Source organism: Schistosoma haematobium, chromosome 2, assembly GCF_000699445.3.
Source record: "Schistosoma haematobium chromosome 2, whole genome shotgun sequence".
In the NCBI taxonomy this organism is placed as follows: Eukaryota; Metazoa; Platyhelminthes; class Trematoda; order Strigeidida; family Schistosomatidae; genus Schistosoma; species Schistosoma haematobium.
Genome location: NC_067197.1, coordinates 14,868,266 through 14,940,354, shown reverse-complemented (window position 1 = coordinate 14,940,354; position 72,089 = coordinate 14,868,266). Strand labels below are relative to the sequence as shown.

Genomic DNA, 72,089 nt, shown 5'->3' with positions numbered 1-72,089 from the left:
GGACAACTTTAATTTATGTAGTACCATACTATCCAACACAGATACGAATATCTCCCAATGGGATGTGAATGACCCGAAATTACCAAAAGTAAGTAACATTGTATACTACTTACCTGTTACCCATAATGTATTAGTAGTACAGAGATTCGTATTTAAAAGCAGTTATTACCAATTAAACAGTAATGATATACATACAATTTTATGACATCAGAATGCGATCAAACCAACAATCTTCATGTTTTAGGGGTGAAAATTAATTACAAATTTTCTAAAATTGGCACAAAATGAATTAAGTGAATAGTTGATTAAATCTGAAATGAAATCTTAAAAGAGTTGGGTGTTTGTGATATTTGGATTTATTTAAAGTCAGTTGAATAAATAAATAAATAAATGGTCTGCTTATTCGACAACTAACAAGTTTACCCCCAGTATTATTAGGAAAATTGACCTTTTTGATTTCATGTTGTTTAAGATAATAGGTGGCCATAAAACTTGCAATGTATACTTTATTTTCGTCCATATCACACACAAGTCGGTCCACCTTCCCAACTTATCATCACTTCAAACCCTTGATACGTAGTGAATTAAGATTACAATAAATTTGATTTAGAATTATCTACAAAAATGATTTATTGTTTCAGCAACTCATCTTTAAGTCTCCTGTAACCAAATTTCGAGTTTGTATGTCATCTATTGCAGTTTAAATAGTCAGTTATTATACATAATACACAGTGCACTTTCAATTTTCTTAATTTGTTTTTAGTCAGTGACTGATTGATATTTATCATTATCTATCTAATGCCAGTAGATTATTGGATTAAATTAATCGAGTAAAGCTAAGAATAATATTGAAATTTGCTGGTAATATTCAAACTACTAGGAGTCGGATTAAACTACTCAAGACATGATTATAATAGTTTGGTGAAATCAGTAATGATAAATTCCATGGCTTTCATATGAATTATTTCATAGAAATATACTACTTATGAATATGTATATGTATAATTAACGTCTTTTTTAATTACTGTCTTTATGTTTAGATTCGGCAATTCGATACATTTACAATGTGGCCACAAGGTCATTGTCGTTATGCGTATAAAAAATCCCAATCTGAGGGAGCTCGACGTCATGCTAGCGGTTGGGCAATGCGTAATACCAATAATCATAATTCACAAATACTAAAAAAATCATGTCTTGGTGTATTGTTATGTTCATCTAAACAATGCACATTGGCTATGCGACCAGCTATCTGTGATAAAGCAAGACGACGCCAAGAAGGTGAGTTGATATTCTATGAATTATAATGGATAGATTAATGAGGATTTATTTCGTTAATCTCGTGCGCACAAACGTTCAACCTCTAGGCCACTGAGTCAATATCTAACAGTGTTAAAGTCTAACATTAATCGATTCACTACTAGCTTCGAGGGGAAATTTCGTAAGCTCTCATAAGAAGCCTTGACTCGACTTGTCGGGTGTGAAGAAGGTATTCAACGTAGATGATGAAAGGTGGTAACACAATGTCGTGAATTGATCGAAGTTAGACATTAGCATCACTGAGTGCCGACTCAGTGGTCTAGAAGTTAGGCATTCGCGAGTGACACCGAGTTCATTTACAGCTCTCTGTGTTATGGATACACATAGAATCAGCCGTCTATTGCTTCTATTTTTTCGATAGTTGTAAAACATTGATGAGTCTTTGACTTGAATGAAATAAAACAATTATTGATCCATCTCTAGTTTTAACAAGTTCTTTATCTGACATCAGTTCGTAATTCAATTAACTAATTTAATATTCAAAATCTAAATTTCTTTTGAAATTCATTCATTCTCTTTATGTGTTACTCTCTATCTACTGATTAATGATTATAACCATAATATAAGATCAGCTTCTAAAAAGTTTATTGAACATAAATTTTCTGTCCATCTGTTTGCAAGTAAATTATATGCTCTCTTTTTCTTTATTCTTTTTAACTGTATGATCATTAAGTATGATTGTCAACATCATTCATAATCAATCAATTGATCAAAAGAGTATTAAATTGTTTATATGTTCTTGCATGTATGTTTTTCTGTTTTATCTTCGCGTGTATACTCATACATTTCATATGTACATGTTATGTCACCAGGTGATAATATACAAATTAAAATATTTGGTAAATGATATAATATAGAATAACTCCCTTTGATATTGAATAAATACTTTCACACCTTTTGTTATTATTATTATTATTATTATTACTGATAGTGATGATAAAGTTTATGTCTTTCTCTTTCATTCGCTCGCTTTTCACTTCAAACTCAACTTGAAACACATGTTCAATTCATCAGATATTACTATTATTATTATTGACACATGAACATATGATACCATGTAGATTATGAATACAACTTCCTTCCTTCTAGATGTATATAGATTTCTTCATATATATTTATATATCCATACATAAACACACAAAATCCAGAATAGCAAAGTCAAACAAGAGATTAATTATTAAACTGCAGTGAAATAATTCAAATTAACCTGAAAATAATTATATACTATCAATAAACAGTAATAATAGTAGTAATAAAAACTGAGCCGTGAATATATATTTAATATAAAGTTGTCAAGTTCAAATGTGAAAACATTTGGATATCCATAAAGTGTTTATGAAGAGATTACAAGGTTCTTGAATTGTATATACTACTTCAGTTCATTGGTATTTACTGTTAGATTGTCTAAAATGTAGGATGAAATTATTGTTTAACTCATCTACTTTATTTGTAATAGATCAGTAAATACTGATTATATCTGTTAATTATTGATTGAGTTCGAACAAGAAGAAGCATAATGTTACAATTATAAAAAGTATATATTTAAGAACTAGATCTTATCATTTTATTTTAAGAAGTGTACACCCACTACTTATGGTTAATTCGACTTAAATAATATTGAAAGCTCAGTAGTATGCACAAGACTAATTACCATTATCAGTAATTTTTATCATAAAAATAGTTTTAACGCCATGCTTTTACCAGGTGAATTTAACTATTATAACTAATTTTTTTTACAATATAATCTAGGTCGACAATGTTGTATGCCAAATTGCACTGGACGTATTTACATTCAATCATGTCATGGACATGGAGGTTATCCTGTGACACATTTTTGGCGTGAACATGGTGATACAATTTATTTTCAAGCTAAAGGTACACATGATCATATACGACCTGATTTAAAACCAGTTCGTGATACAGCGGCTAGACGTCGTAAACATCAACAACAAAATATGGAACAAATAGAAAGTGGAGGCGAGCAACGACAACGTCAGCAAAAAGTTTCACGTTTACACAATATGAAAAATGTTAAATGTGTTGGTTTAGCACAACAGCAACACGAGAAAAAAATGACGCTTATTTCAAATCCATTGAATTTGCCTTATACAACTGAAGTGATATTACCAAATAATACTACTACCAGTAATATTACACCGACTATTGATTATGGAGTTGATGTGAACATGACGACGTTTCAACATCATGTTAACAATGATCAACGTTCCAATCAATTTTTACAAATGCATTATAATAAAAGAATAAATACTGACCATGGTGAGTTGTGTATTTTACAGTATGCATTTTTAAACATTATTATCACAAAGGAGATTGTTGGATTTTGTTAATACCACAAGCAAGTTTACGTTAAAAAAGAATTGAAGACCTGGAAATACTGGGTAGCAGCCTTATTTAGAGGTCAATAGCTCGAGTGCGATATGTCCTAATCGTGGAGTCATCGATGCACATGTTTGACGGGTCATATACTAGGATGAAACGGCCATCCAGTGCTTCCAGGTTTTCAGTAGTTGTCTAACTCAGATCAGTTTACGATCTCAACAAAAATTATTATTTAGTTCGATGAATTGCTAAGGATAGTTTTTTCCAAAATTTCCAACGTTTATTCAATCAATATCACACTATATGACCGAAATGACCAGCTTTCATAAATCAGCGCACAAAACTAAAATAATTATGAGCTTGCTATTGATAAACTGTCAATTTGTATACACTCCAGTCACAATTAATGAGATTCAAACATCAAGAAACGTGTATTATTTGCTGTAACGTTGAGTAATGAATGTACAACATTGTGAATCAGTTAAAGATGATAACAGCTGAACCGTTAGATCTCGTTATTTTACATTAAGCACTAATTTTAGCTAGAAAATCACTGGAAATTCAGAAGTAACAGATATCGTTTTCATCCTCGGTAGCGTAAATCCACGACCCAATTACAATGGATTGATCCCATTATTTCTAGGTTTCATAGCAAGCATCTAACATTTATATAAGTGGACTGATATCCAATAGTTTGTATAGATAAGTTCAATCAATTCGCAACAATGTGTAACAGCTTTCCTAGCTTAAATACTTGTCTAAATGAGATAAATATTTGACGTATACTATAAAATACAATAATCTCCAGAAAACTGTTACATTAGATTTCAGTTCAATAGTTCATAACAATATTATATGTCACAGAACTCAAAATGGTCTCCAAACTATGACAAAACAATAAGCTTTTTTTCAACAGTTAATGCAATCAATCAAAATCTTAAATCAGATTACTTAGTGTAATATTTTACTTCACTGTTATTCACTCCACCTGTAAAGTAAAAAAATACAGAGTATTCAACAATCGAAAGTCAGCATCTGAATAATCAATTTGCGTCGACAGTATCGATAACCAACTTTTAATTTGTAGCCCCCAATGATGACAATTATCAGTAAACATGTTGATAGTTTAGAATAATTTGACTGTTTGTCAAAATTATATTTTTGTTTACTCTACCTTTCATTTTATCAATCCTTTTTCTCATAATGACCATGTAAGATGAAATGATAAAGATCTATGTACATTCATACCACATCCTATGCTGTCTATGCTTTAGTAATTGAATACCTGGAAATTAAATTTGGTTTATTCTTTAAAAGATAAATTTATTTATTAAAAGTGTAAATGTAAAGTATAGTTGATTATTTCACTATGATAACCATCACAACCGATCGTACAAATACCTTCAGTATTTATGGATCCAAATCTATGACGTTAAGAATCATTTTGCTTCTCTAATGTAAAAACTGTATTTGAATAGTCTCAGTAATTAAAATTTCAGTATTTCATTTTTCAATCTAATCCAAGTTACTTCCAGGAAACTAATTAAAGTTGAAACATTGATTTTGGAATTATTCAAAACAAAATCATTGAGATTAGTTCAAATATAATATTTACATTTAATGCCTTATATATATATCGTGGATTAGTTGAAGTTAAACATTAACACCGTTGGATACCGGATCAGTGGTCTAATGGTTAAGCGCTCGTGGGCAAGTCTGATAGGGTCTGGGTTTGAATCTCGCGAGGCGGGATCGTGGATGCACACTGCTGAGGAGTCGCGCAGTGGGACGAAACGACCGTCCAGTGTTTGCGGATTTTCCATGGTGGTCTAGTTTCAACTGACTCATGATCTCAACTATTAAACTTATATATACATATACTTAGTGAACAGTGTTTTGTTAAATAATTCGTTAAATGTTTGACAAAATATTCATTTAAATACACTGTTATATTTAAATAGGTAAAACTTATTAGAATAAATGAGAAATTAATGTCTGTTCTTGTTTGTTATCTTTTAATTTTTATCAATCTAGATTTGAATAAACCAATACCGACAGTCAATTCTTCTTATTGTGATAATGTAATAACAAGAAAAGAACCAATATTCCCAGGTTCAAATCCATTTGAAAATAATAATGAATTAGATTTACTTGATACTGTAACAATGATGACAACAGAACCAATGCCAACTACGATTACTAATACAACTAATACTAATGATACAGTAAAAAATCTACTAATGACATCGAAAAATGTTAATAATTCATTAGAAATAACTAAAAGTCCATTATCACAAAATACAATAATAAAACCATCAATCAACAATTATAATGATAATCAGTCATACGATACAACACCAACGACGAGTACACTTGATTCTTCAACTTTTCTACACAATGATACTTACATTACGCCACCAGGAGAAAAATTCAATTCCACCTATACTCAACGAGATTCTATCGGGACTAATAACGATCACGATAACAATAATAATCATTATTATCAAAGTCAAATGAACTTAACCCCAACGAAATTATCTACATCATCAGCTTGTAACACATTTTATCGATATCATTTTATGAATCAATTATTAATGAATTCTCAATTAAATCCTTTAAATACTACTTACAATTATCAGAATCATAGTAGTAATAGTAATACGTGTGGTACAAATAGTGAATCTACATCAACTTATGGTTTAAATGCCTCATGGTCAACACCATCACCGCCAACATTTGGTGGTGTTGGTAGTAATTCCAGTTTATTGAACAATAATAATACAGTGTACAATGGTACGACTATCGATGAAATTCCAATACATAATGAAGTATCATTAGATTCTTTGAAAGATCTACAATCATCCTTATTGAATAATATACAAGAAGTAAATAATGCAGGGATTAATCGTTATGATCCTGTGAATGTTTTTAGTCACAATAATGATAATAATACTAATGTGGAAAGTTCTTCAACCTACTATGATTCAATGAGTCAGCAATTATATCATCATAATAGTAATTACTATTCAAGATATATGCATAAAATTAATTTGGCCGGTTATCAGTTAACTGCACCACATCAGCAGTATAATTTTAATAATATTAATGACAATTCAAATGATCATTTGTTATCTATCAATCAAACAGGTTTAACACCATCAGTGTTTATGTCATCCAGTACACCAATATCAACGATGCCATCAAAAACAATGTCTAGGTTGTATTCATCTGATGATAAACATACCTTGCATACACCTACAAGTGGGATGACACAAATGCCTGGAGGAACAGAACCGGACGCCAATCATACACATAATAATAATAACATAGGATTTAGTCATATCGCTCCAATACCGTTTTGCTTGAATAGTAGTTCCGAGTCAAGAAGTACACGAACAGATAGTTCCAGTGATAGTAGTCAATCAAAACAAATTATGCTATAGTATCATATTTCCTATGCTCCTCATCATATATACATACATACATTCTATCAGCATTAAATATCAAATCTACCTGAAAATGTACAGAGATTTCGCATGTAGAGAATATGAATATCATTCTATTTTTTTTCTCTAATTTTATTGAGTAACACTGATATTTTTAACATTATTTTTGTTTTACAGATGTAAATTTATTATTCTTTTTTTCACATTCTATGTAAGATTGGTTTTCTGACCAATGCCAGATAAAATTAAAACATTTTCACTATAACAACTATAGATTTTGTCAATAGAAATATTATTCTAAGAAAAATAATGAGATGTATATGATTAAAACAAGATCTCCAATAAATACCTAATGTATATTGTAAATATTATTATTATTATTTTTTATTATTTTTTTGTAAATCGAAAAAAATTAATTAAATTTATTCCATGATTATTTATAAAATTCTGTTTTCTTATTGGTCGGAAAATTAACCAATCAGAAGTGAGGAATATGTTATCAGCAAACTGTAGATATTATTATCAGAACGGGTTGTGTGGAGATTTTTAGAAATTTCACTTGTTGAAATCATGAGTCGATTGGTTGAAGTTAGACATTAACACCGTTGGATGCCGACCGGCTCAGTGATCTAGTTGGTTAAGCGCCTAGAGCGAGACTGATAGGTCCTGAGTTCGAATCTCGCGGGGTGCGGGATCGTGGATGCGCGCTGTTGAGGAGTCCCATACTAGGACGAAACGGCCGTCCAGTGCTTGCGGGTTTTCCATGGTGGTCTAGCTTCAATTGACTCATGATTTCAATATGTGAAACTGTAGATAGCTAATAATTCCTGTAAAATGAGAAAGATTTTTAAAAAAAATGAATCAGTAAATAATTTTATTTCAAACACTAGGTGACATAAAAGTGAATTAGAGATCCCCTTAGAATCATAATAATTGGTTGAGCTAATTTTATAATATATATGTAACAACAAATTTAATTAAAAATGTGATCGCCTTTAGAACAAACACACCACTTTCTGACAAATAAGCCAAGTTTATTTAAGTTGATCTCCATGTCAAGAAAGCGTAATCTTACTCTTTTAGTAAAATTATTCCAAATATGATTTGTAGTAGCAAAATTCTCTATTTATCTTTCCGCAATGTTCAGTGTCTAATACATAGGAAAACAATGGAGTTATTTCTAGATTTCGTAAGTTACACTAAAATAATCACGAAGTTATATGCTCTAAGCATTGAAGGGGAAGACCTATAATTGTTAGATCTGTAAATTAATATAAACAAAATGAAAATGATTAATTGACAATGTGATATTTATACGAGTAGAAAGTTATCGTCAGCTAAAATTATTGTAACGTATTCAACGTCCAAACCATATCAGAATTAGGATAGCTAGACCATTTATATTTTTTTACTCATGTTTTTCTACAGCCAAAATTTGCTATAATTGGATTGTAAAACAATAAATAACGCTAATTATGATTTAATAATCACTGAGCAGAGACTAATATCACTTTTCTATCGTCATTTTTGGTATCTATCGAATTTGATTGATCAAATCTCGATGTGGCCACTAATCCAATGATTTAACTTCGTATACACTACGTTTAGGCATTAGGTGTTTAGAAATGATCAGCAACCTGACTGGTAGAATTCACTCACCATTCTTGATGACTGCCTATAACCATCCAGCATTTTAAGATAGAATTTGTTGCGGAGTGATGTCACTTAAAGAACTATTTAAAAACCATAAAGCGTTGGAAAACTGATCCCTTCTAGTTTAGTACTGTTCAATAGTGTAACTTTGCAACACTGTTAGGGATAGAATTCAGGTCTAACTAATTTGGAATTCAGTGATCCACATTTTTATTTTCAGATGATTTTAATGTAGTAAAATAGTCATTTAGTTCCTCCAGGCATTTACTACAATACAACCTGCAAGGTTATACCTTACCAGTTATAACTTCATACCACAAAACAAGTAGATTGATCGATCGCTTATTTCATTCTATTTCATAACTCCTCATGAGGGTTGATCTCATACTGTTAAATATGAAGATAATCTATATCTCAAAGACTTAAATATTATATATTTATAACCAAGTTTAAAGTTATTAGTGAGCAATATATACATACTGACCAGTTCTTATGTAGTCTGGTTATTGATTTTTCCTGTTTATTCATATAACTGTGTTTATATGTCATTGAATAAGAGTGTCTAAATCATTTGGAGCCTGTTTTTAGTCGAACAATACTATTAAAAACTAATAGTAAATTTCAACTAACCTGTGTTTTTTTATCATATCACATGTAGCAACATTATTTAAATGAACGATATGTTTATAGTACACACTCTAATAACTTTACCGTACACTAAATTGTATATTATGCTTCTATTTACTTATTCATCATTAGATGAAATAAATTTAGTTATTGTTTTTCTAGGATGAAAAAAATATCCTTGCAAAGATAAGTGAAACAATCAATCGATATCTTGATTTTCTTATCTATGCATAAGCATTAATAGGGTATACACATACTTTTACGCCTGTTGTCAAGGTATTTTTTTTGTCTAGTAGTAATAAAGATGATTTTCTTTGCATAGTTGTCGGTATTAGTCTGTATATATTTATAAATTTGTATGTATGTAAGAGTATACAGTCTGTCACACAATATGATCGACCCCATTAACTATATATTTTACATTTAGAAATATATATAATTTATTAATACTACTAACATTCCTGTTATAGTATAACCACAATCACGTACTGTCAAGTAAATTTTCATATTTTATAAATATTATAATTGTTTACAAGGCTGAGTAGTATGGTAGTCATAGCAGATCATTAGCTAAGAAGAGGTTATTGGTCTTTGACTTCAAAACATTAACTCATATATATTTATCATTTTCTCATGTTCCATTCCATGTTGAACTTGATTCGAATTATAAGACAAGATTATATATGCATATATATCATTTTTATATGTACTATGCCTCATTGTCACACTCACCCATTCACTCATTTCACAAATAAATATATTCACACACACACACACTCACTCAACATTAATGTATGCATTTAGGTAGTAATAATAATAATAATAATAATATCGAAACCCTCCACGATTTAAATCACATTCTCATATCACTGAACTGTTGTCAACCTATCAACCAACCAACCAAAAGAAAACAATCATTATATGAGAGATATAATGTTTGTATTTTGTTGAGAAAAAATGCCATTAAAAATAAATTATGCCTAATTGTCAAACTGGTCTATATGTTGTCCTTCTTAGTCTAGTGATTATTATTATTATTATTATTATTATTATCAATAACAATTACTATAGCTAATAATATTCATCCATTCTTGAATATAAAAAGTATATTGATACTCATTGAACACAGCTAATGTGATGATTGCCTATACGCGCATCATCTCTAATGTATACAAGAAAACATGTTTAAACAAGTCATTCTTTTTATCAATGTTTAATTTTGATTTGATTTGATTTCAAATGATTAACTGATATTGGCTTTGATTATTATGTCTAAGAGAATAGAGTTAAACATGACTTTGATTATTATTAAGATTACTGTGTTTGTTTTCTGTTTCGGTTGACTTTGTTTTGCTTGTTTCTTCATCCTTTTTTTTCTTTCTGCCGAATTTTTTCTATTTATTTAAAAGGTAGGAATTAAGAAAAACTGTTTTTTTCTCTTTTATATTTAAAAGTAATTCAACTTGGTTAGGCGCCAATATACATTTTACAATGTAAATGATTCTTAGTATGATTTTTGAGTCAACTCATTCTTTTCTATATTCCGTATGGATAGGTCAGACTTAAGATTACATTGTCAAATAATTCAAGTATTGACTGAATCGATGACAAAAGGAGCAAGTTGATTTTGTTTGTTCGAATCAAATGAATGAAAAATATTTGTTTTGAACAAAAACTTTCTATAGTTGGATAATGGCTAACAGTAGAATCTACGCAACGTATTTGATCCTACTGGAGACTTATCAATTGGATGCATAATCTGGGACTTAAACCTAGTGCATTTTGCTTTAAACACTGAAATCTTTGTCTATTGAATTATGAAATTCATCAATAAAATCCAGGCATATAAATGAGACGAAACCTAAATATCTCCGTTATTTACAAAGTGAACATGAATTTGACGAAATATCAAATCGACAGACAAATCTATTTATAATCCCGAACATACAGAGAAAGAGAGAGAGATAAAGAGAGTAAGTGAGGTTGAATTCGAAATTATTTTCGTTATAATCAGATAACAGATAAGTCGAAGGAAAAAATTATATTATTACTTGAATGATGATCATGAATATGATATGATGTGAGCAGAAATTTGATCCTAAGAATAACATAGCAAAATCACAAGAATAAGTCATAACTACAGAGGAAAAAATCTCATCACATAGTAACTATGATGATGATAATTATTATATTAAAGCGATTTTTAAAAGAATTAAAAAAAACATAAACTCACGTGAATATTGATGCACATAAAATGTAAAAAGCTATATCAGTTACCGACTAGAGTAAAATGTCTTTTCCGCTTATTTTAATTTGACAGTGATTTGATCAATGTTAATTTGTGAAGCGAATATAAACATACACATAGACACATACAAATATATACACATATAGAAACAGAAGCAAAGAAAAACGGATTCAAGTTCTTACAAAACACCTAATTACATTTAATCTGATATCATCATCGCTATAATCATCATTAAACTAATTATGATCACCGTCAAAATTTATGCAAGTAGCCAAGACAACAGAAATTTTATCGTAAAAAAAGAAGACTGATTAATTCACTGTTTATGGTCTGACATTGATGTTCACTACACCCATTTATTTATTTATTTATTTATTTATTCATCCACCCAACTCACCTTCATACTCATTATTCAATTAAAACGCAGTTCATGTATATAGAAAACCGAAGTTATAAAATCACATATATTTATGGTTCATTTGGTATATATGAATATTATGTATCGACTTAGCTGACCAAATTCATTTTAACAATGATAATGAGATGTTAAGAATTTTAACCATTGGACAACAACTTAGTAGTTTGAAAATTCACCGTAGGACGTGAAGATCATAGATTCCATTTAAAATGGAGTTATATATATACATATATATTTCTGAGAAGTATCATACCTAGTTGAAAGAGTAATTTTTCCAATTTCTCTTGATTTCCAATAACTGTCTAATTTATATCAGCTAATAATGTAATGATATAATTCAGGCACTCTCTATAATCTCACTTGTGGCTGACTAGAAAATGGGTTTCCTGGTGTTCGAGTGGGAAGCCGTGACCAGTGGTGTCCAATCCCTTTAGGGTGATGACAGTTATCTGCCCTAGACAATGGATGAAGGGTTGCGCAAGATCATGGATTGATTGAAGTTAGAAATTAGCAGCGTTGGATACCGACTCTAGATTTTGAGTGTTCGTGCGCGACACCGAAATTCCTGGGTTCGAGCCCTTTTGATGTGGGATCATAGATGCACACTGCTGAGGAATCCCATATCAGGACGAAACAGCAATCCAGTACTTCCAGGTTTTCAATGGTGTTCTGGCTTAGATCGATTTGTGAATCCTACTGTTAAAATCCCGCAATCTCCATAAATCCCGATACTAATTTTAAAAAAATTATCTATGCCCATTAGTATAATCAATCGATTGTAATTTAGTTCTATCTTGTCCATAATTCATACACAGATTTGAAGTGTTGCATATGTTTCATTGAATTCAATGATAGTTAATTCATTTTCTTGTGAAGTCATGAATGTACATACACTATGGTGGAATTTTAAACTGAAAGGAAACAATTCGTTAAATATATATAACTATTTTTCTTTTGAATTTCAAAATGGTATTCTTCAACAACAATTAACATGTGAACAGTTAAAATGCATTTCAAACACAAGAATACAAGTTTTTTCTTTCCCGTTTTCTTTTTTTTTTGTGGAAATCTAAAGTTTGATACTGTAATGTGTAGAGGTTGATTTCCCCTATATTTGACTCTAATAAATAGTATCCCGTTAACTGAGTATTTAATGCAGGCTAAATCTTCTAGTTTAATTCAAAAGCCTAAACACCAGTTATAGAGATAGTTTATTATTAAAGATTGATAAAATCCGCAAGCGTACAGCGAGCAAGCATACTGTGAAACCAAGAGCGTGTATGTGAGAGTTAAAAATCCATATATACTTTTGAGTGTCAATCAAGTGTGGATAAATTATTGATTATCTGTGTATTACAACCAATCGGAGAATAGATTGAAAATTGATGTGCAGACATGTGCTCAATTATACTCACAGAGAAATTTACATAGTGGATTAAGTGTCTAAATTACAGTGAGTAGATAAATAATACAGTAGTTGAACGGGCTTACTACATAAGCTCCCATCCAGAACGTTGATGTTTTCTACAAAAAAATATTTAATGACATCTTTGTTCGACAAAGAGATAAAAGAAAAATTGTTTTTTAAAATAAATGTACAACTTGATATGATGAGTAAGCGTTAAGTTGTAATGACAGCTTGTGTTGAAACGTTTTATTTCATGTATGTAAAAATGTATATTCGACATCAAGGAATTGCATAAAGTTAAAATGTAAGTATAATGAAGATCCGTGAGGTCAATAAAAAATAGTAATGAAAATAGAGATTTTTGTGTTATAGGAACAATCTCAGGATTTGGTTTAGGTAAATATGGTGGTTGCTACAAATGTACGAACTCTCAGATGGGACAACCAATGTGTTTTGATATGTTATTACAGAGTAATCTTGATAAAATATGAAAACCATACACTGAATATTTCATTTGCAAATTTCCATCATTTGTTCTTCATATTTTATATAATTCTTCCAGTTCATAATTCCCTTCTATGCTCTTTGATTTGATCTTCTCAACCTTCTGCTGCTAGGTTTCCCATTTCCGATTATTATTATTATTATTATTTCTGACAACAATTGATTTATCTTTTTATGAATTTTAACTTGGTAGATTGTGTTTGTTACAGACTGATTTCAATTAGGATACCAATGAGAAACAGATAGTATTAGATAGCTAATTTATCCAAATTATCGAATTAATCAGTAGTTTCTAACAATAATCATTTGCAATTTAAGTTAATTTTGGCAAAACTCTCATTAATACTATAATTATGCTTACTACTGACTCAATATGTAATGAATTTCTAAAGTTTTAGATGGCATTTTATGACTAGTGGAGTACAGACAGGTTAGAAGGAAAATGGTGGTCATCTGTGGCATTGAATGATTGTCGAGGTACATTGTGAATTGATTGAATCTGTAATTGTATTGCTGGGTGTTGGCGTAATAGCTTAGATGGTTAATAATAAAAAATAATATACGGTTAAGCGTTTGCAGGTAACATCAGAAAGATTCGTGGATTTTTATCGCCAACGACCAGTATCCTCCAACTCACTCTGCCCTCGGCCTTTCTTTCCAGTTCTATTTAATTTTTATTCATTTTTATCATGTCTGTCTCCATTTCTCGACGTGATGTGTTCTTTGGTCTTCCTCTTTTCCTTTGGCCATGAGGATTCCATGTGAGGGCTTGTCTTGTGACGCAGTTGGGTGCTTTCCTCAATGTGTATCCTATCCACTTTCAGCACTTCTTCCTGATTTCTTCCTCCGCTGAGATCTGGTTTGTTCTCTCTCATAGTAGGTTGTTGCCAACAGTGTCCGGCCAACGGATCTGAAGTATTTTGAGTAGACAACTGTTAATAAACACCTGTATTTTCTGGATGATGACTTCCGTAGTTGTCCAATTTTCCGCCCCATACAGTAGAACTGTCTTGACATTTGTATTGAAAATCCTGACCTTTGTGTTGATTGACAGTTGCTTTTAGTTCCAGATGTTCTTCAGTTGTAAATATGCTGCTCTTGCTTTGCCGATCCGCGCCTTCACATCTGCATCAGATCCACTGTGTTCATCAATGATGCTGCCCAGATATGTAAAGGTTTCTACATCTTCCAAATCTTCCCAGCCAAGTGTGATTGGATTGTTGCATGCTGTGTTGTATCGGAGAATCTTGATTTTCCCCTTATGTATGTTGAGACCTACTGCTGCTGAGGCTGCTGCTACACTGGTCGTCTTCTCCTGCATTTGTTGTTGCGTGTGCGATAGAAGAGCCACATCGTCTGCGAAGTCTAGATCGTCCAGCTGCATTCTAGCTGTCCACTGTATCCCGTGCTTCCCCTCAGATGTTAACGTCATCATAATTCAGTCGATCACCAGAAGAAAGAGAAAGGGTGAGAGTAAGCACCCTTGCCTAACACTGGTTTTAACCTCGAACGAGTCTTTAATCGATTACTTATGGATTAGGTGATAAAAAATGTACATAAATCTAATTTAGATCACAAAACGTCTGCAAACTGGAAGAATAATTCAAAATACAAAACCACAAAGATTAATCAACAGTTGTTTCATTTTAGCGTATTTCGATCAACTCCATATGATATCAACAGTAGGATATTCTGCATCTCATCATAAGAATAAGATATATTTGAACCACAGTGAGACAAAATCTATTGTCTTGCATTGATATTCCCGAAGTATATTACATATTCTTCACCGAATCGAATGTATTTCATAAATGTTTAGTTCTTATATTAACTTTGGTCTAACTTTTAGATTGATTATTCCGTTTATTCGCAGAGCAATATTGACGTTAAAGTGTTGAAAAAGATAGAAGACAATCAAATTGTCTCATTTTTATTTATTTTCTATAAATAAGACCCCATGTCTCATTTCATTTCAGAATGTCATTAATGTGAAAGCTAAATCAGTAACAACCACATGTAATATAAACTAGGCAACCAACATAAGTAATTTACAATCTAACTTATCTATTAAGTATAGATTAATGTATTCAACTTCGAGGCAATATAGGCTGTGAAAATTCTAATTGTATTGCTTGGATATTCGAATTGGAGTAGATGGGTAGCATGTATTCAAATTCCGTAAAGAGTATGACGATAAAACTTACCTTTGAATGGAACATCTGTAAATAATTCTAATTAATCACAATGATAACAGTTATTATTTAATACTCATGGATCAATTGATGTATAAATGAACTTGTAGTTACATATTATTTAATTTTTGACTTATATCATTGATATAAACTGACCTATTGACAAACCTAAACAATCAATAAACTATGAATTAATATTCAATAGAATTATGAAACGACTTGATCCATTCAAGATAATTATTACCTTAATCAGATTATCTATTTTCATATGAATATGTAAATGTAGATACGCTTAAATGAATCCATTGTAAGTAGTATAATATAAAAATATCTAATCTTATGTCTAATTACTAAACAAATAAATAACTCATTGGAAAAAAAATTATCTAAATACGGATAACTGAATAAAGTATCAATAGATTAAGGGCTTGTTCATATGCATGAAAGTGAATTACCCTTTTTCTGTAGTGAGCTATATATCATGAGTAGTGAAATGAAAAAGAAAGAGACTGAAAAATCTATTTTTTTTCCATTTCGATTATCTAAAAAAAAAGAAACATTAAAGGCTTGTACAAATCTGATACTGAATTATGATATTCATAGTCAATAGACTTCAGAATTAAACAAATTAGCCTGGTTAGTGTCTGACTCTCTTGTTAAATGGGATTGAGTTGTATTGTTTGGATTGTTACGTGAAAATCTGGACGGTTTTTGAGGGGTCTCACACTAGAACAAAATAGTCGTTCACTGCTTCTAGATTCACAGTAGTGATCTAGTTTGCATTGACCCATGGATTCAACTATTAAAAGGTTGTATTCACTATATAATCCATATTCATTCATTGTGTTGTATCCACCACGTTCAATCAATTTTCGATGTTTTGTTACATTCAAAATTACTATTCTGAACTTTTCTTGAAGGTCTATCGATTGATAAACTCAAAACTTTTAAATAAATAATGGGAAAATTAAGATGTTAAATTTTATCCGTCAATCGTAAAACAACATTCAAGGGGTACTGTGGAATAAACAAAATAACATTTAAAAAAAATAAACCCTCAATTCTTTAGATTTCTATAGCGAGAATTGTGAAATACTAAATCAAAGCAGAATGAAAACCAAAAGTCCAATATCAATATTATTCACAAATCAAGCTCAAAACCTAGATAAACGAAATATATCGGAACCCAATAAAAGAGGACGATATTCACAATAATGATTTTTAGTCAGTTAAATAGTTTGATTTCCTTACTAATAACATCCATTTATTGGGTGATTCTTTCATAACTGAGTGTGATTTTTTTACTAAATAGTTAATTTTAAGAGTGTGGGAATGTTAGTAACTGTTTGTTGTGAGGTTTAGGCGAAGATTCAAGGTGAAAAATGCAAGGGTATTGATAGTTAGGGCTTGAAATGGAATATCTAGCGAAAATCACAATAGAATATGCAGGAGTCATTCAATAAATGAACGGAACAATAGCCGAAAATGCTAGACATAACACATTTCTTGAGCATTGGAAAGGTTCTGAACATTTATAGCTTTTAAATGTAATTTAATGGGATCTTGCAATAATAACAATAATATTATATTCGGTATTAAACAGAGATAATATACATGTATTTGTATTTAATTCGAGTCATAATGAATGATCCGATAAAATATGGTAAATAATGAAATTTTTTACGATAAGTTGGTTGAAAATAAACGGTGGAAATTCTTGCTTGATTTAGACATTATGCTGATTGATACCTATCAGTGAGGTGTATGTTGGGGAGGGGGAATAGATCCTGTTTGTAGAACTTGAGTTTCTTTATTCACTATCACAATCCCTTTATCACTAAAATGTTCAAGCTAAAACTGTCTTTCTGTAGAATTTAAGTGTTCACTAATAAACAAAGTAACTGATTGTTGAGTAGTAAATAATGTTTTACCATTAATTCCCTAGTTTTGGTTACGTTCTATCGATCAGAATGTAACGCAAATACAAGACGAATTAATTCGATATAACAGTAAATTTTATGTTCTCTTAGGAGAGGCAGTTAATAGGAGGCTCTGTGTTTTTTTTCAAAAATGGTGTTTCGGGCTGATTTGTATTCAAATCAACAGAGATTTTCTCTCTATAGGAGTCAGACTTTCATAATCAAGTGTCACATTCACAGATGTCATGTACTGAGGTATTTTAAAAACATAACTATAGTTTGACAAGCATACTTCAATCTATTTCTTATAGTTTAACCATTTAAGTGGATACAAAACTCTTTAAACTTTGTATACATATGGTATTAATCTGTAGTGTTTAAGCACAAAACATAAGTTAGTCACAATTAATTGGTGACTTAGGTTTATGTTTGTCCAGTCCTTTTTAGTAATTAACAAATCTTATCGATCAAGTTCCAACGTGGTCACTAGTTTAAGGGACTCGACGTTATATGTACTATGTCCAGATATTGGATGGTTGGACGTGGTTGACAACCTGAATGATAGGATTCGGCCAGCATTAAGGGATTAATATGATATTGATCACTACTCAGCTATCAATCAATTATAAATATCTCAATTCTACATGAGATGTAAAGATGTGTGGTGCATATTTTGGTGCATCAAGGAACGTTGGTTGCCTCGATTACGTCAGTCTATTGATTGTCAGCTGCTACGAAACTCAGGTCCACGATATCCTAGCGACTAACTCCAATCGCTTAACACAAAAATTAGTTTAAATTCATTTTCAAGTACAAATTATTAAATGAAGATAATAAATTAATCATTACAATGAAACGGAGTTTAAAATACACAAGTCAAGAAAACTAATTATCTTGATTCATAGTCAAAGTTACACTGCTGATGAGTCCCATACTAGGACGAAACGACCTTCCAGTGTTTCTAGATTCACATTGATGGCCGAACTAAGATCAGTTCGTGATTTGAACAATGAAATTATCTTAATTTATCTACAATTGTTGTGATCATTGGAAAGTAATTTCACATCGCAGATGAGTATTACTTGACGAACAAATAAAAAAGGCTACTTTTGTCGGAAAGGAATGTATCGTTTGAATAAGGTAACTCTCAGTAACGCGTACAATCTCTTCAATGGTTTATATTGAAAAATAAATTGAATAATGAACATTTTATTTATATACAATATAATATTAATATGTATACGGTTCATTTACATATATTTAAATCGTTTAAATGGATGATTCTGAACACATCCATCTACTCTATTTCCCTCTCTCTCTCCCCCTCCCAATATACATACATTCATGTGCACTTACACACATATATATGTATATATTTGAATGTGAAAATAAATACACATGTGAACAGTCTGTAAAATAGATTTGTAAATTGCTCATTTTGTTCATTTTAATGGCCCATGAATCAGAGAAAAGTATCATAAGAAAAGAAAAACTAACACAACAAGAACACTGAACACATATAAATAGATAAACTTGTTGGTCATGAGCAGTGTCATTAATCATTCATGTAAGTAATATAATGATAATACTAATACCAATCATAATAATAGTAATGATGATTAAAAGAAATAGTTATTTTATAAAATCAAAGTTGAAACTACGCAAATCTTGCCTTATTTTTCTTCATAATAATAAATTTAAAACCTTAGTGATTAGCAAAGGACAATAAAGTAATAAAATCTTTAAGTGGATTCTCTCTCTCTCTCTCTCTCACACACACACGCTCATGAAACCCATTCTCACTTCTTCATTTGTATTTTTCATGTCAAAGTTTCTCTAATATATATATATATATATAGATGAGTGCATATATACGTATCCCTAAGTGAAGAATAAGTTAACTTTAAATAAATTCACTTAACCTACTAGCCAACTCTTTATTTAGAAAAACGTGATCAATGATACTCACTTTATCAATGAAACTATGATCTTGATTATGAACAGTTGAAGTCATTAAAAAGAAAAACCTAAAACTATACTTTAAACTATTTTATTTAATTCTGTATATATAATTTAACTCTATAAATAAATGGTATTAATACAAGTAGTATTAACAGTTACTATAATAATAAGACGAAGAAGAAAAGAGAAAAAAAGACCGGTTGAATTTAGTAACCACGGCTTAAATCTGATCCTATTTGAACAAGTGCAATGAGTTTTTTTTAAGATTACATATAGGCTTACTTTGTTTCTCATGGATTAAATGGGTTTGTTTTATTCATATATGAAACGAAACTCTTAATCATATTTCAATCGTCATTTAATTGGATTTATTGGATTAAAACTAATATTTTATGAATGAATATCCACCCATTTTCATCTTCATATTGTATTTCTCACTTGATAGGACCTTAAATATCATTGGTTCCTTGTCTCATTTAATATGCTATTTGGTAACAATTCCCAAATACATTTTTATTCTGTACATGTACGCATGAGTTGTGCTTGTTGTTGTTTGTGCTTTTGGATTACATTTCCCCTCTTCTGAACCTAGACGTCTTCCATTGGGTAGCAGGACTGGGACGCATCGGAATAGTTAGCTTATCTGGTTATTGTGTCTCTGAGTCTTCGTTCCTTCTGCAGGTTGAGGTGATCTCGTAATCTCTTCAAATATAGTAGTTATTCAATGAAGTAACATTCTGTGATTTGTTAGTAATATCTGTTCGGGAAGAATAAATATAATCAAATACAAAAATTACAGATCTTTTCGAAATGGCACAATTTTTTTTCTATCTAAAACTATCGAAAAAATATTGAAATGTTCCATACTACTTCACTAAAAAATATTCAATAAACCTATTTTAGAGCTACCTACTAATTAGTATATAAGTAGTATTTGAACATGTGGTTTGTTTAACTTTTATTAATTTACTACATGTCTGTAAATGTAATAAATTATCGTATTGCTACGCAGTAAATTGATTGACGATAAATTTGTACTATGGAATGTTGGCTAAATGGTTCTAATAGTTAAGTAAATCTATGGGTTGGATAATTGATATTTTTGTGGATATTAATTGCAGATGAGCCTGATACTGAGAAGCAACAACTAGACAGTGTCACTTCTCAATTTATGACAAGTACTACTTACAAATTATTCAACAGATCACTGTCAAATCTCTCTATATAAATATTCGATTTTCATCATAGTGAGTATAGTTAATAATCGATATGTCTTACTTCACCCTATCACCATCATCATCATCATTATTTAACCTGTATTATTTCTAATGATTGACATCAACTTTAAGACAAGAATTAAAAAAAAGATACGGAATTTAATCAAATTTATTTTTTCTTAATCATAATAAATAATGAAAAGAGTAAGATTCACTTCATGAAAGGTGGTGCTATCCATTCCATTTCTCCAATTTGTTCTTTCTCTCTTCATTCATTCCATTTATTGTTATGTAATAAGTGTAATATTAAAACAAAAAAATTCAATCACCTTTCTTCTCTTTGTCACTTATTCACTTATTTGATAATTCTTAACTTCTGATTACTGCATGGTTCCCTACCATTTTTAAATATCACACATACACACAAAAAGAAAAGTTAATAAAAATGAGGGTTGACGAAGAAAAAAACAATAACCCATAGATTCTTCTCTATTGTTGTTATTGTTGTTTCTGTTGTTCCCTTTTTTCTTTAATGAAAAAGAAGTTGTTTTACCCAGCATTCATTCAAGAAATAACCGGTATTCTTTTTATTAAAACAAAATACAAAAGAGTTCTCAGTTCAAATTGACATTTTCACCTATTTTGATTATATATATGATTGACACATTGAACTAACAAGTTTTATCTATTTAATTCGGAACCATACATAGTTGTATATTTTAAAAAAAAAATTGAAATCCATTGAAGAGCAATAATAGACCATTTAAAATATGGAATACAATTGTAGTGTGTGCTACTGATTTTCATAGTTATAAGTAGTATGTATCATCAATCGAAAGTGGAATACCTGGCATTAGAAAGTTAAGAAAATCGAAGAAAAGACAATGAGAATAGTAAATGATTGTTGTGGAAATGAAGCAACAGTAAAGTTTAAGACAATTGATTGACATTTTGCAAATGAAGTACTTACTGTATGGTTCTCAGATTTTACTAAGATGTTCTGTAATTTTGTGTTCAAATACATTCGATTGTTCTCACTTGTATTCTCGTTCATTACACAATGTATAATAAAATGTATGAAAATTTTTGTGAATGAAAATGTTTTGCCTTTTTTTCGACTGTGACAAATAGATGATCTCAAAAAATAATTCAACTATTATTTATACTATTGCAAAAACACAATAGATGTTACCGTCATTTATAAATAAGAAATATGAGTACATGTCTGCATAGATACATATGATCTACGTATTTAGATATGTATTTGACATTGATTTTTTATTCTCATCCTAGTTTTTTTTTAAATTCTCTTAGACTCGAAATCTCCATGGAAATTAGTGATGAAAAGTGTTGATAAGATACTGAACACAAAGGTATTTATAGGCATATAAGTGACCATAATATACTAAAGACTGTTGGAAACATGACAAATTTAGAAGCAAAATAAGCAATCACTAAATCATAGTATGACACATAATCTTTCGTGTTTCTAGAAATCTATAGAAAACTCCCGTTAAACGATTATTGAACGAAGTATTTTAAGATTTTTCTTACCTTCCTAAGTCTCTTTATAGGAATTCACGAGCGTTCTCTACAAAAACACACAACTGACTGATATTAATCGGCCGAATAACAAAAGAGTTAACAGTTCTTTTGTTATAAGATAGTTAGAAATAATCCAAAGGGTATTTGGGATCCATCATTTCATTCTCCCTCACGTCGATCGATAGTGATCTATTTCTCTATACCGTGGTTATATTGTTTCTTAGATAGTTTATTATGAAAAATGTTAATTATTAAGGTCACTTTAAATATTAAGATTATTTTCTTTATGGGACGATATCAGCTAAATAGTCATTGTAAATAATTGAGGATTGGATAGGTGTTTTTATTCTAGTTCGAGAATACTCTTCAGTATGTACTTGCAACTCCTTGTGTAAGTTTGAACATAGTGATTTCAGGTTTCGAGGTAAACACGTTGATTTCTATCTAATTAACTTAAGTCTAAATGGCCCCTATCTTCAGATTTCAATCAGTCCACATTACTGTGTAATCATGACACAACTTTACAATTTAGATATAGCTAGAAGATAAAGTGTTACTATTCATCATTAAATAAAATAATATACACGTTCAGTAGATAGCGCGTTAGGATTCAAAACTATTAGATTCAAGTCTCTATGAAAGTATAAACACTGAAATGAATAAGCGAAATTCAGACGATAAGTCCTAAGAATTCCTCTAACGGCTACAATTAATTTATTGTCTAAAGATCTGACAGAATAACTTATATTGAGGCAGTTAGTACAAGCTGCCAAAATGCCACTGAAGACTGATCTAAATTCAGTCCTAAAGTTTCTTCTGAGAGCCCAGCGTAGGAGTATAGATGATTACTGTTAAGTTTCAAAATAGGGCAAAATACCTATTGACATTTGGTATATTTTAACTTACTCTCCTTAATGATACCAGTTTGTGATGATATATATAAGTTATAACACGTTTCACTTACACCGGTTTGGGTAAATGAGTAGTGCCATCTTCTCTAATTATAAAAAGCGTAACTCTAACATAATTACATTAAACCCTTACTTAGTATTGAATTATACTGTTGAGATAAGTTTGTATTTATACTCCTCTTTATACCATTTTATACATCTAGAAGATTGGAAGTATATATTTTCATTAAACTAGACAGCCATAATCACTCCAATTAATTATCGGGTGAAAAATCATGTAATCTTGTAATCTAGTCTTATTCGTAGTCTTATTCCTACTGGAACTAGCTGTAGAGTTGTCATTAGGCCAAGTAATTTGACATCAAATTGCACATTGCTTAATGTTAAGTACCTATCATTCGTCGGTAGGCCATGCTGAAGTTCAACAGATACAACTATATCAGTACTAAATACCAGACAACACGATATTGGCTATTAGTCAGCAATCAGTCAGTATAAACATCTAAGTCATACAGAAAATCAGCCTCAGGTCGGAACAGATAAGTGGTAAAGTCTTTGACTATGATAAGTGATCACACAGATACGGATCTCACAAGGCGGTTACCTCCACTAACAGTGTAAACACATCTTATTGAAAAATACCAAGTGGTTTAAAACTGGGCTCAAACAATACTTTCTTCTGACTCTAACCATCCATGTGACATGTTTGACTTGACGAACTTATATATACATTCTCTGTTAGGTTATTAGAGGTACTCTACAAGAAATCTCCAACATAGGTTTCATGTTATTTGCCACACGTCAGCATGGTCTGCTTATAACCTTAAGGGAACTGATGCGCCCTGGTATATTTAAGCTCGCGTCAATCAATTTCACAGTCAAAGGCATTACCACTAAATTATTGAGGCCACTATCCAAAGAATACAAGTACCAAACTGGACTAAACCATAATCCAGTTTTTTCTACCGACTATGCTCCAACCTCCTTAACATGAAACTATACTGCATTCCACACTAAGTGACTTAGACTAGTGACCAAATTTCAAATTGATTAATGGAATTTGATCAACCAACCCTAAAAGAACTACATAAACATGACATTAATCACTAATCGATAATCAGTCAATGTTGAATAGTTCCCTTCTCCTATACAGACAAAATAAGAAGAGGAATCAAATTATCGTCGGATCAGATCAAATTAAAATGTCATTAGTTTTTAATGATAACGCTATTTTTCTGTGTTCTTCATAAAATAGAGTAACTTCATAAGTAATTACTGTCGCCAGGATCATTTTTTAATAGTATAAGATCTTTTCTTTTCGGAAAAAAACTTTAAATCGGATTAAAATGTTCAGTTGTTATTATTTTTGTTATTTCTGTCAAATACCTGCCTGATAATCATTTTCTTCATCTTTACAATTATTGTGCTTCAACATCATCATTTCCGTCAACTGTTCATTAAAACAAGAAAAGACGCGAATTTCGATGTGATTTTTTCCTTCAAAAATCATTTTGACATGATATTAAATTAAAATCAAGAAGAAATGGTATACAGGTGTAATGAGCTAAATTTTACAGTTACTATGTCAAAAATAATTCAAACACACAATGAAAAGACGAGGGAGGCTGAAGGGATAGATAGAGGAATAGGAAGGGGGAAATCAAACATTATCCTCCATTTCACACATTTCTCTTAGTTTTATTTTGTTATCATGTCCCACCTCCTTCTAAGCGGTTGTGTTAAAATATACCGAACTTTAAAAATATGTTATCAATTATTAATACAAACTCAAAGAAATAAACGGTAACCTTCTTAATGAAAACACCATCTTTGATGTAAATATCCAAGTGCATTATTAGCACAATCCTCATTCATTAAATCTATCTCCTTTACTAAATAACAAAGAATTATAGCGTTGTGAATATTGAACAATTCATAACTCAAATATCACACAACATAAATTTAGAAACAAAATAAAAACGAAAAGGAGTGGAAGTTTCTCCTTATCTTGATTTGAATTTAAACGTTTCATTCGTTGATTATTATTAAAAGCAAATTCAATTGAATCTTTCCTCTGTTTCTTGGTTTTTGTTTTACGGCGTATTTCTCATTTATCTTCCAATTTATGCCAATCACTATTTGAGTATGTAGATGAAAACATAAAAACGTGAATTTGTTTATTTTTATTTTTAAATAAAATCTTGTAAATTCGATAGGTGTGCGTGTGTTTATGTGTTATGTGTGTGTGTATGAAAAGATTTTACGCGTGATTTATTAGTTCGGAGTTGTTCTCATCGTTATGATGATAATCACTAGGGTTGGTGGTGGTGGTGTTTGTTACCGTTTTTCTGATTTATTTTGTTTTCTCACCAAAATAGTCGAAGTCATGGATACTGATTAGATTCAATCATAATCTTAATTTCTGTTTCCTTCATCATTTTCAAATTGATGAGTCGATGACAGTAATTCCAAATATTATCATCATCAAAGAAAAATTCAGTAGTTACTGTCGAATTATGAAAAAAAATTTAACCGTTTTATTCCTGTGTTTGTGTGTCTTTGGTAGAATGGATAGGGGGGGACGAAACAAGAAATTTCTATGTTATAACTTCTTTTTTTATTTTATGAGATACAAATAATTATTAATTCCATTTTAAAAAACATTTAAATGATCTCCTATTCTACAACACATTGCACACACTGTGCAGAAAAGTATTCCTAAATATGAAAGTTACTATTGTTACACCAAACGATTGAAACATTGAATCAAAAGTCAGGATTTTATAATTTCATGATAGTCTTTTGATGAAGTGCGAAACAATTATGAATACTTACTTATTTGCTTTTATTAGCCCTCGTGGAGGAACATAGGCCACCCACTGGCACTCTCCATCGAAATCTGCCCTGGATAATCCTCTCTAGTTGTTTCCGATTACTATTCATTCTTTCAACATCTGCCTCACATTCCCCACTCAATCTGTTACTTGATCTTCCACTTTCCCTCCTCACTTCAGGATTCCAAGTTAGCGCTTGCTTCATCTTGAACTATGATGACTCCCACAATGTATATCCTATTCATATCTAGAATATATACCTAATTTCCATTTCATATAGAAGCTGGTTTGTTCTCTACCACAATAGGCTGTTGTTGATTGTATCCAGTCAACGGATATTGAGTATCCTACATAGGCAAGTGTTTATAATTACTTGTACCATTTTGATGATAGTTGTAATAGTGTGGTGTGTGCTACTTATATCGACATAAGTGGTATATGATGTTGGTCAGGAACAGAATGTCTGGCAGCAGAGAGACAAGAGGATCGAACAGTCCTGTAATTTTGTGTCAAATACATTCGATTTTCCCCACTGGTGTTCTTGTTCACTACAGTAGTTCTATAAGATTCAGCTCCATACAGTAGAATTGTCTTGACGTTCGTATTGAAGATTCTGACTTTGATATTGGTTGACAGTTGTTTTAAGTTCCATATGTTATTCACTTGTAAGAATAATACCTTTATTTTGCTAATCCTCTCCCCTACGTTTTCATCGGACCCTCCTTGTTCATCGTTGATGCTTCCCAGGTACGTGAAAGATTCCACCTCTTCCAGAGCTGGTTCATCAAGTGTGTTCTTCGTGCTGTATTTCAGAATCTTGCTTTTTCCCATGTGTATGTTGAGGCCTACTGATGCAAAGGCTAATTATGAATACTTGGCAATGATTTAGTTATAAATTGCCCACTTAATATTATAATATTAAGCTGATGATGCATTTACAACTAAAATACTAGTGTAGGTTTTTCTTCAGAAGACATAGTTGGCGGAGGTATTATGTGCACTTTTGACGAAAGTTTTTTCAAATAAACATATATGTATCAAAGAAATGAAATGAAGAGTTTGATTTTTTTTCAAAAATAAGTAAAGATGTACATCGATGATAACTCAAAATCTATTTACATGGAATTTACTAAAAAAGATAAATAAAAAAATTACTGGCTGACTCATACAACAGTAAATGATGGACAGGATACATCTCGAAGCTGAAATAGATTATATCAAGTTTCGAAAGACGTAATTCCTCGTTAGTTTGAATTATCCCAGAAATATTTATTGGTAATGTCCTAATGTGTAATTCAAATGTAGTACACATCACTAAAAAAGTCATAGCGTATTACACTAGGCTATCATTTCACAATAGTTATGACTTGCTTGACAGGTGTGATATACAGTGTTTTATCTCATAAATACATACAATGAGATTATAAAAATTTAGCCTTACGTAATCCATGATATATCAATCATATTATATTTTTAAATCGATCAATATTAGACCACCATTGGAAACCTGGAAGTACTGGACGGCTGTTTCGTTCTAGTATGGGGCTACTTAACAGAGTGTATCCACGATCCCGCATGCGGGGCTCAGTTAGTCAATAAATGTTTAATTCATTCGAAAATAAAAGTTTACTTGATAACATTTTCCTCATAAATAACCTTTAACATTTTATGGATTTGTCGAAAGTTTTTCTCTAGTTTCATCGAAAATATTTAGTAATTCAGTTCTTTTATTTACTGTTGGATAGAATATTACAAACATTACATATATAACTGACTAAATTAAGGTTATCCCCACAAGATCAATATATATTAACAATGAGTGATTGAAATTCAGTCCTGAATATTAACAATAGGATAAAGCCAAACTTTTACTAATGGTGGCGATACAAATATCATAACTATTGAACAAGCAAGTAACTATTTGAACTTAGTAGGTCAGCAGATGAAGCGATGAGTGTTCAAGATAAAAGACATCAGTTTAAACTCCTAACACTGGAGAGCAAGTGCTTCTAAATGACATGTCCCGAATAGGATGAAACAAACTCTTTAAATTGTACTTCTAATCATAATTAATCTGGTAAATAAATAAATAAATAAATATATATATATATATATATATATATATATATATATATATTAAGAAGCTGGGTAACAGGCGATCGAATCCGTCAAGGAACATCAGTTCTCTCAAGATCTCAGGTACACCTTGCTGACGAGTGCCAAATAGCACAAAACTTAGGTCCAGGGTTTCCTGTTAACTACCTCCAACCACCATCTTAACTGATGCTTGTATTTAGAAATAAACATCATACTTCACATGTGTGTATATTTTGTACATACAAATGTACAGACTTATCTTTTCTTACTGAAAGAAATTATGAGAAACGAAAAGACTATGTGAAAAAAAAACAATTTCTCCTAATTTTATACTTACACTATTCAACTGATAATTTCTTTTCATATTTCTCTCTTTTATCACCTTTCTCTTTTTACTTCATTATGACAAGTACAAGTGTTATTTGTAGTCACATATATATATATATATATATATATATATATATCACATTCAAAGTAATTTATCACATGACCCCCCCCCAAAAAAAAACTCCTCTATCTCTCTCAGTTACAAATGTATCTACTGTAATTGTATACACGTACTATCATGTACACCCTAACATACACATGAATACATGCAAAAACATTACAACCTAATGCAACATATACATTATTTAAATATAAAAAAAAGAGAATTTACACTAACAATAAAGAATAATGTTCATTTTAAAACTTGACTAAACTTGCTTTTGTGAATTAACCAAAAAGACACATTGACTTTATAATTCTATTTCCTCTGTTATTTTAATTCATTTAAAAGAAAGGATTATATGGTAAATAAATGTCAAATTAACTGATATATCTACTATATAAACATAGTCCTCTTCCTCCTCCTCCTCATCATCATATCATTTCTCCTATTAGCTTGGATAGAAATTTTCTTCTTATAACAAGATTGAAAAAAAGAGAAATATGATGAATACAGTGAGGCACACAGTAAGAATTTCAACTTCGTATATGTATATATATAGTAAAGACGATCTGATACAGATGTAAAGTATTTATAAACACTTATCTGTGTAAGATATTCAATGTTCATTGACTGGACGCCGTCAGCAACCAGCTTCTATGTGAAGTGGAAATGAGGTAAAGATCCTAGATGTGAATAGGAAATACATTGTGGGAGTCATCATAGTTCAAGATGAAGCAAGCGCTAACTTGGAATCCTGAAGTGAGGAGGGAAAGTGGAAGATCAAGTAACAGATTGAGTGGGGAACGTGATGCAGATGTGAAAAGAATGAATAGTAATTGGAAACAATTGGAAAGAACTTCTTAGGACAAAGTCTGTCGAAGAATCCTGATGGATAGTCTTTGTTCCTCAACGAGGGGTAACGGAGCAATGTAAGTAAGAAGTAGGTATAGTAAGAACGTTATGAACTGACCGCTTTTTAACTTGTTAAGTGAATCGATAAATAGTTTAAGGTTTCGCACTATTTAAACTGAATTCAGTTAGACAACCAGTGAAAACAGAGAAGTACAGTAAAGTTATTTCGTCCTGTTATAAGATATCCTAGTAATTTATATCTCTGACCCCTCGACGAATGAAACTCAGGATATTTGGGCTATTAGAATGGGATAAAGAGGTATGTTTTTTAAAAAAAAGAAAATTCAGTATGATTTTATTCAAGATCAATTCCGTTTTTAGTTCAATGTGACATCTATTCATAATATTATTTGCTTTATTTTTTGTATTAACTTAGTGCTCGCTTCGTTCAGTGTGACATATACAGTAATCCTGTGCATTTTTTTCTATATATGATATTTACTAGCTAATTACCAAGTGTATGTAATAGCAACAAACAACTTAGTATACTTTGACTTATCTGTTTTAAAGAGTGAAATAAATTTTTTCCTGAAATCAGTTTGCGAGTTCTTATTTGTATTTTGGAAATTTCATCAGTTTCTGATTTCATGTATCTACGGTAGTATCCCGGTTACCATGCATCCCTTGCTATGAATGTCTAAAGTTCATACCACTAAGTTGGTTATCCAGTGATATACATTTATAAATTCAGCGAGTTCACGATATTGTATTGATAAATGTCTTATAATCAAACCCTATTGGTCATGGCTTTTCACAAGAACTCTAACAATTATTTTTTGACGTCAGCTGTCAGTAAAGACAAGATCATTGTTGTGCCAGCTATTGAACTTAAAGTTTTACATCATGAATTAATTTTAAAGTTCGATAATGATCGAAAGCATAACACCATTTAATAACAAAAATAAATAACTCTTAAAAGAATCAATATTAAAATAACGTCACCGTTGGATGCCGGCTCAGTGGTCTAGAGTTTAAGCGTTCGGGCATGAGAACGAAGGTTCTAAGTTGGAGTCCTATATGCGGGATCATGGATGCACAATGTTGTCAAGTCCCATACTACGACGAAAAGGCCGTCTAGTGCTTCTAGGTTATCATGAATTCAACTATTAATATCAATGTCTTTAAACAGAGATTATAGTTTAGTAAAGTTGGATTACGGCCAGCGGAACAATTCAATACATGAATTTCGTTCTATTTAGGACTTATCATTTAGAATTTACCCATACATTTCAAATTTGATATTCACAATGAGATGTGAATTCAGTAACTTTCACTTCATATGTACTATAGACTGTAGAAGCAATTCATCTACACTTGATCTGTAAATAATTTTTATTGTTATTCACAGTTTTTTTTTATAGATTCATATAGTTTGTTTAATTGTTGTTGTTGACCATAAAATGTTGTTTAAGTCGATATCAAATGTTCTTGTACATTTTCTACATGGTACATTCAATATCATTCATCAAACAAGCATTCTACCTACTTCACATTTTGTTCCTTCTGAAACGACTCTCACATTAACACAATTCTAATATATGTGATACGTATCGTTACAATTGATGTTCTTGAATGATATCCTTGTTGATTATTTTCTATAACATTGATGTTTATCAAAAAATTTTGAAGTTAACAATTTCCTATCATAATTATAGTTTCGGATCTGTCTATCTATCTATCTATCTATCTATCTATCTATCTATCTATCTATCTATCTATCTATCTATCTATCTATCTATCTATCTATCTATCTATCTATCTATCTATCTATCTATCTATCTATCTATCTATCTATCTATCTATCTATCTATCTATCTATCTATCTATCTATCTATCTATCTATCTATCTATCTATCTATCTATCTATCTATCTATCTATCTATCTATCTATCTATCTATCTATCTATCTATCTATCTATCTATCTATCTATCTATCTATCTATCTATCTATCTATCTATCTGTCTATCTATCTATCTATCTATCTATCTATCTATCTATCTATCTATCTATCTATCTATCTATCTATCTATCTATCTATCTATCTATCTGTCTATCTATCTATCTATCTATCTATCTATCTATCTATCTATCTATCTATCTATCTATCTATCTATCTATCTATCTATCTATCTATCTTTCTATCTATCTATCTATCGAACGTGCAACTGTAAACTATTCGTAAATAAATCACTTAGTAAATTATATATCATTATTCGATATATTATTAATTCACTTTTCTTACGTTCTTTTGTTTTCTCGAGTAGTATTGTTATTTTTATATTTATATTCTCATCCAATATAACACTGAACTACTGAGTCATATAACACAGTGGAAACATTGAGTCAATCTTCTCTAGATATGGATATACCAATAGAGATCAGTTAATGGTAATTTTTAGCATCAATAACAAGAAACCGAAAACTATTTCAAATAAGTGACTGTGTTGTTTTTTGACTAACATATAAATAATTGTGATAAAATCGTTTATATTTAATTTTACTAACCTACTTACTTACGTCTGTTAACCCTCATATAGGAGCATAGACCGCCCACTAACATTATCCCTTCAACTCTGTCCTGGACAAACCTTTCCATCTGTTTCCAGTAACTATTCATCATTTTCATGTTTACTTCCAGTTCCCGGCCCAATATATTATTTGACCTTCCTCACATTTCATTTTATTAATCATTAAACATAACAGTCGATAAATTGACTAGATGATCGTTAGTGTAGTAACATTAGGTTATTAATTCATTGTATTTTGTTCTTTTGAAACTTTTTTTGTACTGACACTCAGATTTCGTTGTTTCCTTTTAAGAAAAATTAAACTAATCTTCCTTCAAAATCAATGTTATTACTTAATTAATTTCAGTGGTTTAGTTCATGCGTCAATTGAAGCTAGACCACCATGGAAAACCTGGAAGCATTGGATGGCCGTTTCGTCCTACTGTGGGACTCCTCAGCAGTACGTTTCCACGATCCCGCCTCGAGAGATTCGAACCCACGACTTATCAATTATTATATATATATATATATATATATATATATATATATATATATATATAAGATAGATTTGGATGAACTAAACAATCCCATTGGGTTATCACGTTACTTTAAACCTGTAAAACGAATATCTATGATAGATTGCAGTTAATGAAGAATCCATTTGATATAAGACTTCAATATATATTTGTATATTGATTATAATCAATAATTTACAGTCAGTTCATCAAATAAAACTTCATCTATTCGCTCATCTTGTAGTGAATGAGAACTCAGTTGAGAACAACCAATTTATTATTATGCAATGCAAAATTACACAGTTCTTTTGTAAAATGTGAAAATCATACATTAAATACTTCATTTGCAAATCTTCCATCAATTGTCATAAACTTCATCGTTCCTTCATTGTTATTACAATTACTCTCTGTTTGCATTCCCGTTCTCTTCAATTCAATATTCTCAACCTTCTGCTGTCGCACACTCCACTACTGATTGGTGTTACATACTACTTATGTTAACAGATATAAGTAGCATATACCACACTTACACCCAAAGAAAATTATAATCGATCAAATCCTAGCAGTTTCATATCGATTGATTAAAACATGACTATAACATAAAGTATCCATAAATTATTTACAACAATAAATGACATGATCAATTGTGTCAGAGTGTTTCGAAAAATTTCTTTCGATAAACTATGCTGATATTGATTTAATGAATTCAATTTGATTAATTAACCCGATTCACCAAGTGAAACAAGTTCTCAGTACATGGTTATGAAGATTATTAAGCTTCTGATTGAGATCAGGAATCGACCAATGTTAGACCACCATTGAAAACCAGGGAGCACTGGGTGGCCGTTTCGTCCTAGTACGGGACTCATCAGCAGTGCATATCCACGATGCTTCTCCAGAGAAACTCGAACACAGGGCATTCGGCCCTTAGCACGAAATTCCAACCTGTGGACCACTGAGTCGGCTTCCAACAGTTACTGTCTAACTTCAATCAATACACGATATTGCGCGACCGTCCATAATTGTCTTCAATGAGTGACGGCCTCACAATAGACACGATTTTAGTAGCATTATTCATTGACTTAAAATTTTTTATTCATATCCCATTGATAACTAATTAAAAAGGATGTTGAGAAATCAATTTAATCTTTTTTCAAAGGAAAAGTTGCACTGAAACCGATCGTATTAAGTTAGTCAGTAAAAGCTGACTGCACTTACTATTTTTACTCGGCTTCTTTTTGTAGATCGTGCTGTATTACTTACTAATATTCAGTAACATGTTATTATCAATCATATTTAAGCACATAAGTTTTTAATCTCTTCATTTTTTGGTTAGTTTTAAATATTTCGGCGAATTTATAACGTTTAATCCGTCTATTATCGTTCTTTCATTCTCTCAATATTCTTTATAGCTAACCTTTATTTCTTGCGTATTCACAGGACGTTTATTTGTTGGTAACAGTTTCCATGTATTTAATGTGCATAGTTCTTGTTTCAAGAACATACGTAAAGAATTCTTTAATTGCATATTGACGTTTTTAGGTGCTTTAAAAATTTCTTAAACTGTGTTACTTAAGTGGACATTAATTATATTTCCGTTTATTAGCATATCCTTTGGTTTGATTCCAGCCCCTACACATGGTTCAATTGTTTTAAATGAATCCTCGAGTGTGTTCAATACAACATATTTCCTCTATGAAATAAGTTTGTTATTCTGAAAACAATAGTCGAAATAATAAGTTACTGTATTCCTAAGTGGCAGAAGACGGAAAAACTGACCATAGAGATGTTTGTCAATGAAAAAATATGCTTTGAAGTTAACACTGATATCATCAGGTAGGCCAGTAAAGGTCAAAATTAGTAAACTGTTGACTATTTTGTAGCCTGACTCATTAATAATACATAATGTTGATCTTCGGTGTGTTGTATCACATGATAAGTGTGATAGATACTATTCATCCACTAAGTCGGAACCTAATGATTGACATTAAATTATTTTCAGTCAACATTTTCATTCAACTCTATTATATGAGAATCTGACAAAACATTACCTTTGATGAATAACCTTAGTAATGGCTTGATGGACTTCATATATTAATATTTCCAACCAGAACATCAATATATTCATCTAGAAAATAATCACTTCTAATAGAGTAGTAATTATCAATACTAAGTAGAGTGATTTTCGAGTAAAAGAATATTACACTGAATGTACTTTTCTGATAATTTCCTTATCAGACACTATATTCTACTGTAATACTTTATTTTTAAATATCCTGTGGGATTTTTTAAGTTATCAACGTGATGGGAATATATTTCTTCGTACAACTTATACTATTTACAAGCAGAATATAAGTAATATAATTTATTTCACTAAATAAATAATGATATACATAAGAGGGGAAAATGAAATAGCTAGTGATAAATAAACTAAATAGTGCTTGTACTTTCAGTACGCATAAAATTTATTTCAACCTACATTAAATCCACGATTAATGTAATCAAAACAGTTCGGAAAAATAGTCATCATAATTTCAATGCACATTCTGAACATGATGATAGTGATTATTGATGAGTGTTGAGAAGTTAAAACTTATGAACACATTTGGTGTAAACAATCGTCAGCGCGCTAATAATGCAAATTTAAATAGTTTCAATCGGTTTTTCAGTTGCATACGACATTTTAATTTATGTCGGTTCAAGTTAGTCTACGTCATATTATTACAAGAGAAGAAATTAATAACATAAGAAATAGAGGTGAGAAGCTAAGCAAAAGTAAAAAATGAGATGGAATGAGAAAAATATAGAATGGTTCTAGGCTGAATATTTAGAGAAAATTAGATTGTGAATGTAACCATATTAGCATAGATTGAATGAATGATTTATCCCATTTGGACTTATTTTAATACAACATTTTCAGACAAATTACATTGAACTATCACCGAGTATCAAGAAATGTTATGTTTATGCAGTACTTGACAGTGAAAGAATTCCATAGATAAAGTCGCGTCGTAGCTACTATTCTAAGTGACTTGGAACCACTTTAATTTTATTTGAATGTTAGGTGGTTGATGCGAATAGACATGAAGCCTTGAATCTAGGTATCATGATCGTTGATATGCATCAGCGATGTGTACCTGCAATTTTGAGGGAAGCCATTTTCACTGAGGGAACTCTAAGATATTTCACATGAGAGCGGGATGTATTAGTTACTTAATACTGTTTGGACACGGATATAACAAAGTATTTTCAGAGCACGGATGGACCACCTAGTAAGTAATATTAAGTTCAATGTCCTAAGTGAGAATGGTAAATGTGTTGATGGGTCTCTGGGCCTTAAACTGTAGTGGTTAGGAAATATACATTGAAAAACCATAGTAATTACCAACCCAGAAAGAAATACTCGTTTGAACACCATTAAATTGGTTTATAATAACAGTCAGACAAAGCCATGAAATGTAACTATAATGTCCTTAACCATTTATCTGAGGAGTGTCAAGAGTTGTGGATTTTGTGATTTTTTGTCCGTGAAATATTGATTCGTATTAATTTAATCCAGGAAACGGTAATTCAGACCTTTTCATTCTTTATCCTTTTTTAAATATTCCGTTCTAATATTATTCCATACTAAATTGATTGTTGTCCAACGATATTTCTTTGTATTTCTTTATACTGCTAATAATATTGCAATATATCGGCTTTAATTCTTTTACACAAAACAAACTTCCTTTCTTTTTTTAATGATAGGAAATCTAAAACATCAGTAGATTCATCTAGATTTTATAAATCTTAATGTTTTCACGTAAATAGAGTGTAGTGTAATAACAAAATTTAATTAAATGATGGAACTGGTATGGTGGCAATTGACAAAGCCATCGAGAGCAGAGATAATAATGATCAGTCAATAAGTAAATACTTAAAATAACTTAGAAAAGAAAACCCGAAAATCTTCGTTTTATCGAGACAGTAAAGTTATTTAGTAATTGAATTCATGAACCAATTGAAGCTAGACCACCATGGAAAACCTGGAAGCGTTGGATGGCCGTTTCATTCTAGTATGGGACTCCTCAGCAGTGAGCATCCATGATCCTGTCCTGCGAGATCCGAACTCAGGAACTATCGGTCTTGCACGCGAACGTTTAACCTTTAGATCACTGAGCCGTTAATTATAAACATATCTTTCACATAAACAAGCTCTTTGAAAAATATGGATAGAAAAAAGTTCTTCACTGTTTTTTAACTAAAGGATAGAAAATATGTTTTGTACCAGTATGAAGGTTCTATAAAATCCCGAGGAATCAATTTCTCCGTCTACCTATTTGTTTGTTAATCAATCAAAATATTTATTTGTTCTTCTGTATTTCAGATAAAGAAAGCTTTTCTCTCACGCAAGCTTATGACTCAATGGAATTTATTATTGATTGCGCCACGGAATAATAATTGGAATTTAAGTCATTAATCTTGCTTTTATTATCTAGTTATTTAAATACAATAGTGATGTCCACAAATATTAACCTAGTAATAACGCCATAATTATTAAATTTCACTGGCTTCGATTAATTCACATTTAAAACTTATACTACTCGTTAGTAACCAAAAATGAAAAGCAAAATTAAGCAGGTTACAACGACGAATAACCTATCGCTTTTCAATTCCAGTAGTATTAACTGGCGCGTAAATGATGAATATTCCTTTCTCACCTCTTCTACTTCTATCACAAGTCATCAATATAATTGCAAACAACAGGCGAAAAATGAATGATGATCAGTTTATTAAAATGTCAATATTCTGATTATTTGTGATTATAATAATAGGAAGTAAATCAATAGATAACAATATCATTCAAAGAAGGCAAAATGGAGCATCGAGATAAATCAGAATTTTGCTTAGCCATTTAAAAATAAATCTTACATGAAAATGTGTTGGAATGAAAATGGAAGTTATGTGCAAGAAATACAAGATAAAAAATCATTTTTATATATATAACCAGTTTATTGATGATTTCCTTCCGTCTGGTTTACTTATCAACGTTTAAAATATTCAATAGTATGTTTTATGAAACTAACAAAATCACATCCTTCACGGTGTAAACAAGTAAACGCTACTGTTAATGATATCATTAATGTGACGAAAGTAAAAGCAAATACTCCAAGTAGTTGCCATGTTATGTAATCCACTTCATCAGGATTCTTAATGTCATGTAAGTTGGGGCTTGAAGCAACTGTAACAGAGAGAGAGAGAGAGAGAGAGATACAAAAGAGACAAAACTCTAGAGATTATTTATTCATACAAAATTATAAATGTAAAACGAAAAAAATGATATATTCCGGAGTTTTTCTCCATTCTATTAGCTTTAGTGCATTCAACCTAGATGTATTCCTTACACTTGTACGATTGACGTACCTTGTAGATTATTATTGGTAGAATACGTATATATTTGGGAGTAAAATTAAAATAATAATATTGGTGACGAAGAGAGTTTGATCAAGATCCACTAGCAATGACTGATTTACCAACAATTTAATTAATTGAACACAAATATTTATTTTCGATTGTTATTCTTTTTCAATTCTAAAGTATTGCACTCAACTATAATAGGGATAAATGACACACGATTATTCACATTTCACCGTGTTAAACATATAAAAATTCATTTTATTTTAGATTTAGATGAATGAGAATCAGTAGAATGGGTGGTTTGGGAAAAATGTATATTTTTAATCTTGTTACGATGATTATGAGGAAATGTAAAGCATTAGAAGGGAGGGAGTAACCACAATCAAAAGCTTTTTGATTCACTATTATTATTTAGTACAATGTATTTTTCTAATTAGACACTAATAATAACAAGCTAATAAATAAATAGATTGTTATAGAATCTGATAACCGATAATTAAACAAAATTAAGACTGAATTCGAACAGTTGGTCAAGAAATAGCTTTTCATACAATTCGTCTTATTTGTAAATTTCAATAAATAGAAAAAACAAACAACTTAGCAAAGTAACATGGATTCATTTATTCTGGAGATTCTCCTCATTTGCTTACAGCCTAAAACCCTAGATATTAATCATCCAAAAACACTAAATCATTAACTTCTTGAATAAATTGCGCTAATATGTGGAGATATAATAATAATAATAACAATAATAATAGACAACAGTTTGGATAGAATGGAAAACGAATTAGCCATAGTTAAATGTCGTAAGCAAAGATAGACAATGGTTAGCAATGGAATCTAGAACACCCGTTTCTTTTAATTTGGGACTCGTCATTTAGATGTACCTGTATTTTAAAGTTAATGTTTACTCCAGGACTCAAACACAGTATCGTTCGTATCAAACACTATAGAGTTATCTATTTAGCTACTGAGCCCTGATAGCCACTAGCTTGTGAGATGGGGTGGAGTTTTAATTCATTTTGTGTTGTTCATTTAAATCTTCCAATTGATGTTTAAGACTAATCAGTTGCAGCCCTAAACATCAATGAGAAGATTCAAACAAACAATACACAATGAACAACTGAACGTCGTGATAACGGGTATCTGCGAAAATCCACAAATTAATACGGAACAATTAGAAATAGACCTTTCTTCTGTAAATTTGACTTCAAAAGCTATAAAATAGCTGGAAAGATTAATTTTAGATAAACGGAAAAAATTATAATGATATATCCAGAGGCCAAATATTTATCTTTATACAAAAATAAATACGCATTACGACAACCAATTTTACACAGATTCCTGCCTTAGGTTACCTACAGTTATATTTACCAGCTTGATGTGAGTACTAAAGCATATAAATCGGAAACACAGAAAGGATAATAATAATAGTAATAATAATGATAATAATAATCTCCAAAAATACTCCACAAAAATTGTTACTAAACAAACAAAGTTTTCAAAAATGCAATGGATCGTCATTTACTTGGCCGTTGAAAGCATGTTAATGTTTCACAATCTTTCAAAATAATCAATAAACAAATGGATTCAAATTTGTAACACCTTGTCAAAGCTGTTGCGATAAAAAGATTTAAACTGAATTGACGTATCCAAAATAACTCAATTATCCGTTTTGTCTTGCTCTGATAACCATATTTTCATGAGATTATCATATAAGATTTTCTCCGTATATTAAATTATATTTTTTAATGATCAGTTTCTTACTTATAATGTTTAATAAACTAGTTTATATTTTTAAGTAAGTATTACATAATCTCAAAACAACTGTCAATCAACACCAACGTCAGAATTTTCAATACAAATGTCAAGACAGCTCTACTGTATGGGGCGGAAACTTGGAGAACTACGAAAGACACCATCCAGAAGATACAAGTGTTCATTACCAGTTGTCTACGCAAAATACTTCGAATCTGCTGGCCAGACACTATTAGCAACAACCTACTATGGGAGAGAACAAACCAGATCCCAACGGAGGAAGAAATTAGGAAGAAGCACTGGAAGTGGATAGGACACACATTGAGGAAAGCACCCAACTCCATCACAAGGTAAGCCCTCACATGGAATCCTGAAGGCCAAAGGAGAAGAGGAAGACCGAAAAACACATCACGTCGAGAAATGGAGACATACGAAAAGAATCAACAAAAATTAGATATAACTACAAAAGAAGGCCCAGGACAGAGTGAGTTGGAGAATGCTGGTCGTCAGCCTATGCTCGATTGGAAGTAACACATGTAAGTAAGTAAGTTAACGTTTTAACGTAAAAAATATATATCATTCGCCTTCATTTTATCTTGATATATTTACTTACTTAAACAAGATATTCGATGTGATAAATCTTCAAGTGGTTTATCTGAATGTACTAAAACTATTGAATTTTTAGTATTAGTATTTTGAAAATTATTCAATTCAGAATTTACCAATTTCTCATCATTTTTACTTAATACATTATTAGCTAATAATAATTCTAATCGATATGTTTCAGCTGAATCTGGTCCAGTCCAATTATTCATTTCTCTTGAAACAGATAATGAAGTGGATGTTTTAGAATGAAGATTAATAGATTGATTATTATTATTATTATTATCATGATCATTACTATTGATATTATCATTCGTAGTAGTACCATTGGTTTTTTGACGATATTGTAATCCAGATAAAGCATAACATGTTACACCTTCATCAGTGAAAACACCAGTAGCTAATGGTGATACAATTTGTGTTGATGAATCAGATAACATATTTTGCAATTTACTAAATGGTGTAGATGCATAAATTTTTTCAATTTTTTTATTATATGGACTGGAAAATTTTATATTTGAACGACTTGATCGAGATGGGCTACCTAAAGATTAAAAAAGAATAGAAAGAAAATATAAAGTAAATACATAAGATTATCACTGAAATCTTTAAAATGAGGAATGTGCAATCTCAAAAGAAGCACACATATTTTGTTACAAAACATTTGTTACATGAACACTTTAAATATAACTAAGTAGGGGGAAAAGGGGATCAATCAAATCAGCATTGCTGCTGTTGTTGTTGTTTTATAATTTTTTAAAAATGAAAAATGATGATCTTGGGAAAACAATGAATAAAGAAAAAAATACCCATTAGAGTAACCTAATCTGAAACAAAAGTTTATTAGTAAAAGGATTAATTATGATTTTGGATTCATTTCAATATTCATCATCATCATTGACTATTTTGTAGAAGTAAAAAGATTTAAATTTTGCATCATTCCACTTGTGAAACAACTTGTGATGACAGATAGTTGTAAACGTTAAATAATATTCTTTTAAAATATGTAATTGATTAAATGGTATGACAAAAAGTGTTTATCTCGCTGATAATCAAAACTGTTTAAGTTGTACTTCAAAATAAAAGTAAATGGAATTCAGTCGGTTGTTATAAAAGAAACAATCTGTGGAGATTGTAGTAATTTTAATAGTTAAATTAATGAGTCGATCTAATGTTAGAGCACCATTGAAGACTTGAAAGCATTGGATATCTGTGAACAGTAGAGTTCAATTCGTGTCGGGTAGAGACAGGTATCTACCTCAAACAACGGATGAATAATTACGCAAGGTCATAGATCAATTGAAGTTATACATCAACACCGTTGGATATCGGCTCGGTGATCTAGAGGTTGGGCGTTCACGCGTGAGAAAGAAGGTCCTGGGTTCGAATCCCGCGTGCGGGATCGTGGATGCACCTTGCTGACGAGTCCTATACTAGGACGAGACGTCCGTTTAGTGCTTCCAGGTTATGAACGGTGGTCTAGCTTACATCGACTCATTAATTCAACTATTGAAATTGGATGGTTTGTTTACAATAAAAAAGTAACAATATGTCTGTAGTATCTCAATGAATAGCAAATGAAATTTCTCACATTGCAGGATGTAGTGTAATTCTCTTTTTCAGTTAACAAAAGTAAAATAGTACAGAGGTATGAATCGAAATATTTTGTCTAATTCAAACAAATATCATTATGTTTATTTATTCTCTGAAGAAGCTACTTACGCTTGACCGTAAAATATCAGAACTTCAACTTTCTACCGATTGAGATACTATAACCATATCGATACTTTATTATTATGCGTTGAATGGCTTCAGGAAAAGATTCACATTTACGGCCCGTTTTATACATTTTATGCGGATTCTGCTACACAAAATATATGTAATTTCTAAAAATTATTTTACTGAAATTTAATTTGTGATGATCTGAATAATTCCGTTGTTGGTGTTTTGACGGAATTTCGGTAGGTTTTAGCTAGTATATGTTCACCCTGTGAGGATCGCCTCGATATGGTGATACAAGTTTACATAGAATAGGTGGAGTGATGTTAGCATTAGAATACAGGAAGTGTTTCGTCCTATCTGTGACTCGTTAGCTGGATGTACCTCCATCTGAGCTGATGTCTACTCCAGAATTCAGACCCAGTGCATTTTCTTTTAAACATCACCGAGTTATCCATCTAGTTACTGTTTTCAAATGACCACTTGTTTATGTAACAAGTAAAAATTTCAATTTAATTTGTGGTGATTTAGATCAATCTGTTGTTGATCTTTTGACTAAAATTTGATCAAAACTTGCATCCAGCTAATGAGTTTCAAATAGGACGAAACAGGTTTTCTAGATTTCAGGTGTTGGTAACACTTTATCTGTTCTATATTTTACTGTAAACTGAATAAATTTTGACTACTAATATTATTTTTAAAAGAAGTAATTGATTCAAATAGTATGTACAATAATATTTGATATCAGAAGGGTTTTTGTGGATATTATAGTAATTTCAGTGGTTGAGATCATGAGTTAATTGAAGCTAGACCACTATGGAAAACCTGGGAGCACTGGATGACCGTTTCGTCCCAGTGTGGGACGACTCAGCAGTGCGCATCCACGACTCCGCCTCGCGGGACTCGAACCCAGGACCTATCAGTCTCGCGCGCGAACGCTTAACCTCAAGACCACTAAGCCGGTCGGCATCCAGCGGTGTTAATGTCTTACTTCAACTAATCCACAAAATTTAGCGATACATCCACCACTGTTATCAGCGAGTTCCTATCTCGCAAAAGACCCGATTAAACTCCACTGGTCACTGCTTCCATGGTGGTGTAGTTTCAATTGACTCATGATCTCAACCACTGAAATAATATTTAAGTTCAAATTCCATAAATGAATAATCTTTACAACAAGTATAAGTTACTAATTGGTAATCATGAACATTATATATTGATTTATCAATTAATAATATTTAGTGATTTCAAAAGTTATATGAAATATAATAGATGGAAATAAGAAAAAGAAGAAAAAAAGGAATGGAATATATGATCATTGAGAAATATGAAAAGAAAATATCTTTTAGATTGAATCAAATTCACCCAAATTGATTGAGAAAAAGAGAAATATCGGCAAGATTATAATTTGTGGACGAACTAGTCAGGTATAAGACCACAGGTCTCGGATTTTAGTGAGACGTTCACTCATCCATTTGACCAACTCGAGTTTTGTCATTATAGCTGATGTCAGTTCCTGATGAAAACCTTGAATCTAATTCCTAACCTTAACCATCAACTGTAAATCATAATTATAATTCCTCACACTGGTTTATAACTCTTATTTGGTTCTAGTTATTAGGTAGACCCTCTCAAGGTCGTTTCAGTGTCGCTCAAAGGTCGTCCATAAATTATAGTCTCACCGAAATATCTTTATATAGAACTTTACATAAACATATTTTAAAATCTTAATTATACTGATAATATGAGGAATAATGAAAAGAATCAAATATTTATGATGAAATTAACTTTTAAATTAATTAGATATTATATTAATCATTATAAATGTAACAACTTAATGTGATGAATAATTAGGTGAATAATATGAAAGAAGAGGAAGGGAGAATGGTTACCCTAGAAAGTTTATAATTAAATATATAATCACGAAAGTGAGAATAGGAGAAATACAAACAATGAATAAGAAATCCCTGTGTCATGCGCTTACAATTCAAAGAGGATGGGGCTAATGAAGTATTAACTCAAAGATTACGCAAGACAAAAATATTTCAACACCGATGAAAAGCGATTAGTGTTTTCTACACGCTCAATGATTAAAAGATGAATTACCTAGAATGATAACTTCATTTTGTATTTATCACTTCGACTGCTCCTATGGAGCAATTTATATTGGTCAAAGTTCTAAGAATTTACATTTCCATGCTCGCGAACACCTCCCACAGTCGCTAAGCAAAGGTCTAGTGAAGAAAGTGAACAGATCGATATTCGCCCATTGAGTACAAACTGATCATTGTCCCAGTATAAACCAATCTTTTTCAATTATTTATAAGGTCAGTAAATTTCGTCATAACTTGTCAGAACTAAAGTTCTACAAACAGCTGAAGCAGTAGCTGTCCGGATTAAGAAACCGGAGTTATGCATACAAAAGAAATATCTCCAACCACTACTCCTCCTCCTCCCCTGGCCAACATCAAGGCCAATTAATCAATAGTAATCTTAGCTATTGAATGATCTAATTTGACTATTGTACTTACGACCTTTCGTAGTCAAATGTAATTGTCTCTGTTATCTTCATTCACAAATCTCTGTATTATTATTATTATTACTATTATTATTATTGGTTAAACATCATCATTAATCTCCCCAATACATGATTTATTTACTCTGTATTCATCGCACCTCATTACGTCCTATTAATTTTTTACATAATATGGTCTTCCACTAAACATCTGACCGAATTGTGATTGCACTATTATTTCTCTCACCCTATCTGACATATTTATCTTGATCATGGATCTTAAATTTTCACTTAACATATATATGCAGATTCAAGTTAACATTCTAAATGAATCCTATCAACATTAACAATACTCTTGTCTTATATAAGCAAAGATGGAGGCAATATCGAGGCAATACGTACAGTATGCACATATGTCAATAAGAGACTGATAAAATGCAGTCCTAAACATCAATGGGAAGATCCAAGTAAAACAATACCAAGTGAATTAGTATTCTCTTCGACAATCTTAAATTCACATGACTTAACTTTAAACGATGTACTTGACCCTTAACTTGGTTATTTTTTGGATTATTAATTTGGATATATAATTGTAGAACCTGAAGAGAATATTCTTCGTCCAAATATTAGTCTTTTAATATAGAAAAACTTGACATCCGGTAATACTGACTATTTTTATGGACTGTTTCTTTGTTTTTAACCAGATCAGAATATTATTTCCATATAACAGATTAACATGTGAAAAATTACTAGATTTATAATGAAATTTTATCCAAAAGAAAGATGGTTCATATAAGTGACACTGAAATTTCCTACAACTGTTTGAGATTTATCTGTTAAAAGTATTTATTTCACAGTTCATGGAACAGTCCAATGTCTATTACTATTGTAGTGTCGGTTACTATGCTAAGCCCATATACCTTATTCTAGCTTCTGAACAGGCCAATTTATTCATTCTTATTGAGTCACATTGTGATCTTGTTAAGTATTATCTACTTAACAACCTTGGCTGTTTTTATATGAGCGTATATGTGTACAGTTCTTATCCTACTCGACTATAAATATCGATTCATGCTTGATTAAATGGAGTTGGCTCATATGCCTTCTTCATTGTGCGTCGTTTCGCTTCACTCTCTTCTCTTCGCTTCCTTCGTTTCGTCTCTCTGATTGCCTGACCAGATCAATAAGTGTACAAAATACATATGTATTCGAAAATCCATTTGACTTATTTAATTCCGTTATTCACTAACGCGATCTAAGTCGATAATTATATACGAGGTTCGATGATATGTATATTTCAATAGCAATCAATCATACGATATAACTGGAGTCAGATCTCGAGTCACTAAACTATTAATATTAGATTCTTATTTACTACAAAAGGGTGTAATAACTTTATAAATTGATCTTTATTAAGAGATTTATTTATATTTATCTTTGAAAAAAAGAGGAAGATGATAGAAATGAGTGTATTTACTCATTTCCATTTGTCAGTAATATATATATTAGTTGTATTATATTTAGATCTTACAAACTTTAATCAATAAGATAGACTACTCATAATTATTTAATATCTAAAAGTCAGTTTATTATGAATGGTTTTCAAAAAAAATGAGAATCAACTTGAAAAGTCATTATTCTCCTTCAGTTCACAATGCTTTAGATCTAACATTGGGTATAAATTAACTGAGATGTCTATATATGAAGTCATATCGCTAGATCTTCAATCACTATGATCTAAATTTAAACACTAACAACTTTGCTTTACCTAGCTAAACAATATTATTAGCCAGGATACAAAAACATACCACAAATATTTGATTTACACTTGTTTATATGATTACTGATTAATCTTAAAATGATCATTTTTAACATACTCTGTAAACTAGTCTTCTAAGATGAATCTAATAAGTCTACACATATCATTGATCACCTTTCTGGGAAGCAAAAGGGCAATAGACAAAGAAGAGTATACAAAATAAAATTTTATACCTTCATTTAATCAGTAGTTATTCATTATTTATAGAAGAAATTTAAAGAGATATTCAAATCACCAGGGATAACAGATTCGTGAAAGTTGAGGAATATATTACAAACAACCACAACAACAAACACCATTGACTGATGTTTCATAATGAAATTAATTGATGAATAGTATACTTGATTAAGATTGTGTTTTTTCCATTCTGTAAAAGAATTAATTCCCCCCCTCTCATTTACCTGTTCTTTATTTAGTCAGCAAAGTAATAACTTACCAACAGCACTTCGTAGACATTTTCTTACAGTAATACGAGAAGCTATAATAAATTTGTTAAATAAATGTTAATTTTTCAACTTATCATAGAGTGAAAATAAAACTTACAATTTCAACAACAAAAAAATTGTATTACATTGTCCAATTTGTCTATTGTATAAACTTATTCAGATGTCACTTGGTATTGTTTGGCTTGTATCTTCCCATTGAGGTTTAAGACTGCAATTGATCAGTCTGTTATTGGTATATGTGCATACTGTGCGTATGCCTCGATATTGCCTTAATTCGCAAGCTTTTTGTAAGCAATGAAAGATAGTGGCTAGCAGTGGAATATAGGAAGCGCGTTTCGTCCTATTTGGGACTCGTCAGCTGGATGTACCTGCATTTCAGAGTTGATGTTCACTCTGGGACTCGAATCCAGTACCATTCACTTCAAACACCAACGCGTTATCCACTCAGCTACTGAGTCCTGATAGCCACTTGCTTGTGCAATGGGGTGGATTTAAATTCACTTGGTATTGTTATGATGTAGTTAAATTAGATATTGTAGGCATATAATCTGTCGATAAAAATGGTCAATGTTGAAGATAGATTTTGATACAAACAGATATTAATTGAAAGCCTATTAAAAATCAGGAATTTCTTGACTGTTATTTTGTTATAATATGGAACCCCATAACATACCAAAATTTTAACAGATGGTTGATCTTATAACATTTGCGTATCGTGAAGAGTGTTATACAATCAAGTCATTGAATTAATATCCAATAATTTAGGCATTTTCTAACTGTCGTTATATACTTATATATTACTAACCCCATTCAATGTTATCAGCGGATAAATGCATCATCTACGGCCTGTGTAACTTGATAGCCTACTGTTATGTCTTGATAAGCATAATGAATGGTAACTTTTGGGATCTATTTATGGACTAATACTATACGTACATTTTTATAGTATAATTGTTGAATAACTAAACTATACATATTCATGTCCCTTTTATTTTGAGCTTTATTTTGACCTATGAACCATTATTATACGATTTACCATTCTTAAATTATGCCATGTATATTAATTACTACCTCCCTCATTCACAGCCACATTTGGCTAATTCTTGTACAAATGTTGTTTCCTATTGTATGGTACGATTTGCTCTGTTTGGTTGGTATATAAACCCAGTATCCTTGAAATAAATGATTCATATTTCAGAGACTGAGATTGGTGTCCTAGACTTAACTGGTTGGGCTAGGTGGGAAGCAGGACCAATAAGGACTTTAGAATGCTCGTACAGGTTTCACGAGTCATTGGTCCGGTCGATAATTCACTGCTCTTTAATTGGCGGTATCGGTACGTTATACATTAACAGGGCACACAGGCCACAAGTTATAACACCTACGACTTCTCACTCGTATCTTCAACCCAGTCAATAGTGGTATGAAAAATTATACAAAACTCCTACAAGACAACTCATATGAATAATAGTTATAAGCTTTCTATTGACTACATTCTCAACTCATTTCTTGAAGTTTTAATGAGAAGCTTTAATCTACACAGTTAAAAATGTCATTAGTAAGACAGTTACTACTAATAATATACTATAAAAATGGGCTCACAAAATATTATCATTTCACTGAAGTTGTAAGATATAAACCATTACAAACGGACTGTACGATTTATAAACATATTGTGCTCACCGTAGTACCTTGATGTAATGTATTTGAAATTTTTTTTAGAAAAATTCTCTTTTTAAATGAAGAAAAACCATATATATATTACAGTAATTCTATTTGTATGTAATTATGAAATAGATAACTTTTAAGTAAAACAATAAAAATTGAACTTGATCTTTCGATGATTAAGATCACGAGTCAGTTGAAGCTAGACCACCATGGAAAACCTGTAAGCACTGGATAACCGTTTCGTCCTAGCATGGGACTCCTCAGCAGCGCGCATCCATGATCTCGTTCCCCACCAGATTCGAACCCAGGACCTATCAGTCTCGCGTGCAAGCGCTTAATCATTAAACCACTGAGCCGGTCGTCATCCAACGGTGTTAATGTCTAACTTCAACCAATCCACGAAGTTGCGCCACCGTACACCATAGTCTTCAGTGAGTTGATATCTCACAACAGACCTGGTTGAACTGCACTGGTAACAGCTTCTCACTAGAACTCAAGGAATATCTCTTGAAGTCAGTCGAAACGGCCGTCCAGCGCTTCCAGGTTCTCCAAGGTGGTCTAGCTTCAATTGACTAATGATTTCAACCAGTGAAATTTCTAAAATCTTCACAAAACCCTTTCTGATAAATTATAAATGTTAACTAAATTTATGTATATCCTGTGGCATATGATATATATATGTCATAAGGTGAGTTAAGCTAATAATAGGGAAATATGCCTAGGCTGTCACATGTGATCAAGCATACATGTTCAAACAGACATAGCAACAATAATATCAATGGAAAGACGTAGACAAATTGTTACTATTCTAACAATATTGTCTGCTAAATAGGGTATGACAAAATTAAACGTAAAGAAACTTAAGTGTAGGAGAGGTGCTATAAAGTTATCAGTGAAGTTTGCAACATTCAATATGTTGTATATTATGTCCAATACATGGGTACATTTTTACATTTGTGTATCTAGCGTGTAAGTCGTACTTTGTAGTGTGATTTACACTGGAGACTTTATTTCTAAGCCTAACTTTTACTAAATTTTCGAGCTACCCAACTCTGGTTTTGTTCATATCTGGCATTTACCGATAACTTCAGATGTTTAAGATGAAATCATTAACGAAAAACACATTCTTCAAATGCAGCACAATACTTACCAAATAAACGAAGAAGTAACCAAAATAATAAGATACAATACACATAGTGAACATTAAAAACGTTGTAAATAACCTTATCTTATTACTAAAGATATTCTAAAATAAATATGCATAGATAAAAGAAATCAAAGACACAAAAATAAATTCTTATTTTTAAGTAGAATTTGACCTACTTGAATTCGATCTTGGTGTAGTACTAGTTCGATTTAATTCTTCTGGCGCTGTAGAAATATTGACTGTTTTAATGTAACCATCAGTAGGCTTATTAACATCTACAGATTCTTTCAGTTTTGGTTCGACTGATTTTGTACGACTTATTGATATGATACGTATTGGTTTTTTTGATGGTGATGTTGAACTACAACGAATTTTTTGTCTTTCATTCTCTTCAGATTGTACTGGAATAGTAGACGATTGTGATGATATATTGTAAGTTTTATTTTCTTTTTGTTGTGTTAAATCATTTATACCATCATGTTTAGTACAATTTGATCGTTTAACTTTAGTGTCAGTAGTAACTGTTGAATTCTTACCAATAATTCGATTGATGCTATTTGTTGTAGTTGTAATTGTTTCTGTCTGTGATGTAATAGTTTCTTCACGGGTTATTTTATGCATTTTTGTACGAATTTCATTATTTGATTTACCAGATGTTAATGATGTTACCACTAATGGTGGTGATAAAATTGTTGTTATTGGAATGGTTTCTGATTTTATTGGTGAAGTCGTAGTTATTGTCAGTATTGTATTATCATCTTTCTTAATTGATATTGATTTTGGTTCTGTTATCGTTTGTTTTATATCATATGTTACATCTTCATCTATCATAGGTATATCTTTATAATCTAAACTTTGTTTTAACTTATCATCTATTGTTTCTACAATTGAAATGGAAGGTGTTTTTAAATCTGACACTATATGTGTATGATGAGATGAAATAGTTGTAACAGTAGAAGAAATTAACGAGTTTGAATATTGTAATACTGGGAGATTATCATTAGAGAGGTTAGTTGTAGTTGTTGTGACAGAATTTTCATTTGACTGAATATTATTGGCTGTTTTAGATGTAGATAATGAAGTATTGTTAATATCTAATGATGAACTTAACTCGTTGATATTTAATTCAGGTGATTCTGTGGAAGTTTTTGTTTGAATATTAGTTTTGATAGATTGTTTATCATGTTCATTTATATCAACAGATAAATTATGATTGAATAATTCATTTTTAATATTAACTGGTACTACTTGACCAATTGTACTAATTAAACGTGCTTCTAAAATATTCTCTTGTAATTGTTCTGCTTCAAATTCCGGTTTAATATGACGACGATTTGATCGTAAAAGATGTTCATCTAATCTAGATGAATGATTATGATTTCTGAAATTATTTATTTCATTTTCACCATGTGAAATATCATTGATTGATTGTTTAACATAAGATTTCAATTGTGAACGTGAATGCTTCTGAATTTTATCTAAATCCATTTTACCAATAACATGTGTAGTTATATCAACCAACGATGTTGTTTCAACTATTTCATTTAAACTATATTTAATAGAGATCATATTTGATTGTTTTAAATTTGATTGTTGTAATGTTAATTCTTTCATTTCAGGTGGAACCCAAAAATCTAAATAAAATAAAGAATTAAAATATTAAATAGACAGTTATTGTATTTTAAAGAAAGAAAACAAAGATTTTCTAAGACATTCGTAAAAGAAATCCGTATCCATGTAAAGACTCTCAAGTAAAGTTGTTTTGAAATTGTATATATCAATTTCTTTGTTAACATAAAAGAAAAAAAACAGAAGACAAACAGTCATCTTGGAAAAACAATATTGATTTGTAATTTAGCTCATTTTGTATCATAAATTACCCTATTCATATTATCTATTTCTTGATTGATTAAAAGTTTTGAAAATGAAATCAAAGTTATATCATTCTTCATTCAAGTTAGTTGTTGTAATTAAACTTTATTGGGATATTTTTTTCCAACTTTATAAGTTTTCCTACATTGAATACTGTTGCAGTTATGTTACCATATCTTTCTATACTTCATATATCTAAATTAATAATTCGAAAAATGGTCAGGTTAAGGGCAAAGTACATCGTTTAAAGTATGTGGATTTAGGATTGTCAAACAAAATACAATAAAATTGTCAATGTTGATATAACTCAGATAGAATGTTAACTTGAATAAGCATATATGTTGAGTGAAATTTTAAGATCCATGATCTGGATAAATGTAAGTCAGATAGGATGAGAGAAATAATAATGCAATTACAATTCGGTCAGATGTTTAGTGGAAGACTATATTGTGTAAAACATTAGTAAGACATAATAAGGTGGGGTGAATGCGAAGTAAGTGAATCATGTGTCGTAGATGTTGTTTAACCAATAATAATAATAATAATACAAAGATTTGTGAATAAAGATAACAGAGACAATTACATTTGACTACGAAAGGTCGTAAGTACAATAGTCAAATTAGATCATTCAATAGCTAAGATTACTATTGATTAATTGGCCTTGATGTTGGCCAGGGGAGGAGGAGGAGTAGTGGTTGGAGATATTTCTTTTGTATGCATAACTCCGGTTTCTTAATCCGGACAGCTACTGCTTCAGCTGTTTGTAGAACTTTAGTTCTGACAAGTTATGACGAAATTTACTGACCTTATAAATAATTGAAAAAGATTGGTTTATACTGGGACAATGATCAGTTTGTACTCAATGGGCGAATATCGATCTGTTCACTTTCTTCACTAGACCTTTGCTTAGCGACTGTGGGAGGTGTTCGCGAGCATGGAAATGTAAATTCTTAGAACTTCGACCAATATAACTCGCTCCACAGGAGCAGGTATCAATAACAAAGTTGGACTTAATAGTTTCAAACAAAGTGAGTATTGAGTAGAGAGTTAATAATGAATATATTTTTATTATATCTCAACAAGTAGAAAAGTTGTATTTCTGACGTTTAGTGACTTAATGTAAGCTACTTCTTAAGAGTAAATGAATAACCGAAATTAAATTAACACAAGATTCAATAGTACAAAAGAAATAGTACAGCATAATGTTAGTACAATCAAAATCATAATAGGTCTAAATATGTCAATGTCAATTAATTTTTGATCAAGGTGAATTTGTATGGTCTATCACTGTATTAATTTATGTGTGACATTGACATATTCAAACCCATTATGGTTTTGATTGTACTAAAAATATTTTATATTGTTTTCTTTGTACTATTTAACCTTGTGTTAATCTAGTCTCAGTTATTTGTTTACTTTGGAGAAATGACTTACATTAAGTCACGAAACGTCAGAAATATAATTTTGCTACTTATTGAGATATAACAAAAATATATTCATCATGATTGTAAATAGTTTTTGGAATGATTCTAAATTCCTTCCATGTTTTTAATGTCCACTTTTGTAGTGATTAGTACAACTTTGTAAAGAATTAGCATTTAGTTTTTCTTTCTTGAATATAAACTAGCCTTGTACACACAACAACCAAAAAACAATGATGTAGAGTATGATATAACTATCCACCGAAGACAATTGAAGATGGTCAAGCAATATCTTGAATTGATTAAAGTTATATATGTACAGCATTGGATTTTGGTTCAATGGCCTAGAAGTTAATTGTTCACACGCAAAACTAAATATCTCACGTTTAATTTCTTGTTAAATATTCACAAATTTTCTTTTGAATAATCTTTCTAACAGATATATTATAAGATTTACATGTCTATAATATCGGAAGCCGGCCCAGTGGTCTAGTTGGTTAAGTGCCTGGCGCAAGACTGATAGGTCCTGGGTTCGAATCTCGTGGGGTGTGGGATCGTAGATGTGCACTGTTGAGGAGTCCTACAACAAGACGAAAGGGCCATCCAGTGCTTCCAGGTTTTCCATGGTGGTCTAGCTTCAATTAACTCATAATTTCAATCTGTGAAGTATAATATATGTATCATTACAAATAATTCTCACTCAAAAAACAATTACCCATATGATAAAGAAATGCTTAGCAACAGTGGAAATATAGATTGTCATATGACTGTATTTCTGTTCTGTAAAGAAAAAAAGTTATTTTATTTCTATGCCAGAAATATAATGTTTTATTCAAAAGAATCTCAAAATCTCAATATCATTTACAACTTTCATTGTTTTATATGAGTCAATGTTAAAGTTCCAATTTAATAAAAACAAAAGATTTATTTTTATTTGGTGTTGTTTTATTTGTATCTTCTCATTGTTATTTAGGACTTTAATTGGTCAGTCTCTTGTTAGTATATGTACATCTTGTGCGAATTGCCTTGATGTAGCCTTAGCTAAGTAAATAACGTGATGGCGTTGGAAACGAACAGTATTGGGTTCGAATCCCGAAGTGAACATTAACTCTGAGATGCAGGCTTATCCGGCTGATGAGTCCCATATAAGACAAAACACGTGTCCTAGATTCCACTACTATCCATCTTTGCTTAAACACAATTGATTCATTAGCAATAGATGATCATAAGGTGTTTTTTTTATATTTCATCTTATTTTGTTTTCTATGTAAAAGTAAACGCATATTGTTGAAAATAATTTAGATATACAATAAACATTGAACTATGCATACTAATGGCTATTGAAATTTGAACAGTGTAGTTTTGTATATTCACAATTGAAAAATAAATAACTAAACAAACAACAACATCAACATACTTTTTTTTCTTGAATAAATTAAACTTTATAAATGGCTATACATAGAACTATAGAGAAGTAAATAGAGTTTATATAACAAGTGTTAGATTCAATCGAATTGTGTATATTTTATGTATAATTTATGCAATCATAAATCAAAATATATGAATAAATAAATATGCAGTACAATGATCATTTACAACTTGATATAAGTAGAATATAAGAGAATGAAATAAAGAAGTATGTAACATTTAGTGAATAGGTTATTTATTTAGTAAGATCTATTTACGGAAACTTAATTTCTTTAAATAGTTAAATTAGATTAGTTTAGCATCAGTCAAGTAGTGGCAGAACCAGTTAATTAATAATAACGATGGGTAGTATGTACATAGGGTGGTGAAGATTTGTAGCTCAGGTGGATGATTTCGATGGAGTTTTGTTCTCTGAGCTGGATGTTTCGGTCGTGGAGCTTTCATCGTTCTTCTGAACGACATCATCAGCACAAACTTTAGATAGGGTAGGGGTATGATCAGTATAAGTGAATGATTTGGATTTACTAAGAATTTCTTATTCCTGGTGAATAATCTCAAGGTTTGATATTATTTATAATGATAATGAAACAGTTTGATCAATCGTTTCAGAATAAATTTATAGACTCACTGAGACTGTCGTTGTAACGTATATATGACGTGGAATATTTATGTGCATCACAGATATAGTCATAAAAAATATTTTCTGAGTTGTCTTAGATCTTTTATTAATGATACAATGGGTTTCTTTCGTTAAATGATGAATATTATTTATTGATTTAAAATAAAATGACTGAATTCACATCTCTAACTCATTAATTAAAAGTAAACTTTTTGGATCACTTAAATAATTAGTATTAAAAAAAATAATTGTGATTAGTATGAAAACTATAAACTTATTTTGTTTAGAATACTTAAAATATGTATTTCATGTCTTATAGTGCCTTGGAGTCGAAATACTTATACATAATCTGGCGAGACTCTAATGTATGGACGAGCCAATCAGAGGCGTTTTAGAGATTTCAAGGTTACAGTGCCAACTTCAGTGCTTAATGCTAACGTACAATCGGTTCATAGGGAATTTTGTACAAAACGTGATAATTGAGCGGCTGTAACAAATAAAACGGCGGGACTATAATTTGTTGACGAATCAATCAAGTATAAGATAATAGACCTCGGATCTTAACGCGAAAGCCTTTCATCCATTTGGCCAAATAAGTTTCTAGCATGATAGCTGATGTCAGTTCGTGATGAAAACCCCATATTTAATTCCTAACTAAAGCAAATTACGACAATTATCGCGAACTGGATAATAAAAACACCAGTAACACTGGCTGCAGCCAAGTACTACAATACATACGGATGTTTGGAGAGCGTACAGACTCCTATATAGGCTTGGTTATGTGCATCGTGTCGTTATCCACAAGTAGCATTTTGTGCACTCAACAACCGGAGTGGACATAAACAGTATTGAAGATGTGTGGTCGAGGCTGAAAGAGTTTTTGAGACTTTATCATGGCTCCAGAGGCCGACTATTCTGTAGCCGTATGGATGATTTTTTCTGCCGTATGAATTGCGATTTTAGAACCTCTGAATCTCTTTCTAACCTTGACAAGTTTTTGAACGATGTAAAAGAAGTGCATCCACTTTATTCCTTGGTTTTGTCTAACATTTTTACTCTATACTGGCTGTTTGCTGATTGACTAATATTTCTCAAGGTCGCTTAAGATTCGTTCAAAGGTCGTCCATAAATTAGAGTCTCGCCAGATTACGTATAAGTATTTCGAATCAATACTAACCTAACAAATCAAGCCACCTATGGTATATGGTCTCATCCTTTAGAAATGAAAACCTTTTCTCGACCAATTATATGAACTTATCATTTGACCGTTTTCCTACTAGCTTAATTTATCAGTGTATATATTGTAGTTTAGTTAAGTATTAATAAATTCACTTTAATATTAGACAAAATCTTTCACATGGCTTGTATTACACATAAACAGATAATGTGTGATTAATTATTGAATATCTGAGAATAACAACAATGGTAGTTTTCATCTTGTTTAGTTTTATTATACCCACATACAAATAACGTCGTAGACCTTATGATCTTACGAAATGTCAACTTCACTAAAATCATCCTCCTAATTTATGCCTTCTAAACAATCTCAAAATAATACATCCTTCTTTAGATTTAAAGATATTGAGTTTGGTTGCTAAGTGGATTCTAGCTGTATATCGCTGTGGAGAATATCATACATAAATAAAACAGCTGATCCATGATCTGTATCCACAGTGGCGCCAGTCCTCCACAATAGTTCTATACAGCATCGCTAATCTTGGTCTCCCGAAATCCAAGGTCTATTGACACTTTGTACACAAAAGATAGTTTGAGTACAGAAATTTAATGTAAATGGAAGCCTTCAGTCGTATTATCATTCAATGAGTTTAAGATTTAAGAGACTATAACCATTGAGAAATTGTGAATCAAAGGTCTTAACGTTATTAGTGTTCAGTGCCAAATATTCAACTTTGGTTTTTCGAAATTTTGAAATGATGTTTAATCAATATCAACTTCAAATTTTAACATATCGAGATTTATTTGAAATATGTTACAAATTGACCATTAGTAAGAATATGTCTCGATAAAGAATACTTAGAACTTATAGGAATGTCTCTTTTCGATACAACATAATCTGAGAAATGATTAAAAATTTCTGTTCAACAAGAATTCTCTGAGTGAATGTCGAAATTTATGGCATGATAAAGTTTTTTACTGAAGAATTAGACGATTCTATTTACTAGGGAATTGCAAATACTAGAGAATTTTCAATCATTTAACTAGTCTGCTAGATCTATAAAGTGGAATGTAATTAGAGTAGGAATGGAATAAAACAAACTATCCCAAAGATCAGGGTTATTTCGCAAAAATGGAAGCATAAGGGAGCTGATATTAATTAAAACGTTCGATCATTAGATTGGTGTGAATCGCTCTCTATTTACTTCGGTTTAGACAACCGGAAAGCATTAATAATTCTCATAAAGTGTGATTCGAAGCCGAATATGTAAATATGTAACTCATAAACGAATTATGTAATGAAAACTCCTAATAAGAATAATACAGTTGTAAATTCTGAAAACATATTACTTTCAGAAGGGGGTTTTTGTGGAGATTTTAGTAATTTTATAGTTGAATTCGTGGGTCGATTGAAGCTAGACCACCATGGAAAACCTGGGGGCACTGAACGGCCGTTTCGTCCTAATATGGGACTCCTCAGTAGTGCGCATCCACGATCCCGCCCAATTTCGTGGATTGGTTGAAGTAAGACATTAACACCGTTGGATACCGACCGGCTCAGTGGTCCAGAGGTTAAGTGTTCGCGCTCGAGACTGGTAGGTCGCGGGTTCGAATCTCGTGAGACGGGATTGTGGATGCGCACTGCTGAGGAGTCCCACAATAGGACGAAACGGTCATCCAGTGCTCTCAGGTTTTCCATAGTGGTCTAGCTTCAATTGATTCGTGGATCCAACTATAAAATATTACTTTCACTCCAAGTATCAATAAGTAACTAAGTTTTTAAATGTTTGATTTGGTACTGTTCGTTCCGTTGAACGGAATTTTTCTAAATTTCATCTGATAGGTTTATATAAAACCCATATGACTTCAGAGATAACGATAATGAAATATAGTTTTTAATGGATTTTATATATATTCTGTTAGAGAGAGCCAGAAAACTCCTCGGCAAAGGCCAAAAATGCTCTGAAAATGCTGAGAAGTATCTTATTTAATCAGCACTCACTAGATGTTTTGCCAGAAACATCTAGAAACTGAAAAGTTACATGCCGAGCTTCTGATTGGATGATTACCTATACTACTATTATGTTTAGTAGCATTCCAGGATTTTCCGGAAACCCAAGGTTATCTAAAATATTATAAAAACCCTGGATTTTCTGTACATAAACGAGCCTTTGGAATAATGCGTTTCTCCCATATTTCTCACCTTTTCTCTTGTGTTAAAGTCACTGTGTAGATTTAGCCTGAGGGTTACTAGAAGAGCTTAGGAACCGAATTTAACGTTCAATTAGAAGACTTATCGTATTCTTTTACCGATTCTTGTTAGTGATAAGAGGATAAAATAAGTCGAATACAAAAGAGTTTCGGAAACGTTTATCTGACCCATTTACTTAAGCAGAGATAGATATGGAAAAGAGAGGCACTTCCACTTTGCTCAAATCATTGAAGTATGAATCGTCTTATGTATAAAAATAAACAAGGAATAATGTAGGCAAATAAATATAAACGTGCACATATATGTAGGAAATATGCACGGATAAACGATCAAAGTTAATTGTATATGAATGCATACACTATAATCAATAAAGTTACAATTACACATAAATAAGTTATCTAAGTTCGCACAATGGTTTTTATCAATCTACCGTACTAATTTACAATAGAGTATTCAATATGCTTTAACTGTTTTAATGATCGTTACGAAAAAACTGAACATTCAATTATATTTGAAATAATCTCAGCAATTTGAAATTTAAAATAATTCCAACGTTTCGTCCAGAAAACTTGTCTGAACTTCTTCATGATAATAATCAAACTTTAAAGAAATTCAGACACGTTTACTGGATGAAACATTGGAATTATTTAAATTTCAAACTGCTGAGATTATTTCAAATATAATTTTTTACATATAATATCTTCTCTCTATATTCAGCGGCCCAATTTTTGTCAAACAATTCATTCTAATCTTGACGAATATTCGTATGACCATTCAATGTTTAGATAAGTCGAATTGAGTCATCAAGAGTTGATAATGAATACGAATAGTTTTAAAAGATGTACTACAACCCTTAGTATCTATATATACCATACTCAATAGGAAATTATTTGAATCCTTACAAAATTGTAATGAATTTTACATAAAATTTAGTATTTCCATTAAAAATGCAAAAAAAAAACAATTAGCTTATCACAAATTTCGTATTCATCATTTGTCCTTAAACTTAAATTGAAAAAAAGTTCTAAATGTTCAGGACAATAGATAGATAGATAGACGAAACAAATTCATCAAATTATTGACCAGGATACAAAATTAAAGTACATAGATAATTTCTCAACAACAAAAAGAGATTTTAATGATTTCTATGCATTTCTACATTGACTTGATTGTCTTTACTTATTTATTCATTTACTTATTTATGTATTTCAAATGATGTGATGTATTATTCAAATCTATCAGAAGGAGTTTTGTGGAGATTGTGGTAGCTTCAACAGTTGAGATCATGAGTTAGTTGAAGCTAGACCACCATGGAAAACCTGAAAACACTGGACGGCCGTTTCATCCTAGTACAGGACTCCTCAGCAGTGCACACTCACAATCCCGCGCGTGATCGCTTAACTTTTGAGCTGCTGAGCTGGCATTCATTGATCTTAATATCTAACTTCAACCAACCTATTATATTGTGTGATTATCTTTGACTGTCTCACACTAGAACAAAACGTCCGTCCAGTACTTTCAGGTTTTCAATGATGGTCTAACATTGATCAATTCATGAACTCAATTACAATTGAACAACCTCCATAACCGTATATAGCAGCAGCCTGTGCAGCAATAAACTTCAACATACACAAATCAAAAAGCAAGATCGTCAAATACAGCATGGAGAACATCAATACAATCACACTTGATGGAGAAAATCTGGAAGAGATGGAAACTTACATGTACCGCGACAACATCATAGACGAACAAGGAGGGTTCGGTGCAGACTTCAAGGCGAGGATCGGCAAAGTAAGGACAACGTTCCCACAATTGAACAATATATGGAACTCAAACCAACTGTCAGAATCTTCCATACTAACGTCAAAACAGTTCTACTGTATGGAGCTAGAACTTGGAGAACTATCACAACCATCATCAAAAATGTACAAGTATTTATAAACAGTTGTCTAAGTAAGATACTCAATGTCCGTTGATTGGATGCCATCAGCAACAGTCTACTGTGGGAAAGAACAAACTAGCTACCATCTGAAGAGGAAATTAGGAAAAGACGTTGGAGTTGGATAGGACATAGATTGCGGGGATCATCAAACTGCATCAGGCAGCAAGCCATAACTTGGAATCCTGAAAAGAAACGGAAACGTCAGAGACTAAAGAACGCATTGCGTCGGGAATTGGAAGGAGGTATGAAAAGGATGAATAGCAACTGGAAACATTTGGAAAGGATTGCCCAGGACAAGGTTGGATGGAGAATGCTAGTAGGCGGCCTATGATCCTCCACGAGGAGTAACAGGCGTAAGTAAGTGAAAATGATTTTTATTACAAAAAGATATACGCATAATAACAAGAACTTCATTCAATAGCATATATTTCATTAGTCAATAATTTTCACAGAATAAAATGTTCAATAATACAATAGATTCCCATCTTTTAATCTATTAAACATGAGAATATTTTTAAGAAAGACATGTATAAAAAGGTTTTTCAAAATAAGTGATTAGCTTATATCTATCGGTTTTCTTCCAATAATCTTGTACTTTGTCGTATAATGTAACTTTATTGCTTCAATTTAGTTGTAATCTTAATGGTTATGATCATGAGTCAGTTGAAGCTAGATCACCATGGAAAACCTGGAAGCAGTGAAAGCAATGGGACGAAACGGCCATTCAGTGCTTCCAGGTTTTTCTATGGTGGTCTAGCTTCAACTGACTCATAATCTTAACCATTGAAATAACTATAATATCCGCAAAACTCATCTGATATTAACTGTAATCGTTTGTCAGTTTCCTAAAAGAGGACAGAGAAAAATTATTTAAAAAAACATACTAACTCTAATGATGATTTTGTTTAAATCCCACAAAAATAAATTTTGCTGCAAATTATAGGCTTTTTATGCAAATCCATAAATTACATGTGTTCAACTTGAAATGAATGAAAAACATGAATATTAATCCTAATATCTTTTTACAAACAAAGTGTAGTTTATACAACATAATGAATTCCTATTAGAAAACTTGATATTCAGTATTTATTATTAAGTAGTTATTCACGAAATCATTGAGATAGTGGAGAAGATTTGTAGCTCAGATGGATGATTTTGATGGAGTTTTGTTCTCTATGCTAGATGCTTTGGTCGTGGGGCCTTTATCGTTCTTCTGAATGACATCATCAGCACAAACTTTAGATAGAAGTGGAGTGTTCGAATTTCTCAATATGTGGTTGACCGCTTGTCCTGTACACTTCGATGTTGATTGGTTCTTGTCGACCTTAAACTTATCATCGTTTACTTCTTTGTTTTGGTTGTATCTTCCATTGGTTTGATTTTCGTTCCTATGTTTGTGCTTAATTTTCCTGATCGGTTGATAAGTTGGGTCGATTTCAATGTGCTTGTTGATTGCTGATTGACCTGAGTGCCAAGTTTCTAAAAATTCTCTGGTGTTTTTGGAATTTCCTCTATCCAAGATTTCCACATTTTTCCAGTCAAATGAGTGTCCGCAATTGTCCACGTGTATTGATATAAGCGAGGAAATGTCATGGCGTTTGACCGCTTATTGATGTTCATGTAGGCGAAGATGAAGAGGGCGTCCGCTTTGTCCGATGTAGTGTTTTTCGGAGTCAGCACAGTTTATTTTGTAGATGATGTTTGATTTGTCTTCTGTCATTTCATCCTTTGGTTTGCATAGGACTGATTGTAGTGATTTTGTCAGTTTGTGTGCCACACTTATTCTGAAGGTTTTCAGCAGTCTCGTTGCGGTTAGGGAAATCATTCAACGGTTTAGAATCTAAGTTTATTTTCTCTTTGTTTCATATGATGTACATTCTCTTGATTTTACTGGTGAAATTTTAAGCCTAATAGTTATCATCTCATTAATTAGTGACCTATAAAACCAATATCTTACAATCGTACAATATTACTAAGATGTAGGAATATCCCACTGATGAGTTACTCATGAAATGAATTGAGCGTCTTGAGTTCCACTGTTAGTCACTATCGAAAGACAATGAAACTTTTACTCACTTTTTCATTTATTTTTAGTGTGTGTAACAAGTGTGTTACATAACTAAAAGAAAATAAATATTCTCTAGTTTGTTACTGGATATAAAACATTTCATATCAATCCACTTAAGGAATAGTTTAGTATCATTGATTCAGTTTGAATAGAGACAAATTACTTATCAGTATTTCATATCAATAAAAATGATTCAATATGTAATTGGCCATAAATATATACAACAATCTTTTGTTATAATAAATCTACTTCGTATTGTTTTACTTGTTACTTCTCATTGTTATTTAGGACTGCAATTGATCAGTCTCATGTTGGCATACGTTCATCCTGTGCCGATTGCCTCGATATAGCCTTAAGTCACAAGCTTTTTAAGCATAGACTGATATTAGCTAGCAGGGGAGTCTGGGACGCGCGTTTCGTCTTATTTGGGACTCGTCAGCAGGATATACCTGCATCTCAGAGTTGATATTCACTCTGAGACTCGAACCCAGTACCGTTCGCCTCAAACGCTATCGTGTTACCCACTTATGTACCGAGTCCTGTTAGCCACTTGCTTTTCCCATGGGGTGAAGTTTAAATTCGCTTGATGTTGTTTTATTTGTATCTTTACATTGTTATTTAGGACTGCTATTTATGACCAGAGTAAACATCAACTCTAAGATGCAGGTACATCCTACTGACGAGTCCCAAACAGGACGAACTGAGCGTCATGGATCCTACTGCTAACCATTATCCGTTTTTTGTTATAATATTTTTTTAGTTGAGAAAAATTATCAAACATAATTTAAAGTGAAAATATTAGAAGTTCATAAATTAGATAACAGTATCTATTAGAAAGATAAGTATTCAGAACTATTTGTATCATTAAAAAAGGTGACTTTCAGAAACTAATAATAACTATTAAGAAAAAGAAAACATTGAAATGGGTTACCTATCATGATTTATAGAAATGTAAATTATCGACTTTTTGAAATGACTCTAATGAACATGGTGTTTCTTAATCACATTGTCAATTAGCCAGTAAATGAGAATCAAATAGATGTAAACTGAATTACATTAAAATCTACGTACTAGTTTTAAATAAATATGTAATGACAAGATAATTTCATATATATATATATATATATATATATATATATATATATATATTGATTACAAAAGGCAACACATTTAGTAGAATTCAACGTAAACAGATCCAATTTATTAATTTCTTAGTTAATTTCTTTTGAAAATTCTTCAAAACATTTAAATTATGTACAAACAGTACAAGTAAGTTAAGGAAAGATCATGGTCTCCCGCTAGAACTTCAGGTCCCCCTATGAAGCTGGACGTTCCTATTGTGTTCAACCCAGGTATAAGATGTTAGTTGGATCTTGCTCAAGAATTCCAAATTGTAGTAGAAAAAAACTCCAACGCTTTCTTGTTTGATGTTAGTTTTCGGTGGAAATTAATACTGATTTATATGAAACGTTCATAAAATATTAATTTAATTAACAAGCCAGTAATCCAATTAGAATAAACCTTGGCTAAACAATGAGATCGGATATGCGTCCGTGAATTTGTAGCGCAACAGTTTTCAATGTTCAATATACGTGTATAACAAGTCATTTTTTGAGCACTTTCCGTTTACTTAATGGGTGAGTACTGAGTTTAAACACAATTTTTACTGATGATTTCAATTCAAACTCAAACTTTCAATTTATTTCTTTTTTATCCAAAAAATTGAGACATACTATAGAGTCGTGTTCACAGAAGACATATCTAGATAGCTTTAGATGATAAAAATGAAATCCCCAGTGACAGTTATTCTGTATTACATACTACTCATGGATTAAATGAACGGAAAAATTCTCGAAATTGCTAGATACTGCACTTTTATTGGGCAATGAAATAAAGAATGGTTGATCTCACATTTAAACAAATCAACAAATCAATTTAATTTCTATCTCTTTTAATTTTAATAAAAGAAAAGTATAATAGCTAACATATCAGTAAGTTCTAAGAACATATTGAACATATGGATAGTGTAAAAGAATGCACATATGCCAATAAGAGACTGATCAATTGCAGTCACAAACATCAATGGGAAGATTCAAGTAAAAAATACCAAGTAAATTTTAACTTTAACCAATCGGACAAGCAAGTGGCTACTAGGACTCAATAGCTAAGTGAACAACGCGATGGCATTGGAAGTGAAAGGTACTGGGTCCGAGTCCCAGAGTGAACATCGACTCTGAAATGCAGGTTTTCATCCTGCTGACGAGCCCCAAATAAAACGAAACGTGCGTCCTACATTTCACTGCTAGCCATTATCCATCATTTAGAGATTCGTTATTTACCGTATTTATCTACTGATGTAAAATATATTACCTAAATGAGGCTATCCAAGAAAATGTAATTAAGGCAAGACATGAAATTATTTAAATAAGACAAATCTTAAGATCAAATAACAATGGTATAATAACGAAAGCAAAGTTAATACAATCAGTAATAATACACGCACTGATTTAAAGGGCTAAAAACGGTACTACTACGGCAAAAAGACGTAAAACAGCTGAAACCAGTGCTAAGCACTGCAAGACATGGAATATTACGAATTAATAATGAAAAGAATGATTATAGATGGACTAAAAAGGAGTATAAAATTACCAAACCGAGCTGAGGAAATAAGACAAAATAGATCCAATATGTGGTATATAGCAAAATTAAGAGGAGAAAGTATAGTAAGATAGAAAGCAAAAATGAACTCAAAACAAGCACACACGAAAAAATGGTCGAGGCAACTACAAATAGTAATGGAGGAGCCCAAAGAGCGACTCACCATAGGTTAGAAAGATAATCCCATTAAAGTGAGATTAGATACATTTGATAAATACAAACTAAGGATAATAAGAAAGAGATAATCGATTTTCCAGTGCTTGAATAAGAACTGTAGTTGATTGTTTGCCACGAATAAAGAAATTCACGGTCATTACCGAAAGGACCAAGGTCCTAAAGAAACGGAGACGACTGGATCAACTGATCTTTAATGCCTAATAAAGGATTGCTGGAAAGTCTGCGTGACTAAAAGATGGTTAATAAAACACATCCAGGTGTGGCATACAAAGTATACGTCTGATGGCTAACTGGATATGACAGAAACCATTTGATTCAAACTGTCAAAAAGAAAGAAACTAAGAAATGAGAAGACTGACATGCATAACCGCTCATGTAAATATTGTCCAAAAGTGCTACCAGCATGGTAAGGGATGGTCATACGGTTCACAAGTGGTCATCAATCACCGAAATGGAAACAAAGTAAAGTAAGTCCAGGACTAAAACAACTACTGAGCCTTAGTAGCTGTGCCGAGCCATCAATGAGTGTCCAGATAAGCCAATCGGCTTCGCTAGCCTATATGGCTGGAAGGGGCACCTAAAAACATATGTACCACATAACAATTATCACGGGGACCAAAATGATCTCATGAACCATAGAAATAGATAAGTTCACCACTTACAACTCTAGTCCAGATGTAAACGAACATCAAAACATCGGTATTGGATTCATCATTTATAAACGTATGATACTGATGTCTCAGAATTTACCAAGATTAATGGTAGAGTTACCACAATCAAACTTCATATTAAGTCCATAATGTTATATATTAACTAGGAATAAATGAATAATACCAACTAGAAACTATTTATAGAGTATTATTACATATATTCCTATTGCACAACTATTAAGTAATTATATTATATGTATATTCATATTCCTTTTATTATAAGCTTCCATTTGACTCATTGATTACTATTATACGATTTACTATTCTTAAGTTAGTCTCAATTTATTATTTACAGCCTCTCGCAATCACAACCACTTTTTGGCTTAATCCTATATAATTGTCATTCTTTATTTTATGGTATGATGCGGTTTGTTTTGCTTGTATATAAACTGTGTATGTCTAAAATATATGGTTCTACAGTGGAAGCCGATATTGGTGTTCCGGACTGAACAGGCAGGGCTAAATGAGAAGGACCAATAAGGACTCTATGTTGCTTGTATCAGTCAATGCGTGTTTTGGTTTGGCACAGTGATAAGATTGTATAAGCAGTGCTCTGATTGATGATTTGGTCATATGATAGTTAATAGGCCACAAGAAAACACACAGGACATGCCATCAATCTAATAGGGATCTATTGATCTGCTTGAGATAATGAATAAGTAAGGCTTTTGCTTCACATAGATTTCTGATCAGTGATTCGACTGGACCGGATTTAAAAATATTTTAGGTAACTTTAGAGACTACTTTGATGAGGAGCTAAATGGTCACAGGTGACAAGAATGGGACTATCAATTGTTTAAATTTCTTCTTTGAACTATTATACACAATAATGCTGAAAAATTCGTTATACAGAAAACACTCTTTGTGTAGCTAGTATGACCTAGTGAATAAAGATTGAGTTGTTCCCGAGTGGTTGCTTATCCTTAACATACTTTAGAATGTACTATCGAATGCAGTAAACAATTCGGAATTGTACATGACAGATGTTCTGTCCCAGTGATCTTGACGGTTGGTTTTTTCGAAGTTTTACTAAAGAAAGAAGTTTAATGTGCATAAACAAGTCTTCTTGGGTACTGAGGGTATAAGTTCTATTCGCCTTTAGTATTTTCTTCAATGAACTTGCGAGGGCAGTCATTTTCAATGAATTTCCGACAGACTGTATTCAATTCATTATCAATCGTACCTTCTGTGCGAATTTATCTGGCCACTGGTGATAGATTAAGATTCTCTACCAGAATAAAAGCACTCAGCTTTGAAAATTTGTGTGCCGTTCATCCTAAGCTGGTTTTCAATGTGTTAATCTTTGAAGAGGGGCATTCGATCTTTGTTTCGGTAAGGCATCAGATATACTAAATTTTGAGTTTAAGACTAATGCTAGTGTGAACGTAATTGATTTGTAGGATATCATTAAATTAGCTGTTTTCTTCACAAATGATGAAGTTATCATATCTCTTGTATAACTCGAATTTATCGATCTTCGGTTGAGGAATAATTTAAATCTAACAATGTATCTGAAATTTTTATCATCATAAAGAACCATTTCAATTGATTGGATTAAATGTACTTTGATTTTTTTTCAATTAGTTACTATTTTGTAAATTTGTCTATTTGATAATGAATGGTTGGATACAACACAGTAGGATGCTTCACTTTAATTAAGTGTTGTGCTGATTGACATTCGTAGGATGATGATGAATTTTTGTTGAAACTTAAGCTATCTCATATAAATGAAGTAAAATCAGAGATATTATCATTAGTACTACGGATTAGTTTATATACTGATCTATAAGTGAACAGTAACCAGTGTTTTGTTTTATATCTAGTCATTTCAACTGATCAAATCATGTAGATCAATTTAGTCAACCATTTGTAAAATAAACGATGATTATTTATACCATTATGTTCTATTGGTATTTGAAAATATGTTATTTGGATATTTGGATATAACTCACACTACTACTGTGGTGTGCATTTACATTTGTGGACAGATATAAGTAGTATGTAGCAGGAATTAAAACTAGAATGATTACTAGTAGAAAAGTGAAATAAAGAGAAGAGGGAGGAAAGCAAAGAATAACAAACGACAACAGGACCGAAAGAACGAAGAAGTATGTAATAAACAACTGAAGGAAGATATGCAAATAATGTATTCAATATACAATTTTCATGTTTTACAATGCTACTGTTTGATTTCATGTAAAACAATAAGTTGGTTTTTCCCCACCAAGTATTCGTTGACTACTACTACTACTATCACACTAGTAGTACTCTTCATACTATTATTATAATTGATGTCCTAATTAAAATATCAATAAATCCTGACTGTATTGATTAAATTCACCTTCGATTAGATTTAACTCTTCACAAAAGTGAGTGTATCACGTGAAATTGTAATTGTATTAAGGATTATTCATTATTGTCAATATTGATATTAGTGTAATATCAATATGAGTTTTATAAAGATAAAAATTATTGGCCTGATTGTTATTATTATAAGTATTTACAGTTCAAACATTCCATTGATTATAATCAGTATTGGATTTAGCTACATCAGTATTAACAGAAAGAGATGAAATTATTAAAATGAAATAATAATGAAACAGTAACAGTGTGCACGATACCAAAAAAACATAATTAAAAATAGGAATATGTTTTGAAAAGAATGAATGAAATCATTCAATAAAAATGATCCAATATTATTGAATGTTACAGTCTCAGTCAGTCAGTCAGTCAGTAACAACGTAGAACTTCGTACGTACGTACATCAGTTCGAGTTGTCATACCGCATTAGCACAGAGATGCAGTTGTTGATTCAAATCCCGTAGTGGTAGAGGCGGTAAGAGTATAAGCAAGATAAAGAAAGAATATTATATAGATTAGTGCAACTAATTTCTAGTCATGATATTTAAGATATCCACCTATTTATTACAACTCAAACTAATAATGTTTAAAGGTTTAAGTTTTAAGACACAGCTGCTTTTCAGAAAGACAATTGCAAATAAACTTGACATTCAAACTGAATTGTAGGACTCGTCATTAGTACACATCAAACTATTCATTTCATGAGTAAAAGAATAAAAGCTCGTAAGTTTGTTGAAAAATGTAGGATACGCGTTTAATGACAACAATAAATACAGTTTATTGGAGTATAACTTATCAGTTAAACTATTTATAATAATGAAAATCATATATGAACTATAAGAGTTATCTTTCATTTCAGTTGAACAAAAGTAACTCTCTATATTTAATTAACTAGAAGACAATTAAGATTATTTTGCATATTTATAAATTTTAAATAAACCAAAATATTTCGAATTAAACAGTAAAACGTAAAATATTAATCTGAAAATATTTTGTGGTAAATTAGATCATCAAAGGATTATGAAGACCTCCATATCTTAAAGGAAGCACGGAATACGATGGACAGCTTCCATGAAGTTAGCCGACTTGGACTTCGTAGATGACCTATACCTTCTATCCTATACACAAGAACAAATGAAGATGAAGACAACTAGTGTAGCAACAGCCTCTGAAGCGATAAACTTCAACATACACAAATCAAAAAGCAAGATCGTCAAATACAGCATGGAGAACATCAATACAATCACACTTGATGGAGAAAATCTGGAAGAGATGGAAACTTACATGTACCGCGACAACATCATAGACGAACAAGGAGGGTTCGGTGCAGACTTCAAGGCGAGGATCGGCAAAGTAAGGACAACGTTCCCACAATTGAACAATATATGGAACTCAAACCAACTGTCAGAATCTTCCATACTAACGTCAAAACAGTTCTACTGTATGGAGCTAGAACTTGGAGAACTATCACAACCATCATCAAAAATGTACAAGTATTTATAAACAGTTGTCTAAGTAAGATACTCAATGTCCGTTGATTGGATGCCATCAGCAACAGTCTACTGTGGGAAAGAACAAACTAGCTACCATCTGAAGAGGAAATTAGGAAAAGACGTTGGAGTTGGATAGGACATAGATTGCGGGGATCATCAAACTGCATCAGGCAGCAAGCCATAACTTGGAATCCTGAAAAGAAACGGAAACGTCAGAGACTAAAGAACGCATTGCGTCGGGAATTGGAAGGAGGTATGAAAAGGATGAATAGCAACTGGAAACATTTGGAAAGGATTGCCCAGGACAAGGTTGGATGGAGAATGCTAGTGGGCGGTCTATGCTCCTTCACGAGTGGTAACACGTGTAATTAAGTAAGTAGATCATCATACTTAAGTTGGTTTCACATGAATAACAAAGGATTAGGATAATTAAGCGAAATATACACAAGCAATCCTTATTTAACTGACCTTTAATTGCTTTTTCCAATAACATCATTCCCATAATGTCTCGAAACCATCCTATTTCACGAAAACGTATCACATTTATAAATGGTACATCTGGATTTAATTGATTTGGCACTTGTACACTACCTATAGCAACAGCAATAAAACGTGAATGCCATTCTGGTCGCCCACCTTGATCACGTGATCTACATAGTAATGGATGTAAACAATGTCTACTGAAATAAGTAATATGTTCAGTTGCATCATCCGGTATAAATAAAACAATACGACTAGCTTGAGAAAATAAACAAGCATTAATTCGTGTTGAATCTGACCAGAGATCATTTTTCATATAAGTTGAATTATTTAAACATAAAACATTTAAATTAGGATATTTATTCATAACATGATTTGATAAATGTCTAGCAGCATCTTCATGTTTCCAATATGATGAATCATTACTGATATTATCTGAATAACATTGTCTTGCATAGAAAGCAGGTGATAAAATTATTGCATGATGATAACCACCAGTCGACATGTGTACAAAATCAGTAATAATTCTTATGTTAAGTATTTGTTCCGTTCAATGAATTTCAGAATGGTAATTTCCTTTGCTCTATTATTACTACTACTCGAGTGATACCTTTCTTTGTTTGTAATAGCATAAAAGATAGAAAGATTTAATATATTCCATAACTTTCCATATAATCTATTCCATGGACAACTATTTAGACAATTTTAGCAGATTTATATAAATCAATTGATTTAGTTAGACAGAATCTTTTATTATTCGGTTAAATAATTTGATTTAACAAAACTATTTATTCGTCGCTTAATGATGTATCCGATACTTATGTACAAATGTGATACTAATTAGGATGAATAGACGAACATTCATTTGTTTATATGCAAATTAAGAATGTCTGTTTCTCAACACTTTAATATGTCTATACAACTTACACACAAATTACTTATTGATTAAATGATCAATTTACACAATCATTTGAATAATCAATAATTATTAATTGAAATTATTGAGACTAAAAATTTAATTCACTTAGAGATAAAGGCGTAGTTGTGATGTAATTGGTTACTCATTCGTTTCAATGATAGATAAGTTTGGGATGCTGGTTCAGTCGTCTAGAGTTTAAGCATTCGCACGCGAGACTGATAGGTCCTGGGTCCGAATCCCTTGGGTAGGATCGCAGATGCACACTACTGAGGAGTCCTATACTAGGACGAAGCGGCCGTCCAGTGTTTGTAACTGGAGAGTTTTTATTGTACGATCACTTTTAGTATTTTTCAATGTCCGAGAATATGACAAACAAATGGGAACAATATCAATTCATCTTGTATTTGATGAAGGGCTACATCTAATATTTACTTTTGTTTAAATATGATAAGTCTTGTTAATTGGAACGCTCTATTCG

The 72,089-nt window shown here is 31.4% G+C and overlaps 1 protein-coding gene across 4 annotated transcripts; it reads right to left on the bottom strand.

The window, feature by feature from the left end:
• Nucleotides 1-37,757: 37,757 nt before the first annotated feature.
• MS3_00006292 (uncharacterized protein) lies at nucleotides 37,758-71,525 on the bottom strand (the record flags this gene model as incomplete). Of its 4 annotated transcripts, none has more annotated exons than XM_051214423.1 (5): nucleotides 37,758-38,224; nucleotides 40,772-40,828; nucleotides 40,881-41,305; nucleotides 50,252-51,709; nucleotides 70,681-71,525. In XM_051214423.1, the coding sequence occupies 4 exons, from the start codon at nucleotides 71,195-71,197 to the stop codon at nucleotides 40,823-40,825; spliced, it is 2,406 nt and encodes an 801-aa protein (XP_051067593.1). In that variant the 3' UTR covers nucleotides 37,758-38,224; nucleotides 40,772-40,822. The 4 variants fall into 4 exon arrangements, with proteins under 4 accessions (XP_051067593.1, XP_035587628.1, XP_051067592.1 ...); XM_035732320.2 differs by adding an exon at nucleotides 47,251-47,292 and having other exon boundaries at nucleotides 40,772-41,305; nucleotides 70,681-71,197; XM_051214422.1 differs by having other exon boundaries at nucleotides 40,772-41,305.
• Nucleotides 71,526-72,089: the final 564 nt, after the last annotated feature.